The 72,089-nt window shown below is 38.1% G+C and overlaps 2 protein-coding genes, 2 long non-coding RNA genes and 1 other non-coding gene across 5 annotated transcripts; 2 read left to right on the forward strand and 3 right to left on the reverse strand.

Moving 5' to 3' along the window:
• Positions 1-18,203: 18,203 nt before the first annotated feature.
• Positions 18,204-18,933, forward strand: LOC127128271 (uncharacterized). The gene is made up of 2 exons (XR_007805814.1): positions 18,204-18,323; positions 18,490-18,933. It is a non-coding gene; the product is annotated as an uncharacterized LOC127128271 (long non-coding RNA).
• Positions 18,934-22,019: 3,086 nt separating this feature from the next.
• Positions 22,020-22,823, reverse strand: LOC127131761 (uncharacterized). Its single transcript, XM_051060675.1, has one exon. It carries the CDS (start codon positions 22,821-22,823, stop codon positions 22,020-22,022), a length of 804 nt encoding a protein of 267 aa, XP_050916632.1.
• Positions 22,824-23,252: 429 nt separating this feature from the next.
• Positions 23,253-25,532, reverse strand: LOC127131762 (uncharacterized). The gene is made up of 4 exons (XM_051060676.1): positions 25,136-25,532; positions 24,523-24,985; positions 23,766-24,279; positions 23,253-23,621 (listed from the first exon to the last, which is right to left on the reverse strand). The coding sequence occupies exons 1-4, from the start codon at positions 25,530-25,532 to the stop codon at positions 23,253-23,255; spliced, it is 1,743 nt and encodes a 580-aa protein (XP_050916633.1).
• Positions 25,533-39,063: 13,531 nt separating this feature from the next.
• LOC127128272 (uncharacterized) lies at positions 39,064-39,835 on the reverse strand. The gene is made up of 2 exons (XR_007805815.1): positions 39,274-39,835; positions 39,064-39,193 (listed from the first exon to the last, which is right to left on the reverse strand). It is a non-coding gene; the product is annotated as an uncharacterized LOC127128272 (long non-coding RNA).
• Positions 39,836-54,930: 15,095 nt separating this feature from the next.
• LOC127133429 (small nucleolar RNA R71) lies at positions 54,931-55,037 on the forward strand. Its single transcript, XR_007807406.1, has one exon. It is a non-coding gene; the product is annotated as a small nucleolar RNA R71 (small nucleolar RNA).
• The last annotated feature ends 17,052 nt before the right edge of the window (positions 55,038-72,089 follow it).

Here is a 72,089-nt window from a genome sequence, read left to right on the forward strand (position 1 = left end):
TGCAAAAAGCAAAAAGTGAAAACAAAGGAAAAACAAATGTTTGACAATGCATTAATTGAATGAAAACATCATTGTATTAAATGCTGCCAACAATGTCATCACTTCTCCTTTTGGCATGGGAGAAGGGTTTTAAACAAAATGAACAAATCACACTGACTTATGAATGACCGTAGGAACATCCGCAGCGACCCAATTGTGGCAGACACCACCAGGAATGATGAAATTGTTCAGATCTTCTGCGTCTTCTTCAATGATAACAGCAACTTCTTCTTCAGGTTGATCAGCATGGATGAATCCTCCACTTGTGAACAGACCTTGCTCGTTGCATGCCCCAGAACAGTAGCCAATGCCAGCCCGGGATTGGTTAACCAGGAATAAATCCATCAACAGGAATAAATCCATCAAAAGTACTTAGGCTGGCAAAATCCTCCTCGAATTCACAACTCTAGCTCAGGATGATCCATCAATATCTGGCAGAGTTGGCTCTGGTATAATACCGGCAAAGTGCGTCTTCAAAATAAATGAAGATCGCAGGGTCAAACCACAGGACGGGAGACCGGAACAAAACACCTGTTGATGCAAATGATGCATGAAGTGTTTATGCATATGCTTGTTTTTGATATCAAAGGAACCCGAGGGTTTTATCTGCAAACTTTGAAATTTTTAAGCATTTTGATCATACATGAGAATATCTCATCAGATATATCAGGTGAAAAAAATTTTCTCGATTTTTTCATGTTTTGAAATTTTTTGCAAATAAACTCCTTTGAGTTCCTTGAAAATTTCTTTTTTCTGATGATATGGATGCAGATGAATGCGTGAATGTATGAATGCAACAAACACACTCAAGGATCAAGCAAGGCACACCAGACAAAGGTCGTGGGAAAGCTCTATGTATCCCTAATATCAATCATCCATTTTGGTGGATTTAGGTTTTCACCTTATCGACACCCAAGTTCCATTGATATTAACGGTACATGAACCGGCTCTAACATTCTTAATATCAACCAGCCGCTTTGGTGGATCTTAGGTTTTACACCTGATCCGGGATCCATTGATATTAACAATGTCTGAACGACTCAACCACGAATCACGGGTTTGTTGAGAGTCACGAGCATGGAGTCTCGGTTAAGAACCACCCAAAGGGAGTGTACTAGGGTTTAAACCTGCCAGACATGTTCTATCAGAGGTTCCCATAATCATCGTTCCATCTTTCGAATATTATCGGAGGAACGAATACTCGTATTCCCAGAATATTCTCAAGAGAAACTCTTATGAGTGTAGTATCGCGTAACAATCGTATCAGAACTGACATCTGAACGACCTCCGCACTACGGTCCTAAAAATAGGCCAAGATGGGTTTGGTAAACTAAGGTCCTTGGCTTCTGCGGAACATGATTGAAAGAATAATGCCTAACCACAAATAACTTGTGTGACATTATTAGTTCAACATGACCTCCACCAAGTGAATGGACTCGCAAGTCAACTGGCTAAGGACTACTCCACACCAGTCGACAAGACTATGCCATTCTCCTATCCTAGAGAGCACTCGAGTTCGGGTATAGAACTCATCTCACAGATCACCAAAGCAAACAGCAATTGTATATCAAGCAATTCACACATTACAATCAATACAGTGATCCCAAATTGTACAAAAATATGTCATATAACAAATAACAATATAGCACAACAAGGGTGAAAAGTAGGCAATACCACCAAGGATTCTGGTTTGCGATCCCCAGCAGAGTCGCCACTTTTCTGTAGCGGTGTATTCGTCGCTATATGATCTATCGATTAAACCATAAGCTAGAGATACATTGAAATTTCGAGTCGCCACCGCACTTTTATTTATCCAAAGGATTGGCTAAAAAGCGAACAAAAGCCTAAGAAGTTTTACACATAGAAAACTAATAAAAAGATCAGAGATTCTGGGTAAGGGGTAAATTACGCAATGGGAAGGTGTTAGGCACCCATCACGTCCTAGGTACTCCTAGGGAGCCCTTTTCACACTTGTTGTACTAAATTGTTATTTGTTATGACAAAAATATCGTGCAAACATGATTGGGATGATGAGAAAAGAATATACAAGTTAGTTATTTTTGTTATTGGGTTTGAACGGATGAACCCGCTGCCTACGTACCTTCCATCAAAGGTAAGGATCAAAACGCCGTAGTTCGGCTAAAAGGTTTCCAAAAGTTGGTGGATGTTGAAGGATGCAAGGGAACTCGTGGTCTTTGAGGGTTTCTTTCAAATCGAGCCAAAATGCAAAGTTGCAAGAGAGTAGAGAATGGAGTTTTTCTGTTTGGTGGCTGTGATTCCCTAGGGTTCAAATGACAGAAAACTTCCCTTATGTAGTCTGTTTAAAGCCCTTTAATCAAATGGTAAGCTAGCTTAGTGTAAATGAAACATTTTGCCAATTTGCTAATTTGTACCAAAGTGGATAATGGAGGTGTGTTTGTGGTCGAGTTGGGCTTGGAATGAGCTGCTAGCAGACCAAAACTCTGCTGTTTGTTGCTGCTTCATGAATTGCTGGCTTGTACTCTCACTTATGAAGCCATTTGCATATTTGTCCATTTTGCAATAAGTGAAAGAAGGGGTGTGATGGCTTGGTCGAATGGGCCTGAAATGAGCAGAAAAAGACTTTCCAATTTGCTGTTTGTGGTTTGTACATGAACTGCTGTACTTGATTTTACTCAATGAACCAAAATGCATAAAAATGCCAACTTTGTACCTTGGTCCAAAATGGTAGTAAAATGGTGATATGATGATGGTTTAGGGTTTGGAACAAATCACAAATGATATATGGAACATTTCCCAATTGGCCAAATCAAGAAAAAGTCAAAGAATCAAAAAGTCAAAGTTTGGTCAAACTTTGAATTTAAATGAAAAAGGTCCAAAAATGCCATTTTGATTGGCAAGGTTTTAGGTCATGAAATTTATATTTTTGGAAAGAGGATGAAAAATGTGGTTTGTAGGAAAAAACCCCACCAAATTTGGCCTTATGGTTTGAGAGATATGGCTCTTTGAAGTTCAAAAATTGATGAAAATGATTTGATCATATCTTGACAACCACACATGGGATTTGGGTGTTCTTGGACTTTTTGAAAATGGGAGAACAAGATCTTCAACTTTCATGTTAGGCAAAAATTCATTTGAAGCTTGTATCATGATGTAAGTTTAAGATCAAGAAGTTTCCATTTTTGGCAGTTGAAATTACAGGTCCACTTTCTATTTCTGGAAATTTCTGATTTTACTTGATTTTCTTCCATGATGAGGTTGGACATGATAGATGAGGCTTATATAAGCATGAATGAGCTCCTTCAAATCAATCTATCCATCAAATTATTGATTAAATCAACAGTTGACCAAGTTTGACTTTTCTAGGGTTTTGGATGATTGGACCACTTCTGATGAATTCCAAACCCTAATTCCTTGAGACCTTGACTTCAAAGGATGTCCCAAGATGTATGAACTTTTGATTATTGATCATGGTGCCCAAATTCTGCAAGAATGGCCACCATCCATTGCTTTGACTGACCAATGACTGACTTTGACCTAATTGCTGATAATTGCTTCAACTGCAAGCAACAAGGTTAGACTGACAATATTTTTGTACTTTTTGAATGATAAACATATGAAAAGCAAAGATATACAAATGCAAAGTATGCTTGGTGATCAAGAATCAACCCACAAGGCAATCTACCCACTAGGAGGAGACAAAGGCATGCAATGATCCTTGAGGTTATGATATGAATGATATGGGCCATGAGGGATCTTAGGGCCCAAAATTGGGGTCTTACAATAAGTATTATCACAGAAGGTTTTGTCAGATCACATGACATTTTCGTGTCTTGGGTAGCAGTGATGTGTTGCTAGATACCGCTCACTGTTTATTATGTTAAATGCGTGATTTAATACAATTGCCAACGTCACGAAAACCTACAGGGTCACACACAAAGGACGGATTGATGAGAGATAGAGTGACTAAGGAATACCGTAAGGTACGGTGCCCTTAAGTGAATTATAGAACATCGTAAGGTACGGTGTACTTGAGTAGAATACGAAATATGGTAAGGTACCATGGGCTTAAGTGATTTTGGGCATATTATAAGATATGGGCCAAAATACACTTAAGTGGGCTTTTTAGCTTGAAGCCCACACAAGTGGTTCTATAAATAGAACCCTTGTGCAGAAGCATTCATTGCATTTTCTCTCTCTCTCTCTCTCTCTCTCTCTCTCTCTCTTACTCAAAGCCTTCATTCGTACCAGCTAGCACTGAGATTGAAGGAATTCGTTCGTGTGGACTGAGTAGAGACGTTGTCATCGTTCAACGTTCGTGATCGCTCCGTGGATCTGCATCAAAGGTTTTGATCGTCACAAGAGATCTGCACCAAAGGTTTCAATCGTCACAAGAGGTAAATATTCTATCACTGATCATGACCATTCGTAAGGATCTCTAAAGGAGAAAATTTTAATTTCCGCTGCGTTTTGGACCGCAATTCTCCTTCATGAAAAACTACCGGCTATAATTTCTTCTAACCTTGATTTCGATCAAGAAAATAAGCTTTTGCAGGTTTTAAGGAAGCATAAAAAGGCATTTGGTTGGACATTGGCTGACATTCCAGATCAGATCACCTTCACGTGTCCATTTGACACTTTTACTTTTAGAAGATTCTTTGATCCTGGAATAAGAGGCGAAGATACTAATAAAAATTTCAAGTTCAATGGACATTACCCAAAGCTATTCCATGACAACCCCACTTTGGAAGAAGAAAATGTAGAATATATCTCTTTGGGAAAGGCTGCTTATGTGATCACATATCCTCCTTGACTACTCGGGTGTGTTCTTTCCTCTCTCTTCTCTCTCTTATTTTATATTTGTTTCTTTCATTGAGGACAATGCATATTTTAAGTGTGGGGGAGGGAATACTTTATTTTCTTTTTTTTTGTTCTTTGTTTTGTTTTGTTTTTGTTTTCTTTCTAAAAAAAATGCATCTTCTTGAAAGTTTTAGGCTATAGGTTACTTTGAGTCGAGTTTGCGGAGACTTGGGAAAAATTCACAAGATCGGTATTGTTTTAACACCGTAAGTCTCCTGCATATGGAAATTGAGTTGAATTTTTATTATGTTTTAGCCTTACATTCTCATCCTCTGACAGCTCTTGAGTAGTTTATTTCAGCAGTCAACATCATCTCACACACACTCTACGCAGGGAAGCCGATGAATATAAGTGAGTGTTCCGAAAAGAAAAAAAAAGGGAATGCACCTTCTAAGTTTGGTGACCCTCACCCGGTCACTTAACCCAACGGATGTAGAACCTTAAAAAAAAAATTGAAAATAAGACTCGTTGTCAGTTGGTTCAGCGGTTTCTGGTGCTGGACTTGGTAGGGCAGATTAGGGTCTGATCCCCCGCAACTACAACTGAGTAAGCAAAGGGTTATGCCACGTAAGTACTAGAATCCCGTGTAAAAAGGATCAGAGTCACTAACCGGTCGCCTTGCTATGAAGTATGGAGATAACGGGCTTAATGTGATTGCGCCTGAATGAAAAAGAGCAAAAAGAAGGATGGGTAAGTTAGGCTTTAACATAATAACATGATTCGAGTTGATTTGTGTATTCAGGAGGTTTATGACTGCACAATTATGGATTAGTGTTCCTACGATATCCTTAGTGTGCAAGATTAGTACCTATCGATGCAAACTTAACCGAAGAAGACTTGTAGCCTAGGATGAGTAACTAATGATGTGTTTGTGTTTTGTTTGTTTTATTTTAAATTTTGCTCGGAGTGCAAAAGTTCAAGCGTGGGGGAATTTGATCAGTGCATTTTGATGTATATTCTTCTATATTTATACTTATGCATTTCCATGTTTTAGTTTGGTTATTTTTCCCTTTTAACGTATTTTTATAATTTATCTTATTTTTACACTTATTTGTTTTTCACAGTTTATTTTCAGCATTAGCAGCTTTCGCAAGAAAAATCATATCTTGAGCTAGGAGTATCGGGTTGAGACGTGCTACCATTCGATAGAAAGCTAAGAAAAAAATCTACAACTTTTGTTCAGAAGTCGAGAGCTGAATCAGACTGTAGCAAGGCCAGAAAATTCGTTGAAGTTGCAGCATTAGTTTTATTTAAATTTTGGGTCACTAGTTTTGGGCTTGGGTTATGTTTTCGATCCAGTTGGGTTGTAAACCAAATTCCTTATTTTCCATATACCTAGAAGCCGCATAACATGAGGACAAGGACTATTCACGAAATACTAAAAAGCTTTGGCAAGAATTCTCATGAAGAACTAATCGATCCAAATAATTTGCTGTATTCGGGTTCCGATACCTTGAGATTTTAGTAATTTTTATTCAGGTTTTTTATTCCTTTCAATATTAATATATGTATTTTGTTTGCTTAATCCGATTTACATATCCTATATTGATTTAATCCGATTGATTGTGTGATCCTAACTATAGTCACAATTTCATTTGCTTAATTCGTTCTCGAGTTCGTTTAATTCATGTTTGCTTAATTCATGAAACTTAATCCCGTTTGCTTAATTCAGATAATAGGAACATACAACTTATACTATCAATTGTGCTTGTCAGTTGATATTATAATCGAATAGGAATAGTTAATCTGCGGTTGGAATTACGATAGTCGATGATAGGCAAAGACCGAATTAGTAAATTGTTGCTACAACTTATTTCAATAATCACTTATTTTAATCTATTTTTTTATTGAATCCTAAACCAACCAAAACCCCATTAATCGTTACTATCATTGGTTAACTCATTCAAGAATCCTTGTGAGAACGATAATCCGAGTCAATTTGTCGCTGTATTACGTTTTTACAAAATTACTCATTTTGATCCGCGCGCGACAGCAGATCAATGAGCATTGGTTCATTCGTCCCATACCCAAAGATATTCAGAATGGGGGTAGGAATTCTCCAGTCCCATTCATTCTCCATTGCTTAAGGCTCGTGCCGTACAACTTGAATTATGATTGATAAGTTGTTGATGTAGTCCTTACTTTGTAGTGAGAGAGAGACTTGCCAATCGTATGATTAGAATTGTGCTGAAGTCTATGAATAGAGGTGAATACGATGAGTGCTGAGTCATTCGTCCCATACCTAAAGATATCCAGAAAGGGGGTAGGAATTCTCCAGTCCCACTCCTTATCTATTACTTAAGGCTCATGCCACACAATTCTAACTTTGATTTAACAAGCTCTTGCAGTTTCCACTTTTGAAGCACTTGTATAATCCACAACTTGGTGTGACTGAGGATGTCTTGACTGAGAATATTGACTTGAGGCTTCGAGCTCCACAACTTAGAGGAAAAGTCTTATTAAGTGACCAAGGGTCTTTTGGTAACTCAATTTAGATTGTGGGATTATACAAGTTCAAAGGATTTAATTGACCCAAATCACATTTGATCAATTCGAATCACGGGGTTTGAAACGATTGAGATTAAATTTAATCTAAGGGAGCATGTTATGGTTAGTCAAAATTCTTGATTAAAATTCTATGTACCAATCCTAAGGGAATATGTCATTGTTAAGAATTGATTAAACTTCTAATGTCAAATTCTAGTCCTAAGGGATCATGCATTTATATGGTCAAAATGGTAAGATAAACCCCTAAAGGGTAAAATGGTCATTTCTCATGAAATATTAGGGACCTAATTAAATCCTAATCAAAATTCTAATTAAAACCTAAAGGATTCATCAAGTTCTAAAACTATTTTTAATCAATTAAGTCTAATGGTTTAGAAAATTAACTAAGTTCTAAAAAATAATTAATATTCTAATTACCTAATTTCATTCTAATTAAACCTAAAGTTAATTACCCCAAGATTTTAACTAATCACTAAAATTCAATTAAGCTATATAAAATTGATTAATCAAGAATCAACCAAAACTAAACCTAATTATTCTAAAAGCTAAATTAAAAATGAAATTAAACAAAGCCAGGGGTGCAGAATTAGGAATGGGAATGTGATTAGCGAATGGGTCTCATGCCCATGAATTCTCCTGCCACCAAAATGGTCCACAGTAAATCTGCTTGGGGGGTGCGCTCAACATTCCTAACATCTACACTCATGAGACGAAGGCCCACCTGATGGGCCCAATCCTCTTCAACAAAAATGCTACAAAAAAATCTGGGCCTAACGCTCCACCAAGGCCTACCAAATCCGCCATAATGGAAGGCCACCACAAGTCGTCATTGGAAATCGAAATTAACCTAGATAATCCTAGGGTTAAACGATCAATAAACTGGCTATTAACTCATTACATTGGGATTAAAAGGCAATTAATTAGCCCGCACCGCCATTAATCACGCATGAGGGAAATTGGGAATGGAATACTTATGTTGTTCAGATTTAAGCACACACTTACTCCTTCCCTCTCCCAGATTCACAAACTCGCCGGAGGGAAACACCATTGCGACAATGGTGGTGGAGATTTGAACATGAATTCAATGCCATCAAAATCTCGCCCTCAAACACTCTCCCCTAATCCCTAGTCTAAACCTCTCAATTCCACCCTGAAAATTCAAAATTGAAAACCTCACCAAATGAACCCTAGCTTCGAAAAAAAAACGGAATCCCAATCCGGTTATGACTTCAATTTATTAGGTTTAGAGCTACCTAGAGGGGTTTGATTCAAGATGAAGCGAAGGAGAAATTCTTACGTTCGACACTCTCCGGAGATGGTTGCGACGCCGGTGGTGTAAGGGAGTCAGGTATGTCTTCTAAGGTTCCTTTTCTCTTCTTCTTCTTTTTGCCAATAAACACAAGCGAACCGGAGTACAAAGATGGACTAGAGTGGGGTATAGCTCGAGCGAAAATGAAGCTTCGATGTGAAGCTCCAATAACCTCTTAGGAAAAGCTTTGGGTGAGGGTAAAGGGGAGAGAGAAAATTGCAGGGGAGAGTGAGAGTCCAAAAAACGACCCCTGTGACTGAGGCTTGGTGAGTACTTATAGATTTTTGGCGATTCAGGTTTTGAAATTCACATTCACATTCATCCCAAATTCCAGTTAGTTAGAAGTTCACAAGTCTGTTAGGGTGGTTAGTTTGTTATAACTTCCAACTCAGTTAGTTGAGTAATGATTCCATGGGTTGCTCTTAGGTTACTTAGAGTGGATCACATTTGTTTATGATTTACTGAATGAATTTTGTAGTTGATTGTTTGCAGGGCTATACATACTGAATCTCTAACTTGGTGTACTGCAGAATCGTGCCTCTTGAGGTGAGTGAACCATATGTAATTTCTTATACCCTTACTTCTTCTCATGATAGTGACCGAATTGGGTTGAATTCTTATCTTGATGGCATTAATCTTTCGCAATCCGTTTTGATAGGTTACCCAAGGTGCACGAATGTGGTTGAAATGGACCTCGGTGAATTTGTAATGGCCTAGTCTGTTCCATCTGCTATAGCAAGGAAAGGTTCCTAAACTCATTTCCTCATATGTTGATTTGTCGCAAGTGGTAAGTTATGGTGACTTATTTGATTTTGTTTTGAAAGTTAGTGGTGGAACTTATACTATGTATGATGCAGGTCAGATGGTTTCGGTTAGCGCATTTGGGTTTTTTCGGTTGAAAAGCTAACACTTTAGGTAAAGTGCGACCAACACGTTCCTTAGCTTCCTTTCATTGATTGGATGGCCCAGTTAAGACTTATGGTAGGGTGTCACCAACATCTCCTTCTAGTTTCTTTTCACTAGATAGATGTCCTTGGAATACTACATCCCGAAGCGTATTAACCACCAGAGTTTGGTAGGAAACTGAAGCTAGCGGAAATATACCCGAACGTATCGCACGTTCAAACATACAACAGAGTCTCCATCGAACTTTATTTATTCTAGAAGGAAAGGGAAAAATCGATAAAACCTGGGGGAAAGAGATATGCTGGGTAAGGAAGTCGGTTATACAAGGGGAAGGTATTAGCACCCCAAACATCCATGGTACTCCATGGGAACCGTTTTGATTGTTCTCGCTCGAATAGGTGTGATATCTACGATTACTTGCAAAAGAATGGGAAAGGAAGAGAAATAGATAAAGTGCTCGGTGAGGATTGGGGCCCTCATGCCTACGTATCCTCATAGTGCAATGAGGAATTCAGAGCTCCGTAGTTCAAAGAACTAATGATAGAAGGTGAAAAGAAGTGTGATCAAAGTATGGTCTGAAATGAAGAATTATGTTGTTTGAACTCCAAAAAGGGGTGGAAACGTGAACCCAAGAGTAAAACTAGTATGAACCAACAAGTGAGGGCCTACAACACTATATTGGAATAACCGAAAAAAAATTGAATTAAGTGTTTGATTACATAGTACAAACAACTCTTGGTTCACAAGGAGATACAAGATGGAGCACAAAGAGACAGTGTATTTGGCTTAAAGATAACTGGTATATCACATGGAGTGAGTGAAGGAATGTAGAATATGAAGGTATCATGGAGATGGACGGAATGAAGTGACCAAAGTCACAAAATTGGATATTTAGAAATAAGTGACTGAAGACGTATTGTTTGAAACCAAAAGGTGAAAGTGTATTGGAATCCATAAGAGAAATGGGATTTGTACCATAAAGGGAAACAACTTTAACGGATACGTGGACTAGTAGGACTGCCACTATAGGGTGATTAGCCAAAAAAGAAGGAATTAAGTGTTTGGGCACAGTCCCAAACAACTCTAGGTAGAAATGCGGACTTTACGTTAGGCGTCCCAAAAGGGCGTATATGGAATTCCAAAGAAAACTGTATTTCGATGTCAAAGGAATGGTATGTCACTGGGTGAATGATTTATGATCGAAGGTAGATACTGGATTGTGAAAGAGATGGATGATGCCCTAAGGCGAAGGAGGAATAATTAGAAGTATGCTCGCCAAGGATTCACGCCCTCATTCCTACGTATTCTCATCGTGCAATGAGAAAGTCAGAGCAATCGTAGTTCGGAATCACGAGAATAAAGAGAGAGACATACAGTGATAAAGAGTATAATTTGTGCCAACAGAATGGTGTCAAAAGGTATTTGTCCAAGCAACAGGGACTCACAAGACAAACCCAATTTCAGAGATTAATTGCCATGAAACGAGGAGAGAGATATTTGTCTAAGCAGCGGGGACTCACAAGACAAACACCAATTCAAGGAATGATTGCAGTACTGTATAGTACAAGGAATAGTATATCATTGGATGGGGAACAAACAGTTCTAGATCAAGAAGGATACAATATCTTGGATCCAAGAAGGAGATAGACTCTGAATCTAAGAGCAAGGTAGGCATTTACCAGTACGTGGGCTAGTAAGACCGCCACTGGAGGGTAAAGCCAAAAAGAAAGACTGAATTAAGTGTTTTGGTATAGTCCCAAACAACTCTCGATTGATGAGATGGACTTCGCTAGATCGTCCTAAAAGGATAGACAAAGAGTCCAAGGAGAAGTATGATTGTTCTCAAAAAGATGGTATAGATTGAATAAATGGAGAATGATTGATAAATAGGGTAGCTCGCGAAGAAACTGGATTCTCCTGCCTACATATCCTTATAGTGCAATAAGGAAATCAGAGCTTTCTTAGTTCAGCCTACTAGGGCTGAAAACAAGGTGATTAAAGAGGCAAGAAGAGATAATTGAATGATTGGATTGAAATGATTAGCATGGAGAGTGAATAAACTTGATAGTTATTTGATAAGAATCACACTAAATTCTATGAGTAAAGGTGGATACGATAAGCAACGAGCCAAACATCTCACACCCAAAGATATCCAAAATGAGTGTAGGAAAGCTCTAGTCTCATTCCTTCTTTACTACTTAAGGCTCGTGGCATGTAACTCTCGTCTTAACTTTCAAGTGGAGAGAGAAGAATATTTGTTGTTATTTCTTGTATTGATGAAGACCTTATCAATCGTTCGATTCAAATTTCACTAAAGTCTATGAATAGAGGTGAATACGATGAGTGTTGGGTCATTCGTCCCATACTCAAGGATATTCAGAATGGGGGTAGGAATTCTCCAGTCTCACTCCTTCTCTATTGCTTAAGGCTCGTGTTATACAACTTGATTCATGATTGATAAGTTGTTGATGTAGTCCTTGCTCTTCTTTGTGAAGAGAGAGAGACTTGCCAATCGTATGATTAGAACTGTGCTAAAGTCTATGAATAAAGGTGAATACGATGAGTGATGGTTCATTCGTCCCATACCCAAAGATATTCAGAATGGGGGTAGGAATTCTCCAATCCCATTCCTTCTCTATCGCTTAAGGCTCATGCCACACGACTCTAACTTTGACTTAGAAATCTCTTGAAGATGCTACCTTTAATTGCTTGTATTATCCACTGCTTGGTATGACTAAGGATGTCTTGATTGAAGATCTTGACTTGAGTCTTCGAGCTCCACAACTTAGAGAAAAAGTCTTATCAAATGACCAAGGGTCTTTTTGTCATTTAAATTAGACTACGGGATTATACAAGTTCAAAGGATTTAATTAATCAAATTACTTTTGATCAATTTGAATCGGGGGTCTTGAAATAATTTGGAAGCTAGGTTAGACTTTAACCTAATGGTTAGTGTCATACCCTAAATTTTATCCTGGGTTTTTTCGCTTGCATCAGCATAGCATGAACCGATCCATTTTTGTCGTGCATTTCATTAGTTAAAAATCATTTATTAGAGTTTATATAAAAAGTCAAGAATTCTGGAACTTTATCTAGTCTTTATGACATTCATTCAGTCATCTGTTAATTGAGAAATCAAAAGATTTGATTTCTCAAATCTCAATGCATCATTCATTTTGTTGCATACTGTTTCAGAAGTTCAAAAGATGATAATCAAGAGTGATGCCATTGTATAAATCTTTATAGGGTTTTGTTTGTGTTTGAGAATCAGTAGAAAATGATCCAAGGATGATTAATTTGCATTTGATTGTCCATTCTAGTTTATTCAGTCAACAATTCAGTTCATTTACAAGACGTCTGCATTTGTATACTTGTCACAACATGTACTTTGTTTTGTATAACACTTAAAATGTCACACAAAATAATTTTCCAGATCTACAGACAGACCAGTCGCACCGTTTCCCAAACTGTACGTCGAATTAACGGACGGGAAATTTCAAATTTGAGCTTGAAGATGTCAAAAATTTGATCAAAACATGTATGCTTCCGAGAAGTTTATTTTGCGTTGATCAGTTTTATGCATTCAGTTTATTATTTTATTTTATTTGGGCATTCTTTTTGCGCCCGATTTTATTCATTTTTCCCCTAATATTTTGTTTTTTAAACATTCTTAAATGAGTAAAATTATTAAAATGAATTGTGTTTTTTAAATACGATTTTATTTGTTTTTAAAGATTCGGTTTTTAACATTTTTTCTTTATGATTTTTATTTATTTAAGCTTTTAAAATTCAGTCTTTTAATTAATAAAAAATCTAAAAAATGTATCCTCTCACGTCTGCTTTTCATCCACTTATTTTTTTACCAACTCAAGATGAATGGGCCGAAGAAAAGCGGACACGTCGTGGGAAGAGAAGAGAAATGCAGAGATGAAAAATTGGGTTTGCACGTAGGGTATTTTTCTTCCCCTCTTCATAAACCTCTCAAAGACTCATACATAGACTACTTCACTTCTTCTTATTTTTTCCTCTCACCATAACAACCATAACCTTGTTACAAAGTCATCACACACATGAACCATCTCCCTCCATAAACACACTTCAATACATGGTTCTCACCGGTTTTTTTTTTCTGTTTTAAGTTTTCTCTTCAAACTAAGAACATAGTAAGAAAATACAAACTACAAACGAACATCCCCCATCACCACTCAACAACCGTGCCATCACCACTTCCGTTTCCTCGTCGCTTCGACGTCAACCGAAACAACAACTTCCGCTCACCACCGTGACAAACCTCCACCACCATTTCCGTTCGTTTCTCTTCCCTTCTCTGTTAAGCTTTTACTCTTTTCATCTCATTGACCCTATTGATTAGATTTGATTGCACTTTTTTCTATTTAGTTTTGTTTCATTAAAAAAAACTCATGATGGAAGTCAAGGGAGGAGAGAGAGATAACTCTCTGTGTGTTTGTTTTTCTAAACATCACGTATCAGCTATTTTTTTTTATTTGCTTAGTTTATGTTGTCTTTTATTATGTTATTAATAGTATTGATGATTTTAAATGATTAATATTGATGAGTTTTGTTTGTTACTTGATTTCATATCCATAACAGGAAGTTAATAAACAAAAAAAAAGAGAGAAAAATGGGTCTGATGGTAAAAAGGGGCGATTCCCCTCTACTTACCTTCTTTTTTTTCTTTCTTTAATTAATTAATGTTTTTATTTTGGTTTATATTATCATTATTATTAGTACTAATAGCATTGCTATATTATTTGTATTTATGATTATGTTTATTATATATTATTATTATTATTGTTGGTAACTATTATTATTTATTATTATTATTATCATCATTTTATTGTCATTAACTAATTTTAATTATTATTATTATTACTAACTTCCTGTTATTACTATTATTATCATTTTTATTTATTATTGTAATTAGTTTTTATTATCATTTATTTACTAATTATTATTATTATTATTATTATTATTATTATTATCATTATTTATTTTTGTTCATTGTTATTTATTACTATTATTATTTTTATTACTGATTATTATTGTTGATTAATTATTATTGTTATTATTATTTATTTATTGACTTTATTGATTTTTATTATCATTATTATTAGTTATAACTGATATTTGTTTTTAATTATTATTATCTTATTTATCATTATTTATTATTATTAATTTATTTTTGATTAATTATTATTATTATTATTATTATTTATTTATTTATTTATTGATTTCATTTATTTTTATTTTTTATTATTTTTTATTATTGTTATTTTTCTTATCAATTGTTGTTGTTATTGTCTATTTATTTATTAATTTTATTTATCAATATTTATTATTATTTGTTTAATTGTATTGGTTATTATTATTATTTATTTTGTTATTAATGTCATATTTATTTATTGATTAATTAGTTATTCATTTTTAATTATTAAATATAAAAATATAAAAAAATCATGTAATTGTCTGATCGGTTTTTTCACGGTTGCGTAGCAATTTTATAGTTAAAAAATTCAATTTAATTTTAGAAATTGTTTACACGCATAGAGTTTTGTTGACCGACCTCTGATAGGGTGATTCTTACATCGCTTTACAATTGCTTAATATTGTGCTAAATTTCTTTTTAAGTTTAATTTCTGATTTTTACTTCGAGTCCCTTGGCTTTCTCTTGGGCCTTCTTACAACGAGATTCTTTTTTTTTCAATTGTCTTTCAAAACTTATATCATTTAATCATCGTATTGTATCCCCATTCGATAAACTGTATCCACATTCCCGAAAATTTGTAATAAATTTACCGCTTCCCATTCCCGAAAATTTGTAATAAATTTACCGCTTTCATTTACTTTACTGTACTAGTTGATTGTTAACAGAAGATTAAAATCAACCCTTTTAGAAAAGAACAAAAAAACAAACACTCGATCCAACGTCAAGTCTTTTTTTTCCTAAATCAAATCAAAATTGATTGCAAAGTCGAGCACCACCCCCGCCACATCCAAATTATTTTCATAAGTCAACTTCTAACACTTGATCCAACGTCAAGTCGTCCCCCTGTTTTTAAAAGCTTTTCACAATAAAAAGGGAAGAAGCTTTTCACAATTGTTGTAGAGCTCAATGTTCAAACATTCGTCTTCCATATTAACATACAATAATTACCAGAATTAGGTCATTTCTCTTATAGAAGAAAAAAATTGATTGGGTATCGACCTTCTCTTTCCCGATTATTTGGACACTGCTGTAGAGCTCTCTGTCTGATTAATCGTCTTCCGTTAATGAACTTTGACCTAATTTGCCACACATTTTCATAACAAACTTTTGGATGAAAAGAGAGTGATTGGGCTTAGGCCTCTTCCTTTTCGAGCATTTGAGTACTGCAGTAGAGCTCCCTGCTTGGATGCTTGTCTCCGCTTAAAATCAACTCAAACTCATCAAACTTATTTTCCGCCCTTGTGCGACTCCGAAAATATTTTCAGAAAAGAGTATGCGACATCTATTTTGATGCGAAACAAACAAAGACTTCAGCCTCCAAGAGTGAGAAGCAAGTAAAGGTTTAATCGCTCAAATATGATCCAATCATCACTCTCTTTGAAAGCAATCCACCCAGTAGTTCTCTTTGGGTAGAACTACGTATGCCTTGAGTTCTTCATAGCACCTGGAGATACGTAGGAGCAGGATTCCGAAATCTTATCAGGCACATTAATATTAAAAACCATAAGTCTTTCCTTTCTTTCTTTCTCTTTCCTCACCCGATAAGTAGAAGATCTCAAACGATATCACGCTAACACTCTAACCCAAAACTAACTAAATGGGTCCCATCGAGTACGATGGATGTGAGGGGTGCTAATACCTTCCCCTTGCATAACCGGCTCCCAAACCCGATTTTGGTTGCGACGACCATTTCTTTTTTATTTTTATGGGTTTTATCGATATTTCCCCTTTCCCTCTTTGGGAATAAATAAAGATCGATGGCGACTCTGTTTCGTTTATATTTCGAGCGTTCCTTACGCTTGGGTATTTTTCGCGCCGCGACAGTTAGATACTACTAAAGTATCCTAAGGGATCATGCTATAGTTAATCCAAGTTGATTAAAAATTATATGCTAAAAATCCTAAGGGAACATGTTATGGCTAATCACAAGTCTTGATTAAAAATTCTATGTTAATTCTATTCCTAAAGAAGCATATTTTTATATGGCTAAAAATGGCAAAATAAACCCCTAAAAGGCAAAATGGTCATTCCACATGAAACAACAATTATGGACAATGTGAAATTCTAATTGGAGCCTAATATGGATTAAGTTCTAAAATTGATTTAAACCCTAATGGTGGAAACTAAACCAAATCCAAAAACACTTAGAAACTAATTAGGCCTAAATTTTCTTTTAACAAAAAAACTACGTTAATTAATCCTAGTTTAAAAACTAAATCCAATTAATTTCTAAATTATGTTTTAATCCTAGTTTCCTAATTAAAAGTCAATTAAAAAACAAAACAAGAAATAAATAAAAAATTAAAAAAAGGAGATTTGGGCCAGCAGGGGGGTTAATCCCAAACTGGATGTGTGAACCAGAATTCAAGCATATGGGCCTAATTATGGTGGCCCATTGGAGATGCCTGAGTTGGGGGTGCGACCAGGAGATGTGTGGTGTGTTGGTAATTCGGGTGTGGGCTTAGTCACCAAGCCCACACGGAATAAGCCTTATAGGGGGTGCAAATAGGAAAAGTATGGGTTCCAATAGCCATGGCCCATTCAGGCCCAACATGGGATGAATCCAAATATTTGAACTGAACTATACCTTCCCTCTCAACACACTCACCAGACTCACGCTCGAGCCACCGCGTTGGACGTCGCTCCTGGCGGAGGTGGCTACCAAAACGGTACCTGAAACCATCAACAAGACCCTCTATTCACACTCTATCCAACTCTCCATTCAATTTCCAGAAATTAGACACCCAAAGCCCTAATCGGAGCTAAATGCTCCAAGAACCCTAATACAACAAATCCAAATTAAATTCTATTCTCCATGGTTCAAAGCCCCAGGGATGAGGGCTTTGAACCCTTTCATCCTAACCTACATAGTGGTAACGAAAGAAAGCACTAAGCGTGAAGATTTCAAAAGGCCTTCCCGGAGAAGACGATGTCGGCGGTGAACTTTCAGGTAAGTGATTCCAAATTTCCTCCTCGTGGCTTCCAATTTTTCCTTCCTTCTTCTTCTTCTTCTGGATTCGAGAGTGAGAGAGCTAGTGAAGGTTTATCACAAGTGGGATTGAAGGTCTAATGGTAAGCTTCAATTGCTTCTAAAAAGTGCGTGTGGTGAGGGTGAGAGAGAGAGATTCGAAGATGCTTGCAGGGAATTAAATGCAATGATTGCCAAGGCCTAAAAATGATGAAGGAGATGATGATTTATAGTGGTTAGGCTTGAGATTAATGTGGATTGAAGTTGGTTATTATTAGGTTAGGAGTTATCTTAGGAGTTAGTTAGAACAAACTCAGCGAGTTTGCAGTTAACTCACTAAGTTAGGGAGTTAGTTAATGATCCAAAATTGGTTAATTGATTGGATTTGCATGATTTCAATAGTGACTGCTTGTAATGTAGGTGGTTAGGTGCACTGTTCTTGAACTATTTCAGTTATGCATTAAGATGGCCCAATTAAGCATGCTACATGGTTTGTTATAGGTTCTGGCTCATTCTAACTGCATCAGGTACTTATGTGTATTGCTCTTATTATCCTTGTCCTGACATAGCTCCATGGCATGCTTTTTGGTCTATAATAAGGTTTTGCTGGTGTGCATTGCAATGTTGACTTGGTTAGGTTCACTGTATGCACTTATAACGTGATGTGCTTGACCTTTCATGTTTCTTTTGCAGCTTGGTCATGCATTATTTTGATGTTGGATTAAGGTTTGCAAGAAGAGATTTGGTAAAGACAAAGCAATCACCTCAAGGACCTAGCTTGCAGTTCTGATTTGGAAAATGAAATGCAGCTGGATTTCCATGGTAGAACAAGAGTTTACACCATAACCAAAAAATGGAGTTTCAAACATTCATGCCAAATAACAAGTGTTCAAAGATAAAGAATTAAGATTTAACCTTAGTATTAGGATCATGACTATGATTTAGGGTTTTAGGCCAAAGGAAGGGTGTGGGTTGACTTTGGTCAAAGTTGACCAAAAAGTCAACTATTGACCAAAGTCAACCTTTGGTCAACCTTCCCAAATTTGTAATTTTCACATTTTGGATATTATATGACTATGTAATGAATGAACTTGATATGTTTTGAATGAATTGACTAAGAGAATGGGTTGAAAATGACATCCTTTTGTACATGTATGCTTGATTTTGAAGTGAATTAAACATGGCATGATTTGTAACATGGACTAATCATATTACATGGCTTATGAATACATCTAGGAGTTGATAACATAGAGCTAAGGTTTCGAATGAAACACCAACCAATGGACCACTAGGCATGACCCTGTACCAAGGTCATGAATGCACCAACAATCAATGGACAAAAACACAAGACAATGGGACAAAAATGGATTTAATTCAAGACCAATGCCCAAATGAAACCACCCCAAGATTGGACCATGTACCTTGATGCTAACGAGTGAAGAAAGGATGACATCAGGGTTATAGACATCACTAGATGAAAAGTCAAACCATTAAGTCCACCAAGGCTACTCCCTCCTTGGTTAGGGTTTCCATGGGGCCTACCCCTCAAGCAAGTCTTTTGAATCAAACTAGATACTCCATAAACAAATCCCTCCAATGCATGATCCTTCATTAGGATTCATCACCAAATCAACAGGAATTAGGGTTTTGGATGAGTCTAGAGGTTGCTTAGATAACCTCTTGTTGAATCCATACCTCTATCATCAAGCAAATATGGTTTTGACCTCTCATATGCTTTAATGGATGGTCAGACCATGCTTTTGAAATTTGATCTTTACCCAAGCCCTAGCTTCACAGGCCAAGGTCCTTGAGTTCATGGTGATCCACTAGTGTATGCATGCTGCATTTGAATGAGTTGTGAGTCTATGCAAATGATCCTCAAGTCAAGTGGTTGGATGGGAAGGTGAAAAAGTAAGGGGAAAATTTTGGGGTACAACAACTTCCCCTATTTAATCTTCTTGAACCTGAATACAAGAATTGTAGAAACTTTTCAGGTATTCAAGGTGGAAGAGGATTAAATACCAAAGTATCCAAAAATTTGCTTGAACGGGTGGTCACACTGTTGATGTAGGTTTTTGATATTTGTGGTAAATTCATGGCAGAGATCATGATATGCATGTGGCATGATGTATGCTTTATTTTCATGATGCATGTATGTTAGACAAATTTTCTTTATGGGGTATTATTCTTTATTATGGTGGAAACTCTGACTCGTCATTGATTATCAAAAGGTTAATATTGTGGGATCCAGGTGGTAACACTGTTGTCAATGATTCACCTATCTGATGGAGAATACCGGCATACAAAAACCAACAAGAGTAGTCAGTTAGATGTCACAAGTCTTCAAGCAAAGCAACTTTTGGGCTACCAATCATCTTTTAAGTTCATCGGGATTTTACAGTAATGCATAATGTTTTCCTGTAGTGTAGCTTTTATTATTCTCTGAAATTTTAAGGCATTATGTGAATAAGATAAATCAGTTATTTTGCATACAAAATACAGAAGAAGAAAAGTACTTGATGAAATGAACTGAATTTTATTGATATGAAACTGAACATATGGTGTGTACAAAGATGCAAACACCCTTGATGAGGGTGTTACCAAAATTGAAAAAGATAAATGAAATGGCAAAGGGAAACATTTTTTTTATATTTTCCATTGATTACAACATTGGCCGCCATCTACTGTAGAATCTGAATCCTGAGACCTCGCTTCAACTGACGATGATTGGATTGATCTTTGACCATCTGATATCTAGCTTGTAACGTAATAGGCTCAAGGGTCATAGTCAATGCCTTTATCCCTAACTTTTACCTGGACATTTTTATTCTTTTCGTTCACCGGGATGCTCCTTTTTACCTAAGTCGCCCTTTCGGGTTTTCGACTTAGCGAGATTTATATTTGATCCCTAACTTTTGCATGGACAAATCATTTTTTTGTCCATCGGGATAACCATTATTTCCTAGATCAATTTTGTGAGGATTAATCTAGTGGGCTTTTATCATTTCTTTTTAGGCATAATATTTTTTAACTATGTCTGCATTCATTAGAGATGAAAAATCTTCCCCATCCATTATTGTGAGGGTTAGATCCCCACCTGAGAAGGCCTTCTTGATGATGTAAGGTCATTCATAGTTGGGAGTCCATTTGCCCCGAGGGTCTGAGTGAATAGCAGAATACCTTTTGAGCACGAGTTCTCCTGTGCGGTACTCACGAGGAAGAACTTTCTTATCAAAAACTTGTTTGAGATGTCTTTGATACAACTGACCATGACAGACAGTCGTCAAATCCTTTTCTTCGATCAGATTCAACTGGTCATACCGTGATTGAACCCATTCAGCTTCATCGAGGTCAGCCTCCATGATGACTCTAAGTGAAGGGATCTCGACTTCAATTGGTAGAACAACCTCCATCCCATATACCAATGAGTATGGAGTTTCCCTAGTGGATGTGCGGACCGAGGTTCTGTAACCATGCAGAGCAAAGGGTAGCATCTCGTTCCAGTACTTGTACGTCTTGATCATTTTCTGGATTATTCTTTTGATGTTCTTATTAGCTGCTTCTACGGGGCCGTTCATCTTGGGCTGGTATGGTGAAGAGTTGTGGTGCTCGATCTTAAATTCCTCGCACAACTCCTTCATCATATTCTTGTTGAGATTACCGGCATTGTCATTGATGATCTTGCTAGGAACTTCATAGCGGAAAATTATCTCTTTCTTGATAAACCGAGTAACGACCTGTCGAGTGACATTGGCATATGAAGCAGCTTCGACCCATTTCGTGAAGTAGTCAATGGCGACTAGGACGAATCGATGACCGTTGGAAGCTTTAGGCTTTATCATCCCGATCATATCAATACCCCACATATAAAAAGGACATGGAGAAGTCAAAACATTCAATGGAGTCGGTGGCACAAAGATCTTGTCACCATATATCTGGCATTTGTGACATCTTCTAACAAAGTTGTAACAGTCAACCTTCATTATCGTCCAGTAATACCCAGCCCGAAGAATCTTCTTGGCCATAGCAGGACCTTTTGCATGTACACCCTCGCAACCTTCATGTATGGATTGTATGATCGTACTAGCTTCGTGTCTATCCACGCATCTGAGCAGTACTAAATCATAATTTTGCTTGTATAACACATCACCATTTAGGAAAAACTTGGAAGAGAGTCTTCTCAGAGCCTTCTTATCAGTAATGGATATACCATCGGGATACTGCTATTTCTCCAGAAATGTCTTTATGTCATAGAACCAGGGCTTATCATCAGGATCCGCCTCGATTGCTAGACAATGTGTTGGTTCCTCTAAGTGGTCAATATGGATAGCTGGTGTTTCATTCTTCCATTTAACTTTGAACATAGATGCCAATGTAGCTAGAGCATCTGCTAACTGACTTTCTTCCCTGGGAATATGATGAAAGGAGATTTCATCAAAGTAGGGTACTGATTTTCTGATATGCTCTTTGTAGGGTATCAACTTGCTATCCCGAGTTTCCCAATCACTTTTTACCTGACTTATTACCAGAGTTGATACACCGTACACCTCAAGAATCTTGATCCTTAAGTCGATGGCCGCCTTCAGACCGTAGATGCATGCTTCATATTCTGCCATATTGTTGGTGCAGTCAAAACATAATCTAGCGGTAAATGGAAGGTGGAAACCGGTAGGAGAAGTGATAACAACACCTATGCCATGGCCACGAGCATTGGAAGCACCATCGAACATGAGCGTCCAACGCGATCCTGGTTTGGGGTCTTCCTCAGAGCTTATCTTGGGGCCTGGCATAATGAAGTCTCTGATAAACACAATGTTTTCGTCTTGAAAGTCGAACCTCAACGGTTGATAACCTTCGAAAGGTAGGTGACAAACATAGTCATACAGAACACTCCCATTTATCGCTTTCTGGGTCACATACTGGATATCATACTCGGTCAACAACAGTTTCCATTGGGCGATTCTACCAATAACAACAGGATTTTCGAAGATATACTTTATCGGATCCCTTTTAGATATCAATAACATAGTATGGCAAATCATATATTGTCTTAGGCGTCAAGCAACCAAAGTCAAAGCACAACAAGTCTTCTCCAAAAGTGAGTATCTGGTCTCACATTTAGTGAATTTCTTGCTGAGATAGTAAATATCATGTTCTTTCTTGCATGTGTTGTCATGTTGACCCAAAACGCAGCCCATAGATTTATTGAGTACTGTGAGGTACATAATGAGGGGCCTACCAGGAACTGGTGGTATCAAGATTGGTGGTTCTTTCAAGTATTTTTTTATTTTGTCGAATACCTTTTAACAATCATCATTCCACACAATTGATTGATTCTTTCTCATCAGTTTGAATATCGGTTCGTATGCAGCTATTAAATGTGATATGAATCTGGAGATATAGTTGAGTCGACCAAGGAAACCTCGAACTTCTTTTTCTGTTCGGGGAGATGGAATTTATTGGATGGCTCGAACTTTGTTGGGAACAACCTCAATACCCTTATGACTGACTATGAAACCCAAGAGCTTACCGGATCGGACCCCAAAAGTGCACTTAGATAGATTCAGACGCAACTTAAACTTTCGGAGTCTGACAAATAATTTCCTAAGGTTCACCAAGTGATCTTCCTCAGTTATGGATTTAGCAATCATGTCTTCCACATAAACATCAATATCTTCATGAATCATATCGTGGAAGAGGGTTATCGTGGCATGTTGATATGTTTCCCCTGCATTCTTCAAGCCGAACGACATTACTTTGTAGCAGTAAGTTCCCCACGTTGTGATAAAAGTTGTCTTCTCCATATCTTCTGATGACATCTTTATCTAATTATACCCAGAGAACCCATCCATGAAGGAAAAGATGGAAAACTGAGTTGTATTATCAACCAAGACATCAATATGAGGCCAAGGGAAGTCATCCTTTGGGCTCGCTCTATTGAGGTCTCGGTAATCTACACACATTCTGACTTTACCATCTTTCTTTGGAACTGGAACGATATTAACAACCCATTGTGGATACTCAGAAATGGACAAAAAGCCAGCATTAAACTGCTTCTTAACATCTTCCTTGATCTTGAGTGCCATGTCGGGTCGGGTCCTTCTGAGCTTTTGCTTGACGAGAGGAAATTCAAGCTTGAGTGGCAAGTGATGTTCAACGATACTAGTGTCTAACCCTGGCATATCTTGATACGACCAAGCGAAGACATCAACATACTCATGCAATAACTCTACCAACTCGGAGTGTACATGCTTGGCAAGAGATGCCCCAACTTTTACTTCCTTTTTATCGGTTTCAGAACCTAAATTAATGACATCCACTGGTTCTTTGTATGGCTGAATCTCTTTCTCTTTGTGCTCAAGGAGTCGTGCTAGTTCAACTGGTAATTCACAATCTTCCTCATTGTCATCTTCAGCTTGGTTGATTGGAAATCCAGAATTACAGTTGATTCTTGCCATATTGTAATCAATAGTTTTGTCTGCTCTGCATATGATGAGCTTATTTTAGTATGCTTTTTAATAAAGTGAAAAAAGGAAAAGAAATCTTTTTCCATTTTGTTGTTTTAGTAAAAAAAAAGTAAAAATAACTGAAGAAAAGGGAACACAAGTTTTGCATGCAAAAAGTACTTTTTATTTATTCATATAATACTTTTAAACATGGAGGCCCTTACAAGTTATCCTCTTGTCTCGGGCGAGGACAAGGGATGGAGAAAACAAAATGCATTACGTTTTTTCTGAGTACACTATGGGAATCACAGAAGTCATCCAGTTGGGGATCTTGAACTCTAGAGGACATCTGCGTATGAGGCTAGGAGTCTCCAGTTTGTTGCCACTGGATTCCCCAATGACTGCTACAGTATGATTATTTTGAAAGTCGGTGCTGCGGAATTTGATTGGGTTGAACTGCTTCTTCTTTGGGCTTGATGTATGTGCTGATGGGCGATAACTAATACCAAATCTATCGCGTTTTTCTGCCACATCAAAAACTTTACCCCAACCGGGAAGTGGGCCTTTTTCCAATGTATGTTTGGCGCTTCTGGATGAGGATAGAATGGTGGCGGATGACTGGTCGTGATTGGCGGTAGCCAAACTGACTTCTTCAAATTCTACATAATGGAGTGGAATCTCAACAATCCCTTCATCTGTCTCAACATATCTGAATGACGAGAGTTTGCTAACCAACAGGTCTTCTTCACCACACACGATTACCAGTTTATCATCAATCAAGAACTTTAGCCTTTGGTGCAACGTAGAGGTGACTGCCCCAACAACATGAATCCATGGTCTACCCAACAAACAACTGTAGGCTGGGTTGATATCCATGACTTGGAAGGAGATACTGAACTGGTGAGGTCCAACACAGATAGGAAAATCCACTTCCCCAATAACCTGTCTTCGGGAACCGTCAAAAGCTCGCACAATCAGTGTGTTGGTCTTCATCTCGGGCCCTTTAAACTGTAATTGGCTTAATGTAGCTTTCAGAAGTACATTAAGCGAAGAACCAGTGTCAACAAGGACTCGAGATAGAAGAGAGTTTGTGCACATGACTGAAATGTGTAGGGCTTTATTATGGGCATTTCCCTTATGAGGTAGTTCTGCTTTATTAAATCCTAAATACCTACTGGCAGTGATATTAGCAACCATGTCGTCAAATTGATCGACCGTGATGTCTTGCATCACATAAGCGGTATTCAGAACTTTCAGCAATGCTTTACGGTGAGCCTCAGAACTCAACATCAAATACAAAATGGAAATCTTTGAAGGAGTCTGGTTCAACTGGTCGACGATCTTGAAGTCACTCTTCTTGATCAATTTGAGGAATTCCTGGCTTTCCTCAAAAGTGATGCTCTTCTTGTGATCTTAAACTTGCTCATTTTCAACCATCGGCCCTTTACCCTTAGACACTTCAGATTCCACAACTTTGTTGACAGTAACATCCGTCGGCACTGGAACAATCGTCATGTTCGGAGTGACAGGTACAATTGCCCCTGCCTGCTGAGTAGGAGTAAGGAGGACCTTCTATTTAGAAGAGACAACTGTGGGTGATGGAGACACCCTAGAAGTGTACTTTGGAGAGAATACACGACCACTACGAGTTATGCCTCCCGTTCCAGTTATATTTACGATTTCAGTGTCAGGAAATATAGATTTCTTTTCCACCCAGATACGCAGTAGTCTCATAATTCCAAGCCACTGCCCTGGTATTTTGATATGGAAACGTACTGGGAACACGGAAATGAATTAGCTGAATCCTCTTGGGAGGAGCTTCGACCTTTTTTTTCCTATACACAATAGTTATCGGTTTGATTATTGCGACCTCTTCTACTGCCTTGATTTGGAGAATTGTATCAACTCATGATCCATTAGCTCTTGCACATAACCCCTTAACTCATTGCAATTGTCTAGATCATACTCATATACTGCACAATCATCATGTATCCCTACTAGAAACCCAAATTGTTCAAGTCTCTTCAACACAACTGACATCGGAGTATTTACATCGTCGACCCTCAGTACGGATTCTGTTGTTTCCTCTTCGATCACGACATTGACTGCTGAACCACCATGATTTGACAGGGGATTTGTTTTCACATTAGGTTTTTCCTCGGAGAAAGACATGATCTCCTAATTAATCAAGTCTTGAACCTTGTATTTGAGGGCCCAACAGTCTTCAGTGGAGTTCCCTATATACCCGATGTGGTAAGCGCACGAGGCATTAGGATCATGCTTACGACGAAAAGGAGGAGAGGCAGCAGGTATTTATTTTGGTATCCATGAGAAACTCTGAAAAGTTATGGAATGTGAAGGTTATAGATTTATGGTTGTCATGTGCCAATGGAAATTAATTGCAAGAATTAACATGGTGATGAATTGGAAAGCTATAGGCTTTGATCACAACGCTTGTTTCATGAAAAAATGTGGGGCTTTCAGTTTAGTTTGGAATGTTGCAACCTTATGTAGTTGGTTTATAACTTGTTTATGTAATGTTTGGGTTGTAGTGTTGGTTTTTGGCATTTGGAAACTCTTGGTGTTGGATTTATAATTTGGAATATGAATGTGTGGAAGTGGTTGTAATTTAGTAACATTTTAATGGGAATTGTATGTGATTTTATCTTGATGTATTAGGCTTATGTCAAGTGGGAATGTAAATAGGTATGGAAATTCAATTGTAAAATGGATGTTATGAATAAGTGATTTATTGAATGGATGTGTTGAATTGAAATACTTGAAACTTGGTTATACATTGGATGAAATGGTAAGTTCTGATGTAAATGGATTGAAAACCGCACATGTAATGGAATGGAAAACACATGTAATACACTTAATTTGGAAATATGGATGGAAAGGTATGTTTAATCTTGGATGGTACTCATTAATGGAACTATGAAAATGGATTTGAATATAATGGTTTAAATGTAAAGATTTTAATGGACAAGGATAATCATAATCCTTCAAATTGTATGGACCAAAGGTCTTGAAAATTGTCTAGAGAGGGTGGTTGACTTCGGTCAAAGTTGACAAAAAATTCAACCGTTGACCAAAGTCAACATTTGGTCAAAGTTTACTTTTGCATTGCTCTGATACAATGGACACTTGTATGATTATGCAATGAATGTGATTGGCATTTTGGATGAAATGGATTATATGAACATGTTTGAAGTTAGATTGAAACAAAGTGAACATGACAAGACTTGTAATATGGAGTGATCACATTTAGATGGCCTAAGAACATAGCTTGAACGTGAATCAATAGGGTTGACCATCATTTAGGTTGTCAAGACATGGGTTGAATTCAAGATCAATGACCAAAATGCAAACGAGCCAAGAATGGACCAAGTACTTAAGGTGATCAGATGAAGTATCACGAATTTAGCCAATCATAGGGACTGTGGAACCAAGGCTTGGGCCAATGTAAAAGGATAAGGCTCAAAGTGGGCACCAATCATTCAATGGGTGAAACGTGAATGAAGTTTAGGGTTTTGGATGTCACCAGATGGAAAGTCAAACCACTAGGTCTATCAGGATCTATCCCTCCTTAGTTAGGGTTTCCATGATGCCAAGCCTTTTGAATCACACCAGATGCTTCAACAACAAGTCTTCTAATATATGGGCCCTTATTAGGGTTTTGCTAGCCAAAACAAAGTCCAGAGACATTCCACAGGATCTCAGCATCACACCAATCTAGAATTAGGGTTTTGAAGACCCATGGGGATTGCTTAGATAACCCCTTGTTGAACCCATACCTCCACCATCAAGCAATTAAGGTTTTACACCCCCTATGCTTTGATGAATGGCCAAACATGCTTTTGAAGTTATTACACACACATACCCTGGCTTCACGAGCCAAGGGATTTGAATCTACGGTGATCCACTAATGGAATGAATGATGCATATGAATGAGTTGCAACTGGTCCCTAAGTCAAGTTGATGGATGTAAAGATGAAAAAGTGGAGGGAAAATTTTGGGGTACAACAGATGGATGTATGTTTCTTATGGACTTTGATTGATATGAATCTCCAGAAAGAACTTAAGACTCATCTCAAACTCTCCATGCATAGACTTAACATTCTTTGCACAAAGTAGCATTAGTAGAACCAAATATGATATCATCAATGTAAATTTGAACACAAGGATATCATTTTTGAATGACTTACAAAATAAAGTTATATCAACCTTCCCTCTGGTGAAATCATTTTCTAAAATAAAATTGCTTAGTCTTTCATACCATGCTCTGGGAGCTTATTTCAGACCATACAAAGATTTCTTAAGTTTGAAAACAAAATCTGGATTTTTTGGATTTTAAAAACTAGGGGGTTGATGTACATACACTTCTTCAGTAATGTAACCATTCAAAGATGCACTCTTTGAAGGAGAATTGCCATCCAAGGCGCAGCGGAATTTAAAAATTTCTCCATTTAGTGATCCTTACGAATGGGCATGATCAGTGATAGAATCGTTACCTCTTGTGGCGATTCAAACCTTTGGTGCAGATCTCTTGTAATGATCAAAACCTTGGATACAAATCCACGGAGCGATCACGAACGTTGAACGATGACAACGTCTCTACTCATTCCACACGAACGGGTTCCTTCAATCTCAGTGCTAGCTGGTACGAATGAAGGCTTTGAGTGAGAGAGAGAGGGAAACGAAATTCCAAGTCTTTACTTGAGTTTCAGTCTGAGTGGAGTGACAATGCTTCTACCCAAGGGGTTCTATTTATAGAACCACTTGTGTGGGCTTCAAGCTAAAAAGCCCACTTAAGTGTATTTTGGCCCATATCTCATAATATGTCAAAATCACTTAAGTATTTGGTACCTTACCATATTTCGTATTCCACTTAAGTGCACCGTACCTTATGGTGTTCCTTAGTTACTCTATTTCTCATCAATCCGTCCTTTGTGTGTGACCCTGTAGGTTTTCGCGACGTTGGCAATTATATTAAATCACGCATTTAACATAATAAACAGTGAGCGGTATCTAGCAACACATCACTGCTACCCAAGACACGAAAATGTCATGTGATCTGACAAAACCTCCTATGATAATAATTATGTGTATAATTACCCCTTTGCCCTTATGTCTATATTGAACACAAGGTATAGATCGTGTCATCCTTGTCCAGTTCAATATTGGGCCCATAGACATTTATCCTATTACGCAGGATGGGCAAATTCCATCTAGAAGACTCATGTCCCTCAGCATGTTTTGTGGAGTACCCATCAACTGTCTTTATGGTTATCCAGTTACGGACAATGTTGGATCAGTAATAAAGCACTCGACTCTACATCTAGGATCCATAGTGGTTTCAGATCGAAGAGTGGTATACACCATTATCACCATGAGAATAACTTATGACACTTTGCATAACTTTCTATATAGTATTCTCATAGCGGGTCAATTCGGTATAAATATTACTCTTAATATTCATACCTATGTTTAAGACTTGATAACTCTTTATCCATGATCCATGAGATGTGATCATCAGTCTACAAACATAATAGTCTTAATGCTTTAATGTTATCCCACTTCACAATAAAGCTCGACTACGGATACTTTAAGAATAGTGTCCTTATGTTTAATGTGCTCTCATGATTAAGTCACACTTAATACATTAAACGGACTATCTATTCCAGGGACTTTATTAATCAACCATAATAAAGAAAAAGCCTTTTTATTAATTAATAAATAATTCGATACAAGTACCAAAAGTATTGGCCTCTAGGGCTTACACCAACACTCTTAACATCCATCTGATATAAGATGATGTTATGATTAACAACAAAGGAAGTTAAGAAACAAAATGACTCTAAACTGGAAATTGGTTCAAAGGTTTATGTATAGTCAATCCCATCTTGATGACTATAACCTTGTGCTACTAGGCGAGCCTTACTTCTTACTACCTCTCCTTGTTTGTTCATCTTGTTTCTGAAGATCCAATTTGTTCTAATAACGTGAGTTCCTTTGGATCTTGGCACCAGATCCCATGCGTCATTTCTAGATAATTGGTTGAGTTCCTCTTGCATAGCCAAAATCCATTTTGTGTCCAAAAGTGATTCATCAATTGATGTAGGCTCTATCAGTAACACCAAACCCAGGAGAGTCTCTTCATAGGGTTTGAATAAGGATCTAGTTCTGATAGGTTCAGATTTATCTCCCAGAATCAATTCTTCAGAATGTGAAGATCTCTTATGTGCCTTCTCAAAGGAGTCTTAGCTTCAATAGCTTCTGGTTGAGGAGCTTCAAAATCTTTTACTTCAACTTCTTTGACTTCTGAAGTTTTTCCTTCAGAACCTGAATAAGTGATCTCCAGATTTGCAAATTTCTCAACTAGCTTTGACTTTTCAAAGTCAAGCTTATCATCGAATCTAACATGGATTGATTCTTCAACAATTTGTGTTTCAGTGTTATATACTATATACCCTTTGGAGCATTCAGAGTATCCTAACATGATGCACTTCAGAGCCTTAGAATAAAACTTGCTCAGATTCTCCTTAGTGTTCAACATAAAACAAGAACATCCAAAAGAATGAAGATATGAAATGTTGGGCTTCAAATTCTTCTACAATTCATAGGAAGTCTTACTCAGAATAAGTCTTATAGATATCCTATTCTGAATATAACACAATATGTTGACTGCCTCTGCCTAAAAGTGCTTAGCCATATTAGTCTCGTTGATCATGGTTATGGCTATCTCTTGCAGAGTCTTATTCTTCCTCTCTACAACTCCATTTTATTATGGAGTTATAGGACAGGAGAAATCATGGTAAATTCCATTAGCATCAAAGAGTTTTTCAAAAAATTTGTTTTCAAATTCTTTTTACAATTCTAAGATCCTTCTCATTTTGCACTTGGGAGCAGAAGGTAGAAAATACGGAATGTGACTAATCCTTATGTCTGAATTTGTTTTACCCATGTCCATCTGTTGTAGTCATCAACATTAACTAGTCCATACTTCTTACCATTGATAGAGGCCGTTTTCACTGGTCCAAACAAGTCAATGTGCAGAAGATCCAACGGTTTGGAGGTTGAAACAACATTTTTAGCTTTGAAAGAAGTTTTAGGAAACTTTCCTTTCTGACATGTTTTATAAAGAGCATCTGAAGCAAACTTCAGATTTGGCAGGCCTCTGACTAAATTAACCTTATTTAGATGAGAAATCATCCTCATGCTAACATGTCCTAATCGTCTATGTCACGTCCATTTCTCTTTATTTACAGACATAAGACATTTAACATTTTGATTCTTCAAATCAGAAAGTCTTATCTTATAATTATTGTTCTTCCTCTTTCCATTGAAAAGAACTGAGCCATCCTTTTGACTAGTAGCTTTACATGACTTTTGATTGAAAATAATGTAATAACCATTGTCACTTAATTGACTTACGGACAACAAATTATGCATTAATCCTTCAACTAAAAAAACATTAGTAATGGAAGGGAGTTTACCATTACCTACAGTTCCTGAGCCAACGATCTTTCCTTTCCGATCACCTCCAAAATTGACGATGCCTTTAGGCTTAAGTTTTAGGCTTTGGAATATATGCTCCTCCCCATCATGTACCGCGATGATCAAGAGTCCAGGTACCATGACTGGTGTCTCAACTCCGGTGCTAAGGATATTTGCAACATAAACTATCTTGTCCTTAGGTACCCACATCTCTCTGGGTCCTTTTGGGTTAGTTTTCCCAGAGTTTTTGACAAACTTGGCTTTTTGTACATGATATTTATACATGAATGCATGATTGAAACGAGAATGAGGTTTTACTTTTGCCTTAGGTTTAGAAACAATTCTACCTTTAGGTGCAACTCTATTTTGTTTCCCATAAGGGACAAAATGGGACTGAAGAGTATTTGGTTTCTTATCTTGTTCAGAATCAGATTCTTCATAAGAATCATAACCAATACCCCTTGTTCTGTTTCTGCTAGCCATAAATCATGGAAGCCATTAAGCTTCTATTAAGGCTTCTAGCAAGAAATCTTTGTAAATATTTATCATATTTCTTTATGATATCAGTAGAACCTGTAGAGGCTTTTGAAATAATTTTCTTCTCAGGTTTGAGACTCTTGCTTTGTGGCACAATGTTATTGTTTTTCAAAATAAGATTTTCTTCACTCAAACTTGAGAAATATTTCTGAAGCTTACAGTGAGTTTCTGATTCAGATACATGAATCTTCTTCAAATCCTTGTATTTGTCCAGAAGATTCTGATACTTGTCCAGAAATTCAGATAAACTAGATTCAAGTTCAGAAAATACCTCTTCAGAATCTGACTCAGATTCTGGTTCTGATTGAACCGTTTATGCATGAGCGTCTATGCAAGCCATCAACGCCATATTAGCTTGCTCTCCCTCAGAGTCATCTTCTAAGGACTATGAATCATCCCATGTTTCCATCAAACCCTTCTTCTTTCCTCTGAAGTTCTTCTTAGGTATGTCTTTCTTTAACTTAGGACATTCATTATTGAAGTGGCCATGCTCCTTGCACTCAAAAGACGTGAGTTCTTTTCCAGCTCCAGCTTTCTTGGATCCAGAAGTGGACTTAGAACGACCACTTGTCCTTTTTTGTCCTCTGAATTTTCCTTGCCTTTTCTTCCAGAGTTGATTTATGCATCTGGACATAAGAGACAATTCATCTTCTTCTTCTAATCCCTCTTCAGACTCTTCATCAGATTCTGTTTGAAGAGCTTTATCTTCTCATATCTTCCTGAAGACTTTAGAGCAATGAATTTTCTCTTTCTTTTTGGCTTATCTTCCTCAAGCTCAATCTCATGACTTCTTAAAGAAGAAACCAGTTCTTCACGAGAAATGTTGTTTAAATCCTTTGTTAACTTTAAAGAAATAACCATAGGTCTCCAACGCTTAGGTAGGCTCCTGATGATATTCTTAACATGATCAGCATTAGAATACCCTTTGTCTAGAACCTTAAGTCCTGCAACAAGAGTTTGAAGCCATGAGAACGTGTTCTCAATAGTTTCCTCATCCTCCATCTTGAACGCTTCATATTTTTGAATCAAGGCCAGAGGCTTGGTTTCTTTGACTTGTGTGTTCCCTTCACATGTCATCCTTAGAGAATCAAATATAGATTTTGTAGTATCTCTATTGGTGATATTTTCATACTCAATGTATGAAATAATTTTTAGCAAGATGGTTCTTACTTTGTGATGATTCTTATAATTTTTCTTCTGTTTATTTGTCATCACTCTTCTTTCAACTTTGTTGCCAGTTGCATCTAATGGGTGTACGTAGAACCCAACTACGATATCCCGTATATCAACATCGTGCCCTAGAAAGAACCTTTCAATTCTACCCTTCCAATAGTCAAATCTATCTCCATCAAAAACAGGTGTTTTGGCATTGTAGTGATCTCTGTCATTTTTTTGAGCAACTGATGGTGGAATATTAGCCATGTGTTTCACGTTGGATATTTATCTGACACTAATAAGTGTTTGATATCTTACCAAGACCAGAGTCAGAGCTCTGATTCCAATTTAAGGTGGAAATAAACACAAGAAAGGGGGTTTGAAATGAGTTTCTAAAAATGAAAGCTTTTTCAAAACCAATTCAATCAATTAAAAACACGAACAATAAAAATAAAAAGGTTATTTTTATACTGGTTCACTATTGACGAAGCTACTGTCGTATCTCGAAAAATACGATTCCTCGCGATGGTCGCGGAAAAAATTAGTTTGAACTGAGTCGCCACCGAACTTTATTTATTCCAATGAAGGAATAGAAAAATATTGATAAAACCTTTGAAAACTAGAATAATGTTCGTCACAACCATATTCGGGTTCAGGAGTCGATTACGTAAGGGGAAGGTATTAGCACCCCTCACGTCCGTTGTACTCAACGGGAACCTTTTAGTTTAATTTGCGATTTGAATGTTAGCTTATGTTGTTTGTTTTCTTCGAGTGATAAGAATATTGAAAAAGGGAGGGATGGAAACCTCAGAAGAGGGAAAAGGGAGGTTTTTTATTAGTGTGCTCGCCAAGATCTCGCAATCTCGTGCCTACGTATCCTTACAGTGCAATAAGGAAGTCAGAGCATTCGTAGTTCGGGGAACTATGGTTTGTTGGTGTCTTTTATGAACGACTGTTTAGATCGCGTTCTAAAGGCTAAACGTTGGCTTATCTAGAAACCTCAGAAGAGGGAAAAGGGAGGTTTTTTATTAGTGTGCTCGCCAGGATCTCGCAATCTCGTGCCTATGTATCCTTACAGTGCAATAAGGAAGTCAGAGCATTCGTAGTTCAGGGAACTATGGTTTGTTGGTGTCTTTTATGAACGACTGTTTAGATCGCGTTCTAAAGGCTAAACGTTGGTTTGTCTACTCTCGGCGGAGGCTTAAGCACTAGTTTGTTGTGCGCGTTAGGAAGGATTAAACAATGTTCTTTTTTTAAAAAGAGTTTTGATCGCGTGGGGGGCGATGCAAGAGGTTTGATAATTTGGATGTGCTTTAATGAACGACTGTTTAGATCGTGTTCTAAAGGCTAAATGTTGACTTGTCTACTCTCGGCGGAGGCTTAAGCACTAGTTTGTTGTGCGCGTTTAAAAAGGATTAAACGGTGCTCTTTTTGAAAAGGATTGAATTATCAATCGCACGGGGGCGCGAAATTAGGTTTAATATGTTTGGTATTTTAGAAGAACGACAAAAGATTGAGAAATGTGGTGCACACCAATCATTCAAATATTTCGAGGAATAACAAGGCGAACGCCTTCTACTCCCTTTTTCGTTTAAATTATTATTGAAAGTTGTTTGCGGAAATTGAATATGCGCGGTAGTGAGACATGCGTCTTCCACTTGCTTATTCAAGGAACAATGAGGCGTGCGCCACCCATTCCTTTATCCAAGTTCATTTAGCGTATTTTAATCGGAAGTCAATAATTTGAGCAATATGGCGAGCGCCCATCATTCAATTATTTGAGAGATGGTGAGGCGAACGCCTCCCATCATTTTCATCCAAAGTTTAGATTATAAAAATAGTCTTTAGAAATTAGATTTGATTTGGAAAAGTGATTTGAATTTGTAAGTTTTAATCGGGTGACAAGAATTCGAGCAATGTGGCGTGCGCCAATCATTCGAACTCTCGAGAGATAATGAAGCGGATGCCTCCTATACTCTTTTTCATCCAAAGCTTGTAAATTATATAAAAAATAAAATTTAGAAGTTATATTGATTTAGAGAAAATGATTTGAATTTGCACGGTTAATCAGATTTAGATAGAAATATTTGGTGTATCAATCATCTAATCAATTATAATTGAGTAGATCTCATTGTAAGAAAGCCCAAGAGTAAGCTATGTGAGGTTGATGGCGATGCTAAAAAGCAATCGACTTACAAAAGTGTGGGAAATGGGGGCTCGATATTGAATCGAGAATATTTGATCTTTATTGTTTTGAATCGATGATGAAATTAAATGGATTTAGTTTGGGAATGATTGAAATGGTGATGAAATGGTAATGAAATAAATCAGTCAATGTTTAATTATCAAAATTAATTGATTAAAATTCGGTTAAATCGCCTAATTAAGCTAATTAAAATTAATTATCAAAATTGTTTGATTAAAATTTAATATAATCAACTAATTAAGTTAATTACAATTAGTTAATAAAATTATATAATTAATCAAAACTTTAATTAATTAATTAATTTAGAAATAAATAAGTGACAATATCACTTTAAAATGATTCGGATCGAATTGGTCGCAATGTGCTCAAAAACCGGTTTGCGCGTGATGACAACATGATTAATGTCATACGCAAGATCATAACGCGGTGAAAATGTTCTATTGATGTATTGAAATTTATGCGGTATATCGGCATGAATTTTCCGAATCCGTGGATTAAAAATCCAATTTTTATTACAATAAAATAAAATCAAACAACGATAGCACAATATTATTATAATGTCTACAAATTATAACATATAAAATGTTAGATTTTTAAACAAGGGTGCACAAAATAATTGAAAAGTGGGCCTATCTTCTCAACATTTTAATGGCCCAAATACAAAATCTTTACTAAAACCTAAATACTGCTACTAATAATATAAAAATAATAAGAATAGTCAAACAGAAAAAAAATGTAAATTTGCAAAACCGCAAACTGCTAGTATGACTTCTTTAATTATATAATATCCTATATTCCCTTAAATGCTCAATTAGTTGTCAATTGAGATCAATTGAGTTTCTGTGTATCCTATATTTTGTTAGTTGTAACAATTGGAGCTCCTATGTGCTCTAAATATTGTCAATTGGGACCAATAGAGTAACCAGTGAACTCTGAAGAGGTTAATTATTAATAAAAGAGACAAACCAATATTAATAAGTAGAGGAGAGGACATTTTTGGTAACATTAATAATTGGTCAATTGGTACTAGAAGACAAAATATCACTTGGGATATTTTATGTCACTACTTAATATTATATATTATATATATTATATAGTATGTGTTTGTATGATGTAGAAAGAAAGAAGGAGGTAGTAGATAAGAAGTAGTAGAAAGAGGATAAGAATAGAAGAAGAGAGAAGGAGAGTTATCAGGAAAAGGAGAAGAAAAGAAAGAAAGAAAAAGAGAGAAAGAGGAAAGAGGAGCTTGGAGGAAAAAGAAGAAAACCCATGGAGGATCATCATCTTCCCCATCAACATCTCGTCTTCTTCTCACCATATTTATCTTCATCTTCATCTTCAAGGTGAGTTCTAGTTAGAAATTCCATGGAATAAAACTAGGGTTTATGATGAAATCAAATGATAGTTGGTAATGATCCATTTGATATGTGTTCTATCTTAGTTATGAAAGCTTAATGAATGAATGATTCACCCATGTTTTCTATGATTGTGGGGTTCTACCTATGGTTGAATGTAGTTGTTGTTATCATGGTTTTATGTTTCATAAGCTTGTAGAAGCATGAAGTGTAGAGGTGTTGTTTCTTGTCTTCATGATGTTCATGTTTGTCGGGTTGTTGGAATGATTTAGAGATGGTTAGGGTTGGAATAAAGGAGGTTAAGTGATGAATTTTTGAAGAAATTTAAAGAACCAATCCCCAATCAATTGATTCATTTGATCAATCTATTGACATGAATTAATTATTTGATGAATTAAATTATATCACCAATGGGGTTCGAACCGTGGACCTCCTTGGAATTGTGCAAGCCTTACCACTAGGCCAAAGATGTTGTGTTGAATACTTATGCAATGCATAAATGTTAATCTAAATCTTGATTAAGATAGATTAATGAATTAATTAAGGATTATAACTTCGTTTTGGATGTAGACGGATGCGTTAGTAAGATAACGAAAAAGGCTATTATTATGATACCATGTTATAGTATATTATGTGTCTTACAAATTCTATGAATTATATTATGATGGATGTTAAACATGGTTGATATGTTTGGACGTGAAATGATATGATTAAAACTCTACAAAGATGAGTGAGGAAACCTAGGAGAATAACTTAATTAATAACTTAGAAAGATAATCTAGGTTATGGAAATGAGTATACAGTGATGCTTTGATGCAACGGTATCTAGGTGTGTATCGTGGACGAGTATCCACTTGGTAAGTGAATTAATATGCTTTGTATGGAACATGTGTGATTTATGTATGAGAATGGATCATGTTATGATGCCATGAGAATTGATATGATGTCATGAGAATCGTTTGATGTATTTTGGTGAGGAGCATTGCTCCGAAAGCCCTATTGGTTATTGAGAGTTAATCACGTATTTGGAATTAGTTATGATTGTGCACATACCACTTCAAGGCTATGTAAAGCGGTAAGTGGGGATGTGGCACCAATGATTCACGCCTCAATTGGGTTTGAGTCCCAATCATAACAGGTATTGGGGAAAGGTGGACACCTAAGTGGGTTAGAGTCCCATATGGTGAAAATACTCAAAGTGGGTTCGAGTCCCATACGAGTGATGGCTCTTAGAAGTGGGTTAGAGTCCCATATGATGAAAAATACTCAAAGTGGGTTCGAGTCGCATACGAGTGATGGTTCTTAAAAGTGGGTTTGAGTCCCATACGAGCGATGGTTCTTAGAAGTGGGTTTGAGTCCCATAGGGGAACCTGATATCCACCGTGAAAGTCGAATCATACGGACATGCGTGAAACAAGCCTTGGCCTAGACGTAGGTCCGGTTGGGGATCGATGTTGCGTGAATCCGAATAGTGATTTGTTGAGTTATGTGGACTCAAGTGACATGTTTCCATACATTGCGTTTATCCCTCGGTTACTCAAGTCCTAGTTACAAGGTGTGAGTGATGCACAAATAACGAAAGGTGAATACTTGAGTTAGAATCAAATAGGAACCCTGTAGAGCCGAGTGGACCTATATGATAGGAGAACTCACTGAGATTATTATCTCATCCCATTATTGTTGTTATTTTTCAGGTATTCCTTACAGGTTGAGTCTATGAGAAGCTGTGATGGATGTTTCAAGTGATGCTATTTATCATGATCTTCCGCCGTGGAGTTGTGTGCAATGAAGATATTGCACATAGTTCTTAGATTTTTATTGTTTAGATATTATTGTATAACATGTTCCATTGATGTTTTTAGTTTGGACATGTATATATATTGATGTCATTAGGCACTTATGTTGGATCAGTACCAATTATTAACACTTGTATGATATTATTCTAGATATATATTATACGGGTTGTTACAAATTACTACCAAAAAACTAATGTTTACATATATAGGTTTAACATTTCAACCTGAATAATGATGATACTGAATTAAATAAAAAAACTGACCAAGGTATGTATAAACTAAAAAAGAACTTCCTGTTATTTCATTTCACCCAGAATACACATCTTTATTTTTTAGACTCACTTGGTCATCCTTCCTTTCAATTGAAGAATATCCATAACCATTTACACATAATACAAAAACCTAAACTCTTTTAGACTCACTTGGTCATCCTTCCTTTCAATTGAAGAATATCCATAACCATTTACACATAATACAAAAACCTAAACTCTTTTAGACTCAACAATAATAGTGATATCCATAAGAATTATAACCACAATGTAGCAGCATCATGAATCATTACATGTTAACATTGAAATAAAGAGCAAAAACGAACATCACAAAAAGTCTACACCAATTACCAAATGTGAATGAACCGTAACATAAACTCAAACGAAAACTTGCATATTTAAGAAAATTTTCCAAAACAAATTTGATGTCTCCATGGCTTTGAAGATGCCGATACATGGAGCATGTGCAATGGGAGTTTGTGGAGTAACTGAGACGAACACGTGTAGTGATGAAGCAGCGGGCTTGTGATGCGGTGTTCTATTATAGTTTCAGCACGGTGGAGGAAGATCTTGCACAGTGAGGTATAGGTTGTTCACGAAAGCTTGGAAATGGTGGAAGGATTGTGTCGAGGTGGAGAATGGTGGATTCCGCGGTGGTTTTGATGGAGTATTGAAGGTAAACGGCGGATTGTTAATGGTGGGTGGAGAAGAACGGCGGTTTTCATCGGTGAGGACGATAAAGAAGGAGAAGCGGTCGGTGGACGGAGAGGTGGTTTAATGGAAGGATGTGGGGTGCGTGAGATCTGACGGAAGGTTTGTGTGAGTCGCGACGGAGCTGTTTGTTTCCAACGTCGGCGGTGTGTTGTGCGGCGTGAGGTTGAAGAAGGTTGTAAGGATTGTGTAGATCCGGTTTTGAGTGGAGGTGTTGTCGGTTAAGTATGTTCATAAGGTGGATGGATGGAGGCCATGAGCTGCAATGAAAAAATGGAAGAAATATGTTGGTGAGGAAGAGTCTATTGAAACTCAGTCCTCATGAAAGAAGGAAAACTTCTTCCTCCCCCCTCCTTTTCTTTTTCGTTTCTTTTTTTTATATTTTCCTGAAGCGAGCCAGCTCGGAGGTGGGGTCTTTTTCTATTTTTCCCGGAACCTCTTTTTGGAATTCCTTTTTTACCGTTGGGAGGCCCCAAAGGTGGATGGTGCGTGTCTCCTTTTGATTGGTGAGAGAGGTCCCCTCCAGCTGTCACCACCTATTTTCTCTTTCTACGGATCTTGTATGGTAGTGGATGATAGTGGACACGTGGCGTTTCATAGTTAGAGAAAGAGAGATATTGTTTTATTTTTCTGATTTAATTTATTAAATAATATTACTATTTGAATTCTAATTTTGATTGGATAATGGAATAAGACACGGATTGCAAATAAGAGCCATGGATTAATTTGAATCGACGATCCTGATTAACCCAAAGAAGCACAAGCAATTTTAAAATATCCAATATGCTCCTTCTAAATGATTTTAATTGATTTACAACAATTTAAACTCATCAAATCAAATAAAATTCGCATCTTTCTAAATACACACGGTAAAAATAAAATGAGAATACGAAAAATTCTATTTATTTATTTTGAACATTTTGGCGAAAGAATAAAAATAAAATGATTGAAAATGAATAAAAGTCGGGCGAAAATTTGATCGAAAAATTAAATCGGACGCACTAAAATGATCAACGCAAAATATACTTATTGAAAATATCCAGCGTTTCTTTAAACTTTGAAGTAAATCTTCACCGATTAAAAGGCTCAGACGAATGAAAATGCAGCTGAAAAAGTCATCGAAAAATATAACGAACACATCAGGTTAAACTACGCGAACTGTAGATTAATAATACTGGGGTCTGCAAGTTTAATTTCAAAACTTTTTACCCGCTGATTTTGCACGTACTTGAGAAATGATTTAACCAATTTGTCTGTATTTTCAATAATTTATTTCGACTGATATTTTAGGTATTATTCATGATGAAATGCATGTCATGCTATACAGATGACACAAACTGAAATTAAAATTGAACTTATGAAAAGTTTTAAAATGTCTGGACAAAATTGGGGTATGACAGTTACCTCCAATTCATCCTACCAAGGTAATTTTGTCTTCTCAAGAAGGACTTAATCCACTATAACCGAAATTGATTACAGACACCATAAAGACAAATTGTCTTTGTCTACTTGAGTCTATCTGACTAAAACCTAGTCACTCAAGGAAATCACTCAAACAACTTTGAGATTTGCAAGTGTGTGTTTACAAGTAATATTCTAAGAAAGCATATTAACACAAGTTAAATACAATGAATTTCTTCACACAATAACGAGTAAAAAATCTATGTGTGTTTACAAAGACTATACACAGAAAATATATATTTCAGCAAAAGCATGTGTATGAGCGTAAGCGAATAAGCATGAACAAACAACTTCTTTTAATCTTCCAAGTCTTGTTTATATAGACAGTTAAAATACCCATTGGATGGTATAATTTGAATAGAAAACAACATCTCTTTGCCTAAAGGTTTTCATATAGGAGACAACATGGTACAATAGTACTATCCTTAGCCCACAAAATCAGCGTAATGGAGCGAAAAGTGATTGTACTGTGTACTTTTTTTTCTGATGCAAAACCTTTTGATCTCATATTCTAATCTTCAGAGGCTTCTGATGAAATGATGTTGAATAATTCTTAGAAGGATCAGGAGACTAGTTGAAAGAATCTTCATAACCTCGATCTTCAGAGTCTTGACATAGTTCCTAAAAACCTAGTATTCAGAGTCTTCACATCTTATTATTTAGAATATTTAGAACTTTAGCGCATAATCTTGAAGATGAAAATCCTTTAGAGGTTATTCAATTAGAGTCACAGTTAGAAGCTTTAGCACAAATGTTCATCAGAACAGTTATCTAAGAGCTTTCTAGAACTTGACAACATCTTGTAAAGCATTTGTATCTCTTCAGAGTCAAAGTGTGTTGATTCCAGAATCTGTTGACGTCACACGAGAACGCTTCAGAGTTAGAACCCATTATCAAAAGCTACATGTAGCGGTAAATTCATGACCACTGAGCTATTGGTTAACTCAACATCAATAAAACCAAAGTCACCACCGCGCTTTTATTGTTTCCAAAGGAAAAAGGAAAAAGTACGAACAAAACCCAAAGATAAGAAGTTTTCAAATCAAAACTAATAAAATATAAGAGATTATAGGTAAGGGGTGTCGCAACGCGAAAAACAACCGGCGGAAAAAAAAACATGTTTACAGAGCCGCCACCGACGCTATTCATCCTATGACGGAAAGGAAGCACAAGACTAACTTAAGAAAGGGAAAGGAGCGGTCTTACGACCAGAGATTACAAGGTACGGGAGTCGGTTACGCGAGGGGAAGGTATTAGCACCCCCCACGTCCGCCGTACTCGACGGGATCCACGCTCAAAAGAATAGGAAAAGGTTGCTAATAAACTGCTCGAAGAAATTGCACAAACTGGAATAATAAAACAGGTGAAAGAAGATGGAGGAAGTGGACTCGGCAGGATGTCGCATCCTGGGCCTACGTAGTTTGTCAGAAACAAACATCAGAGTCAACGTAGTTCGGGGAAATGGGGAACATGCTCGCTAGGACATCGCATCCTATGCATACGTATCTTCTCTACCCAGAGTAAGAATCATAGCACTCGTAGCTCGGCTAACGCACGCCGAAACAAAAACACCGGAAAGAGACGCTGAGACGTCAAAAGAAACACTCAAAAAGGAAACAGAATACCAATACATGGACTTACTTCCGACTCCAAACAACACAAAGGAAACAGAATGCCAATACATGGACTTATATCCGACTCCAAACAAACAACACAAACAAGGAAACAGAATGCCAATACATAGACTTATATCCGACTCCAAACAAAAGCACACGCTAACCAGCGAACACCAAAGAAAAAGGTTATCGGATTGACAAACTAATAGGGAGTTTGGAACTCGAGCCTAAGAGTTGTCACACAAACACAAAGAGACGCTGAGACGTCAAAAGAAACAAAAAGCTTGAAAAAGAAAAAGGGTGCCCGGAGAGATCTCGCTCGATCTCCTGCCTACGTATCTCATCTGGTATGAGAATCAGGGCGACATAGTTCCCCTTAACAGGGGAGAAACTCTCTCCTAACCAGAGACCAGGGAAGCAAACAAACTAATAGGGAGACTGACTCGAGCCTAAAAGTTGTCATACAAACAAATCCCTAAGTTGAGGTCTCTAATCAGAACCTAACTCACACAGGCAGCAAGTCAGCTCAAAAACATCAACACCAGTGAACAAGTATCACACACTATATCCACACAAGAGGCCCGAACAATGGGTAGGCTTTAGTCAAGAGGGGTCATATCAACCTCGACAAACAAGCCAAATTGTAAGGGTAAACAAAAGCTCTTAACCACTAACATTGAGAGTTAGGGTGAGCAGATCAAAATGGTAATGAGGATGAGACCTCATGCTCTTAACCCTAGCCAGGGTGAGCTCAAATCAAAGAAAGCGTGGGGATCCAGAAAGAGGGACCCTATTCCACTTGACTGACTCTATACAAAGATCTGGGGTATTTGTTCAAGAGCATCAGCACGTAGTGCGAGCATAATGAACGACTCACTGAATAACAGGGGATTGATTGCTAATCCCTTTTATCTATCAATTACCACTTCACTTAGGAGGGCTTATCAAGTAACATGCCTCACTTTGGAGGTCTTTGGCACAAATGTAAACAAACACAATCAGAGCCTCATAAGGAGGACTTCAGCCAAATGTCTGCCAAAAAGGTGACAGGACTTCCAGACTACATGGAGTAAGAGGGCTAAACTACCTCAGTGGTGTATCAACCACACTCCAAAGCTTAAGCAAAATCTAGCTAGCAAGCAACTAATGTACCTGTACAAAAGCTTAACAGTTAGTATCTCAGACAGAAAACCAACAGACAAACAGTGGAACTTTCCAATATTTACAACTCAATGCAAGGCACAAATGCAAGCACTCAAATGAGTTCATCACATCAATTGACCTACAAAACATTCATACTTAGTATTCTGATCGCTCGACTTTATGAGTCGAATTGGGGTACAAACTGCAAGTGCACAGTTCTATCGCGTAGTTTTAAAAGATATCGATCCCACAGGGACTTATTAATCGATATACCGTTATCTAAGGTTACTTCGTAAAGCTAAGGCAGGTAATACTTTGATTTTTGGGGGAAAAAGCTAAAACTAAAATAAGATCTAAAATTAATATCTAATAAGCGGATATCGGTATGTAATTCGTCGTAATTAGGAAATTAATTCTTTATTGGTTTCTTGGTTTTAAAATAAATCTTTTCAGTTGACGCTATTGATTAAAAGTTTTATCTCAAACTCTCGCTCTGTTGAATAAACTATGATTTTATATTAACGTAGCTGTCACTTATAGTTAAGTCAAAAACCACTTTTTGAAAACAATAGAATCCGTAAAAACTCTTTTTAAGAAAACACTAATCGTTTAAACACCCTTATCTCAAACTCTCGCTCTGTTGACTTAGGTTATATAATTAAATTCAAATGCTTAACTCTCGTCCTCACATTCAATCTTTAAAAATACTTTTTGAAAAAGATTAGAATTTAATTAACTCTAGAAATTGCTCTCGCCCTGATCTAGAATTAATGTCCAATTTACACTGTCCAGTCAAAACCTCAAACTCTCGCTCTATTGATTTTAACTTCTTTATGTCTTTTACTTTCGTACAAAAACTTTGTTATTAAACCTGTAAATTGAGACCGTAAAAAGAGTGATTTTCATTTTAAACTTAATTAAACCAACTTAGTTTTGATTTCTTCATTCCGCTTACTTTACATACCGATACCTAAATAAATTAGCCAGACATACTCAACAGATCCAAATAATCAGCATGCATAAACAGATTCATCGCAGGCAAGCAGTATAAATTAATAATAAAAACAAGCATATATAAATTCAACAAATAAATAAAGAACCTGAATAATTAAATAGCAGTCTTGAACACTCCATCACAGACCGGTTGGATTTGCTCTTGAGTTCTTCAATCAGGCAGAAAAATAAAGCGAAGGAATAAAAAAAACTAGGTTCTTCACTCAACGTCTCTGAAGGCAAAAATGTAGGGGAATGGTGTGACGTCCGTCACACCATGTGTGACGCTCGTCACACAAGTGTATACAGCATGACGCTCGTCACAGCCTCTGTGACGCTCGTCACAGGCACAACGCATGTGCCTTCTTTGGGTTGGGCTTGGCTTTTGCTATTTGTTTCCAAAAACTTCTTTTTGCACCTCCTTTTCTTCCTTTTTTTACTTTTGCTTCAAATAGACTACCTGAGATAAATAGAAAGGAAATACCGTGTAATATCTGATAAAATGAAATAAATTAAAGTAAATAATAATATAATTTAATTGAATTAAGTCCTAAAATGTGATATAATTTCATGTTATCAAACTCCCCCATACTTAGATCTTTGCTTGTCCTCAAGCAAAATACAGTATAGAACTTGTTTTAAAAATTTTAACCAGATGAAATTTCAAAACACACATCAATTCGTACTAGGTTGCATGTAAACCTTGTTTAGAAGTAACTTGAGTTTAATCTTGACATCAACAACCACCGTCACAACCTCAAATAACCCTACCTTATGCAAACCAGTTCAAGTAATGCCATTATAGCTTTCCTAGTTCCTTTACTCTTATTTCACCCGTTTTCATTCTAGCGAAATCACATTAAGCCCTTTATCTTTTCGCGCACATAGTGGAGTAACCGGTTAGTGATTTTGATCCCTTATTTTTTTGCTAGAAGTTCTGGTACATAAGTCGGATAACTTCGTTATTCAGTCCATTGCAAATTGCGGGGGATCGGACCGTAGTCCGCCCTACCAAGTTCAGTACCAGATACCTGCTGAACCAACTCATAATGGATCTCTCATATTATGCTTTTGTATGATCTGCAACCTTTAGATTAAATGATCTGGTAAGGATCACCTAACTTAATTAGTGCATTTCCTGATATGTATATTTTTTTATGTTACTTTGGGAATCATTCACTTATATTCATCGGCTCTCCACGTAGTTTGCTATTAAGATGGTGCTGACTTCTCGTATAAACTACTCGGGGTTACTATAAAACTAAAAGTTCAAGGGATTGGTATAATAGGTACTTATCCTGATCTAACGTGTTGAGGTTCTTAGAGCGTTGTTATGGTAATAATTTTTGTCTTGATTTCACTCAAGTTTTATAAAATAAGTGACCTTTATACTTATTGGGTGTGTTAAATTTCTGTTATGGCTCAAGAAAATTGAGGGGAATAGATAATAGAAAGTTTTCACGCTAGGGACTTAACTTAAAATAAATCTATATTATTATAATATATTTTTTTTTTATAAGGGAAATAACAATGAAAAGAAACAATGAAAAGAAAGATACATACTTGAAAAGGAAAATGGAGGATAGAAAGAACATGGTTTTCCCCCCCATACTTGAATAAAACATTGTCCTCAATGTTTGAAAAAAAAGAAATGAAATACAAAAAAGAAAGGAAAAAGAAAAGTTAAGGTTGCCTTCCGCCTCTTGTTCTTGGGCCTGGTGATCGCTGATGTAAGTCTAAGTTATCGAACCTGCTAAACAACTCAGTGAACCGCTGATCGGTTATGGTATTCCTCTCTTCCTGCTGTTGTTGCATTTGGCGCATCATTTGCATCATTTCGAGATTCTGTGCTTGCATACCATCAATAGCATCCATGATGTCGTCGTTGGTTGCAGGCCTTCTTCGTCGACGACGTCGGGAGGATGGGCCAGCTGCAGTATCGGAAGGGTTGAGCGGGACTGATTGTTGTTCAGGAGCGTTATCACCTTGCTCCATTTCTTCGAACTCGTCTGCAGACGGGTTTGTATGTGAAGGCTCGGTAGCTTCGGGAGCATTCAGATCATAGAGGTGGCGGTTGGGATTGGTGACATCTATTAGGGAAATGTTGGGGAGAACAACGCTTGGGACGGCCTGGTTATTCACCATAAGGTAATATTTTCCACCTACTCGGTTCTTTATTAGGCAGCTGGATCGACAGTAGCCTATATCCATAAATAGGGGAGGTAAAGATTCTAAAGTTTGGAGTCGGTCCCCTAGGTTTAAGCCAAGTGCTATGGTGGTTATTAATCCACCAATTACAAAAGGTTGACGGCCTCTAGCACATAAGGTGCGGATATGATGAAATAGGAAGGAGGCGGCGTTTACCTTAGCCTGCGGTTCGAAGACGCATTCGAGGAAGAAAAGTTCCTTTGCGTTGACCTTGCTGTTGTTCGGTCTTCCAAAAACGGTGTTTTGTAGGATGCGGATAAAGTACCGGATAGTTGGGTTATGTATATGGGAAACAAGGAGCTCTTCCCAGTTGTTGGCATCTACTCCGGATATTTTCCTAAAGAGGTCGAAAGCAGCAACTGTGCTCCAGTTTAGATTTGGAGGGATTTTGGGGTAGACTTGACCTTCTGTGGGGAATTGTAGCATGGTACTCAATTGGTTTTGGGTTAAGGAGTACTCGGTGTTGAACATACGGAAGGTTGCGGTACCGGTTAAGAATTCGTCCTCACCGGCGGGAGTGTTGTATGCGTATGAACTTAAGAATTCTAAGGTTAGGGATGGGTAGGTGGGTTGATTATGCGTGCATAGAAAGGTTAGATCGGCAAGGCGGAGCATCCACTCGATACCTTGAAGTAATCCTAATTGTTGTAAGCAAGTTGAATCAGGATACCTGGTAGAGACGACGCCTCGCTGTTGAAAGCGCTCGAATTGCTCCCTTTGATAGTTTTCATCTCCGGATCGGAAGATGATATTTCCGAAATTCTGATTTCCCTCCATACTGATGAATGAATTTAAAGGAGTAATAAAGAAAAGAAATGTATTTGATATTAGAGAGTGGTTTGTGGTGAATGGAGGAGGGTTTGGTGGGTATTTATAGGAAAAGAATTTGGAAGTTGGAAAGGAGGTGGTTGAAAAGTGAATAAATGTGGGTTAATGGGAATAAATGGGGAAGGTAAAAAGTGAAAGGGTGTAACGTTCATCTCCAACGGCACTGTAACGTTCACCTAGTCAGAAAGGTGTTACGCTCGTCACAGGGGCGTGACGGGCGTAACAAGTACTTGGCATGCCGTCCGTCATAGATTGTGTGACGCTCGTCACACAGTCTTTTTGGCATGGCTTCAGCTAGCGTTCTTCAGAATAACTTGGTAATTTATTTTATTTTATTTATTTTGTTTTGCTTCAGATTATTTTATTTTGCTATTTAATTTTCTTGCATGTCATTCTACTTTGCATAATGATGCATAAATATATTGTTCTTTAATAAGTCATGTAGGCAGCAACAGTAGAGAACATAATAGATATTACATAATAAAATGAATAAATAGCTTCAATAAAATAATCATAATGTAACAATGGAGAAAAACAAAAATGCGAAAGAGAAACAAATACGAACATAATTTGAAATAACATTAAATAAATAATCTAACTTAAGACTAAATAACTAAGAAAAATAAATTCTATCCATCTGCACGATCTCTGGCCGGAGGAGCAAAGGAGTTAACATGGTATAGTAACTCGTGAAACTGGTTTGTCATACTGTTCATGTATCCCAGAAATTCGTGCTTCAAGCTAGTGAACTCTTCTCTGAGGGCGTCTTGTTCTGACATCAAAGCTTCCATGGCAGTGTTATAATCAGTTCCGTGGATATGTTGTCTAAGGTCGGGTATTGCCTATTCTTCGGTCTGAACAGGTTGAGGAGGAGGATCAATATCATAATAGCCAGAGGGTGTCTGAGGGTCTGATTCAGCATAAGGAATCAGGTCATCACAAATCTCATAGTCCTGGATGGATTCAGTGGATCTAGCAGGAGAGGGGGTTTCGTTCAGATTGTAGAGCCAGTTACTGCGGTTATGAACACTAGTCCTAGGATCGGGCATGGTGAATAGGCAAAGAACTTGGTTATCAATTATAAGCTCAAACTCATCAGACCCTAGGTTTGCTATAAACAAAGTGTTGAAGAGGAAGGGTATACTCATAGTAGTAATGCCACAAAAAGGGCTTAAGTCAAGCATAGGCTGACGTAATCCAATAGCATTACCTATCATAGTTATCAAACCGCCTATTCGAATTGGTGCTCGCTCATCTTGGATAAGGTGGTCCAAATTTGCTAACATAAAAGTGGCACCGTTTACTGGACGGTTCTGGGAAGCACAAAATATGATGAAGAGTTCATCACGTGAAACTGTGGTACTGTTTGGCTTCTTCCCAAATAAGGTGTGGGTCAGGATCTTATGGAAATAACGGAAGGCCGGGTTATGTATGTTTCCAGAGAGAAACTCATGTTCCTCGGGATCGTCATTTCCAGTCAAGTTACCCCAAAAGTGTTCAAGTTCTCTATATTCAAAAAGTTCTTCTTGGCTCACTATGAATGTGTCAAAGGATGTAGGGAAACCTAAAAGGTTGGTAAAATCTTGAATATTAAATTGGTACTCCATGTTAAACATTCTGAACTGGATAAAACCTCTGCTTATTCCTTTTCCATGGCTGGGTAGATAGATCAGAGAACTAAGGAATTCTAGAGTCAGTCTCCGGTAAGTGACAAATTGTCTACGGATAGGAGCGGTTTCCCACCCTATCTGATTCAGCAAATACAAGACACTTTGTCTTAGTCCAAGGGCAGTCATTGCCCAGTCATCAACATACAGGCTAGGTAGCATCTCTCTCGTGGCTAGTTCCTCAAACTTTTGTTTCTGAGCTGTTCCTCTGAATTCGATACCCATACGATCAATATGTCCCATCAGGTTAGTGTTAGCTAGAGAAAAGAAAAACAAGAGTTTTAGTCAGGATTTGGCCAAATGCCGAAAGAAGAGAAAAGTTTTTAATAAAATAAATTAAGAATGAATACTAAACAAAAATTAAAAGAATAATTAAGGAAGAAATAGAAAAATAAAAATGATAATAGAAGAAAATGATAAAATATTTGTGGGTTGTCTCCCACTAAGCGCTTTGTTCAATGTCGGAAGCTCGACATAAAAACAATCAATTATAATCTATAATTTCTGGAGGCATTTCGTCTAAGTGCAAGACTTGCGAATCTTCATTGTTTTCTGCATAGTGATAATGTTTCAGACGTTGCCCGTTTACGGTAAATGGTTCCATAGATTTGCCTTTAATTTCTACTGCTCCACTGGGAAAAACATTGGTGATTTGAAAAGGACCTGACCATCTAGATCGTAGTTTTCCCGGAAATAACTTTAGTCTGGAGTTAAATAAAAGGACTGTATCGCCTTGTTTGAAGATTTTCCTTGATATGCGCTTGTCATGCCATTGTTTTGTTCTTTCTTTGTAGATTCTGGCATTTTCGTAAGCGTCTCTTCTGAGTTCCTCTAATTCGCTTATATCAAGGATTCTCTTTTCACCGGCGGCTTTATAGTTTAAATTTAGATTTTTAATAGCCCAATAGGCTTTATGTTCTAATTCTACCGGGAGGTGATAGGATTTTCCATAAATTAGCTTAAATGGGGTTATCCCTATGGGAGTTTTGTAAGCAGTTCGGTAAGCCCATAAAGCTTCTGGTAATTTCAATGACCAGTCTTTCCTTGAAGTGGCGACTGTCTTCTCTAGTATCTATTTGATTTCTCTGTTAGATACTTCCACCTGCCCACTGGTTTGAGGGTGGTAAGGTGTCGCTACTCTATGTCTTACGCCATACTTAAGCAGTAGTTTTTCGAGTACTTTGGATATGAAATGCGATCCACCATCACTGACTACTATTATTGGGACACCAAACCTTGGAAATATTATATTCTTAAAGAGTCTAGTTACTACTCGTGTGTCGTTAGTTGGAGAAGCTATAGCTTCAATCCATTTTGATACGTAGTCAACTGCCACGAGTATGTATTTGTTACCGAAAGAGGATGGAAAAGGTCCCATGAAGTCTATTCCCCACACGTCGAAAATCTCTACTTCCAAAACGCCCTTTTGTGGCATCTCGTCACGTCTAGATATGTTTCCTGTGCGTTGACATCTGTCACATTTCTTAATAGCTGCATGTACATCCTTCCATATACTTGGCCAATAAAAACCGGCTTGTAGGATTTTAGAGCAGGTCTGGGATGTACTTGCGTGTCCACCATAAGGAGCGGAGTGACAGTGTTGGATTATATTTTCTACCTCTTCTTCGGGTATACACCGACGGAAAATACCATCAGGGCCTCTTTTAAAAAGTAAGGGGTCATCCCAGTAATAATGTTTTATGTCATAGAAGAATCGTTTCTTCTGTTGGTAGGATAAGGTAGGTGGGACTATTCCGGCAGCTAAATAATTGACGAGGTCAGCATACCACGGTGTAACAGATATGGCTAAGGTGGTTTCTACCTGTTTATCGGCGTTATTTTCTTCTAAAGTAGCTATAAGCTTATCGTACGAGAAATCATCGTTAATTGATGTTCTTTCCGGTTCAAGGTTCTCAAGTCTAGAGAGGTGATCTGCTACTACGTTTTCAGTTCCTTTCTTGTCTTTGATTTCCAAATTGAACTCTTGTAGTAACAGGATCCACCTTAGGAGTCTAGGTTTAGCATCCTTTTTAGTTAAGAGGTATTTGATAGCAGCGTGGTCAGTGTAGATGATTATTTTGGCTCCGACCAAGTAAGAACGAAATTTATCTAGCGCAAACACTACTGCTAGAAGTTCTTTCTCGGTTGTGGCGTAATTCATTTGTGCTTCGTCTAGAGTTCTACTTGCGTAATATATAACATGAAGCTTTTTATCTTTTCGTTGTCCTAAAACAGCACCTACAGCGTAATCACTAGCATCACACATTATTTCGAATGGTTCATTCCAATCTGGTGTCTGCATTATGGGTGCGGAGATCAGTGCTTGTTTAAGCGTTTGAAATGCTTCTAAACATTTATTGTCGAATATGAATTCAACATCTTTCATCAATAATTCGGTCAACGGTTTAGTTATTTTAGAGAAGTCTTTAATGAATCGTCGGTAAAAACCGGCATGTCCTAAGAAGCTTCGTACTTCTCTCACAGTTTTCGGGGGTTGAAGATTTTGGATTACCTCTATTTTGGCTTTGTCTACTTCAATTCCTCTGTTCGAGATGATGTGTCCTAAAACAATTCCTTCTTGTACCATAAAGTGGCATTTTTCCCAATTAAGTACTAGGTTTACTTTTACACATCGCTCTAGAACTCTCTCTAGGTTTTCAAGACATTCTTCAAAGCTTTGTCCGCATACGGAAAAGTCATCCATAAATACTTCCATGATGTTTTCTAGAAAATCGGCGAATATTGCCATCATGCACCTTTGGAAAGTTGCAGGAGCATTACACAAGCCAAACGGCATTCGTCTATAAGCGAAGGTACCAAAAGGGCACGTGAACGTTGTCTTTTCTTGGTCATCAGGATGGATTGGTATTTGAAAGAAACCTGAGTAACCGTCTAGATAGCAGAAATGAGAATGTTTTGCTAATCGTTCTAACATCTGGTCAATGAATGGTAAAGGGAAATGATCTTTTCGGGTTGCTTTGTTTAGTTTCCTATAGTCAATGCACATTCTCCATCCCGATTCGATTCGTTTGGTTATAGTTTCTCCTTTTTCATTTTCAATGACTGTTATACCTCCTTTCTTTGGTACTACGTGTACAGGACTAACCCATTTGCTATCAGATATAGGATATATGATACCTGCCTCTAATAACTTGGTTATTTCCTTCTTCACTACCTCACTCAGGATCGGATTTAGTCTCCTCTGGTGTTCCCTAGAAGTTTTACAGTCTTCTTCTAGCATGATGCGGTGCATACAAATAGAAGGACTTATTCCTTTAAGATCGGTGATGTTGTAACCTAGTGCGGTTGGATATTTTCTTAAGATATGCAGGAGTTTTTCTGTTTCGAGTCTTCCTAGGTCAGCATTAACTATCACTGGTCTTTCAAGCTCTAAGTCTAGGAATTCATATCTCAAATTCTTGGGAAGTGTTTTCAGGTCTAAGGTTGGTTTCTTAAGGCATTGCGTAGGGTCCGGTGTTATTGCTAAACATTGGTTAAGTTTGTCTTCTACAAGATAGTCAAATGATTTGTCTTTTTCTAACTCCGTTTCTTTTATGCATTCATCGATGATATCCATGAAGTAACATGTATCTTCTATTGCAGGTGCTTTCAAAAATTGGGAAAGAATGAACTCAATTTTCTCTTCTCCTACTTCGAAAGTGAGTCGTCCTCGTTTTACGTCTATGATTGCACCGACAGTTGCTAAGAACGGTCTTCCCAGTATAATGGGTGTAACTTCATCTTCTCTAATATCCATAATTATAAAATCAGTTGGAATGTAGAATTGACCTATGCGCACTGGAACGTTTTCAAGAATTCCTACAGGGTATTTGACGGAACGATCTGCTAGTTGCACAGACATTTTAGTTGGTCTTAATTCTCCCATTTCAAGTCTCTTGCATATGGATAAAGGCATAACACTAATACCGGCTCCTAAATCGCATAAGGCTTTGTCAATGACAAATTTTCCTATGTGACAGGGTATAGAGAAACTACCTGGGTCTTTAAGTTTAGGAGGCATATTCTGTATTATAGCGCTACATTCAGCGGTGAGTGTAACGGTTTCACTATCTTCAAGTTTCCTTTTATTAGAAAGAATTTCTTTTAAAAACTTGGCATATGAGGGCATCTGCGTAATAGCTTCTGTAAACGGAATTGTGACGTTTAATTGTTTTAGTAGGTCGACAAATTTTTTAAATTGGCCCGCATCTTTGGTTTTAATAAGCCTTTGAGGGTAAGGGATAGGTGGTTTATAAGGTGGTGGAGGTACATAAGGTTCCTTCTTTTCTACGGTTTCCTTATTACTCTCTTCCTTTTCCTTAGGTTCACTTTCTTCCTCAGTTGACTTTTTAGAGTTTTGGTTTTCTATCCTTGGGTCAGACGGTCCTTCCACTTCCGTTCCACTTCTCAGTATAATTGCATGAGCGTGGCTTCTTGGGTTAGGTTGGGGTTGGCCAGGAAATGTACCAGTTGGGGCAGCAGTAGGCGCTTGTTGTTGAGCTACTTGTGATATTTTCATTTCCAGCATTTTGTTATGAGTAGCCAGGGCATCTACTTTACTTGCTAGTTGTTTAATCTGTTCGCCAGTGTGTACATTCTGGTTTAAGAAATCTTTATTGGTTTGCTGTTGAGAAGCTATAAAGTTTTCCATCATGATTTCCAAGTTGGATTTCCTAGGGGCGTTATTGTTAGATGTAGATGGGGTCGGCTTCTGATATCCCGGAGGTATAGCTAGGGCTTGATTTGGAGATTGTCCAGGTGCGTATAGAGCATTATTACTCTTATATGAAAAATTGGGATGATTCTTCCAATTTGAGTTATAGGTGTGCGAGTAGGGGCTTCCTTGAGCATAATTTACTTGCTCCGCTTGGATTCCTGTTAGGAGTTGACAATCTGCAGGAGTGTGACCTTGGATTCCACAGACTTCGCAATTCTGAGTTATGGCAACTACGGTGGCTGGAGGTGATACATTTAAACTTTCAATTTTCTGGACCAGAGCATCCACTTTTGCATTAACATGATCAAGGTTACTTATCTCGTACATGCCAGTTTTCGTTTGAGGTTTTTCCACCATTGTTCGTTCGCTTCCCCACTGATAGTGGTTTTGAGCCATGCTTTCGATAAGTTGGTAAGCGTCAGCATAAGGTTTGTTCATTAGTGCACCACCTGCGGCGACATCTATTGTTAACCTCGTGTTGTACAGGAGACCATTATAGAATGTATGAATTACTAACCAGTCTTCTAAACCATGGTGTGGACAAAGTCTCATCATGTCTTTGTATCTTTCCCATGCTTCGAAAAGAGACTCGTTATCTTTCTGTTTAAATCCATTTATTTGGGCTCTTAACATAGCTGTTTTGCTTGGCGGAAAATATCGAGCAAGAAAAACTTTCTTCAACTCGTTCCATGTGGTGACTGAGTTGGAAGGAAGAGATTGAAGCCATCTTCTAGCGCTATCTCTTAGTGAGAAAGGAAAAAGACGAAGTCGAATTGCCTCTGAAGTGACACCATTAGCTTTAACAGTATCAGCGTATTGGACAAATACGGATAAATGAAGATTAGGATCCTCAGTAGGATTTCCAGAGAATTGGTTCTGTTGCACTGCCTGCAACAGTGAAGGTTTGAGTTCAAATTTGTTTGCTTCGATTGCGGGTGGAGCAATACTTGAATGCGGTTCATCTTGCGATGGAGCGGCGTAATCTCTAAGAGCACGAGCTGGTTCTGCCATCTCGGGTATCGAAGGGAAAATATTTTTGAAATCAGGAAGTTCTACAGGAGGTAGATTGTTTGCAGCACGATATTCCCGAATTTGTCGTAAGACTCGGAGATATAGTTCGATATCGTTGATTCGTAAGTAGAACGGCTCGCCTTGTGAGCGAGTGCGTGGCATACAAATCAACGAAAGAAAGAAAAGAAAAAGAAAAGCCTTAGTCTCTACAGCGTAACAGAAGAGTTACGATATCGACTAAATAAAAGTCCCCGGCAACGGCGCCAAAAACTTGATCGCTCGACTTTATGAGTCGAATTGGGGTACAAACTGCAAGTGCACAGTTCTATCGCGTAGTTTTAAAAGATATCGATCCCACAGGGACTTATGAATCGATATACCGTTATCTAAGGTTACTTCGTAAAGCTAAGGCAGGTAATACTTTGATTTTGGGGGGAAAAAGCTAAAACTAAAATAAGATCTAAAATTAATATCTAATAAGCGGATATCGGTATGTAATTCGTCGTAATTAGGAAATTAATTCTTTATTGGTTTCTTGGTTTTAAAATAAATCTTTTCAGTTGACGCTATTGATTAAAAGTTTTATCTCAAACTCTCGCTCTGTTGAATAAACTATGATTTTATATTAACGTAGCTGTCACTTATAGTTAAGTCAAAAACCACTTTTTGAAAACAATAGAATCCGTAAAAACTCTTTTTAAGAAAACACTAATCGTTTAAACACCCTTATCTTAAACTCTCGCTCTGTTGACTTAGGTTATATAATTAAATTCAAATGCTTAACTCTCGTCCTCACATTCAATCTTTAAAAATACTTTTTGAAAAAGATTAGAATTTAATTAACTCTAGAAATTGCTCTCGCCCTGATCTAGAATTAATGTCCAATTTACACTGTCCAGTCAAAACCTCAAACTCTCGCTCTATTGATTTTAACTTCTTTATGTCTTTTACTTTCGTACAAAAACTTTGTTATTAAACCTGTAAATTGAGACCGTAAAAAGAGTGATTTTCATTTTAAACTTAATTAAACCAACTTAGTTTTGATTTCTTCATTCCGCTTACTTTACATACCGATACCTAAATAAATTAGCCAGACATACTCAACAGATCCAAATAATCAGCATGCATAAACAGATTCATCGCAGGCAAGCAGTATAAATTAATAATAAAAACAAGCATATATAAATTCAACAAATAAATAAAGAACCTGAATAATTAAATAGCAGTCTTGAACACTCCATCACAGACCGGTTGGATTTGCTCTTGAGTTCTTCAATCAGGCAGAAAAATAAAGCGAAGGAATAAAAAAAACTAGATTCTAACGTAAGGTTAGATCCGGTAAAAGGTACACAATAGCTTCCGGTGTAGAAACTATTGTGAGAAAAATTAATTAAGTGCTAGAAAAGAAAATAGAATCGCAAAAGAAACAATATAAAAATTATAAAAGAAGTACTATAAGGAATATGCTTAAGCTGCTGGAAAAAGAAAAATGCGAAAAAGCGAGAATTGGAAAAAGTCTGGCAACGTGGAACCGTGGAAGGGTTTGCAAATCTGGTATTTATATTGGTACTTTCCGTAACGGTCTTCAGAAGTAGTCCGCGTCAAGGGGTCTTCACGTAACGAAGGGATAGGCGTGGAAATAGGATTCAGCATGCAAATAGGACTCAACGTCTCTGAAGGAAAAAATGTAGGGGAATGGTGTGACGTCCGTCACATCATGTGTGACGCTCGTCACACAAGTGTATACAGCATGACGCTCGTCACAGCCTCTGTGACGCTCGTCACAGGCACAACCCCTGTGCCTTCTTTGGGTTGGGCTTGGCTTTTGCTATGTTTCCAAAAACTTCTTTTTGCACCTCCTTTTCTTCCTTTTTTTACTTTTGCTTCAAATAGACTACCTGAGATAAATAGAAAGGAAATACCGTGTAATATCTGATAAAATGAAATAAATTAAAGTAAATAATAATATAATTTAATTGAATTAAGTCCTAAAATGTGATATAATTTCATGTTATCATATTCAAAGGCATTTGCATCTCACAAAGTGAGATCAAACCAAACATCAATGCTAAATGTCCAAACCTGAAACACAAAGCACAATTAGTTATGTACAAAAACACTAGTGCAAAGACTAGGTCCAAAACCAAACCAAATGATCAAAACAGAAGTCAATCTTTTGCATAATACACATTTAAACAATCAACAAGATGTCCTCAAAAGGACCAAGATCAATTCATAATGCAAGTGCTTCAAACAATTCATGTAAAGCAAAGGCAAGCAAAGGTGCACAAATTGGACATCCAAGTTAGAAAATCCAAATCAAAACAGAAACACATCCAATGGTCTTGAAATTTTTTATGTGAATTCCACATGTTATGAACAAGTAATGTGCAAAAAATTAGATCCAGAAGAGCTCAAATGATAGATGAATAAAAATGCACAAGTGCTACATCCAAAATGTGACACAAATTGTCACACTACATGTTCATGTGTCCAAAACAGTGATGGCATATGATAAAAATCCCAAACCAAAGCTCAAAAATCATATCACATGTGAGGATCAAGCACACCAAATTTCAGATCAATTGGATCAACAATGGAGATATCACAAGCAAATGAATGCAACATATCCAAATGACACAATGCTCAATCAAAAAATATCAAATAAAAATCCAGAAATCAACAAATCATGAAAATCATATGAAAAAATACTAGACATTTAAACAAACATGTGAAAAAAAACATGGATCAAATTGAATATTTCTACCATTTTTAGTGATTTTTCAAAATTGAAGAAAATAATTGAATTAATATGAGATAATGGAAGAAAAATGAAATTCAAATAAAACTCAGAATATGCCTCAGCCAGGTATTGAACTCACGCGTGCCAGGTAAAAATGAGCGCTCAATTAAAATTCTGAAAACTGCATGGCATGGAATCGAACTGATGCGCACAAGGTCAATGGCGCTCCAGGGAGAAAACAAATGGAATTCTGAAAATGCAAAAGCGAAGTATCAAACTCGCGCTAGGCCAGGTCAAAAGCGCTTTCCAAAACGCTTCATTTTGAGACGCAAACCCTAGCCTGAACCAGACGGTGGCGGACGGCAGTAACAGCCGTCTTCTCCGGCCAACCAGGCGGAGCGCCGCCGTGGATTTTTCCAGAAATGGATGAAACTTACATGGTTCGAAAGATCTTCTCACAAGGAAGCCAAATCTACAATCCAAATCTCCTAATTCTCTCTAGATTTCACGAATCGAGGCAAAGAAGTTTTGAGATGCAAACTTATATTCAACATAACTTCCTCATTTCTTTACCAAAATCAATTCTAAACATATCAGCATGATCACCTAAGCAAGAGCTACATGTTTATGGCAAGAATTTGGCAAAAAAGAGAGGTCGAATTTTCACTTACTTGAACTGCAGTGTTATGAATCCGTGTATTCAAGGCCTCTAAAGTTCCAGATCTTCTTCCTCAACCTTACTGTGAAGCTTTATGCACCAAACATCCACTGAAACCTCTTAGATCTAGCTAAATCTCAAGCTTCCATCAACATGTTCATACACTTAATCTGCTCAAAATCTTGTTCAATTCTTCAAACTAGGCGTGGATTCTTACTCAATGATGCATGATAAGCAAGAATATGCAGAGAAAATTGGTGTTTGTGTGAAGAAATTTGAGTTTTGAATAGAGAGAAAAATGGAGGGAAATGAAAATTCTAGATCTCAAAAGTTAGTTATGAGCAAAATCTGTTAGGGTTTGGCTTTTATATGAGGTGTTAATGACAATGCTAATCCAAATTAACCATTTGCTACTCATGCTTAGTGAGTTTTGAAATGAATTGCAAGAAATGAATAATGAACTTGCATGGCCAATCCACACGTGAACAGTACCATGTTATGCTTCAACTTCACTTAAAACCAACTAATAAACATATTGGAAGTGGTATTTTGTTTATAGCATCAACCAAATTTGAATTATGAAGTTTCCCTCCATTTAGCACATGTGTGAATAGGTGAGCCTATGAGCTTCTTCCATGCAAGGCAAGGCTTCATTTGAGAAGTATTGGTCAAGACAAGCATTTTGCAAAAAGAGTGGACCAATTTGGAGTTTTGAATCAAAAGTTATGTCACTTTGAAATTCCATGCATACTTTGTGGTCAAATGAGCATAACTCCTCAACCATTCATCATATGGACATGATATAGGACTTTTTGAAAAGGGGAGAGAAAGATATTCAACTTTCATGTTCACCAAAAATCCATTTGAAACCTCTTTTATGTTGATAAGTCAAGTTGAATGTGGACTAGAAACTTGCCATTTTTGGAAACTTTTAATTACAGGTCACTTTCCATTTTGGGAAACTTTTTCCATGACTTCAAATTCTTCAAGATAGATGTTTAAAATGACAAATGGACCTCTTTTGAACATGATTGAGGTGTCTCAACTCATTTCCCCACCTCATAGCCCTCAGTTGACTGCACAGTTGACTTTTTGTGGTCCTCAGATGACCTTGACATGCTCTGATCAGCTTGAACCTCCACCACTTGGGGAAATGGCTCAGAATTGAAACCTTAGCTCATCTAAGATCAATATAATGATCACATGATCCTCATCATCAGCAAATACCTTATCTCCTTGAGAAACCCTGGCTGGAAGAATGGCATTGATTAGGGTTGACCAGAGGTCAAAACCCTAATCCAAAGGAACTTGAGGATGAATCTTGAAACCCTTGATGATGATAGAACCATGATGATGGTGATGTATCCTTGCAAACAAGATGATGCTCAATACCTTTGAAGAATCAAGAAACCCTGACTGAAGTACAAACCCTCAGATGGTTGATTATCCATTTAGAGAAACCTTCAGGCTTGAATCATGCAACTTCTCCATCTTCTGAAAAGACTTTGGAGGATGACTTTTCTTATTTTCAGATGATATGAAAAATGCAATGCCTAATGCCCTAAAATATGAAATGCAAGGTGTCAAACTAGTCCCAAGAAGAGGAAGGCAAATTTTGAGGTGTTACAGCTGCCCCTATTCAATCCACTGTGAACCTGTCGATATGAACAGCCTCGGCTTTCAGATGATCAGGGTGAAGAGTGATTGAATACAAAGAACAAACGAACAATTTGCGCTCCGCTGGGAATTATGTAACTATGCCTGTCAGAATCGGCAAAGAGGTAGTCTTGAAAGAAAAATTCATCGGGTACGATGAGAATCGGCCTGAATACCGAAAAAGAATGTTAACCAAAATAAATGGTAACACAGGAATAACCATGGCTTGAATGCCACTCGTCAGTCTGAATACTGGAAATGACTTCGATCTGAGTATCGGAAGATACGAGATTATTAATATCGGTCTGAACACCGAGAGACTGGCCTGAATGTCACTTCAGTCTGGATACTGGAAAAACTGGCTTGCATGCCACAAGTTACGTCGAACTGAATGTCGGACACTTCTTCGATCTGAGCATCGGAAAAATTGGCATGAATGCCACAAGTGCTTTGACCTGAACGTCGGAAACTTCTTCGATCTGAACATCGGAAAAACTGGCCTGAATGCCACATCCGCTGGGGATTATTATTATTATTTGCTTTTTCTTGAACCCCAAAACTTTTTGATTTTTTTTTCTTTGCTTTTCTTGAACCCCATAATTTTTCGCGCGAGTGATCCCCGATCACCGCATTTGAACCCCGACAACTTCATGTCACTCTTGCTGCCAAACAATGAACCCCGTCCTCCATTTGAACCCCAGTCGCCTGACGATAACTCGCGATCGTCGTTGTGAACCCCATTCTCGAGAAAACACCCCGTGCCTCCTTTTCTCCATTTGGACCCCGTTCTCCATTCTCCCGTGCTAATTCCGTTGGCAATGCCGGAAATAACACCAACCCCTACTCTGATGGCGACATACCAGAGGGTACACCTTCGCGACAGGAAGGTAACATGTGCATTTCTTCCTCAGAAGATACCCATAACGACTTTTGTTGGCCTCAGCCAAAGTCTAAGGTGACACATTATCAGAAGACAATCCTGAGGACCTCATCCCGGATACAATCTTCAATTCCAGTTGAACCCCGTTCTCCAGAAAATGCCGCAACACTTCCTTTTCTCCATTTGGACCCCGATTTTCGCGTTGATCGTGTAACATTATCCAATCTTCATTCTCATCTCTGCCCGACGGAAATTTTCCTCCAATATCGCACTACTGGGGAATACTGTCGATCCAGAATCATGATGCTAAACTCCTCAGAGTAACATCTTCACCCACCAGCTAAACCAATTCTCAAACGGTAACCACGACTCAAGACTAGTTTATGCTTGCAATGCTGATGCATGAGTTTTTACAGCGTAATGCTCCATAACCATGGAAATGCTACGCAATGAGTTATGCAATATGCCATGCTTTTCTAAATGATGAATGTATAAAAAGTATCCCCCTCAGGGGACGACACAAGCAACTCTGCTGAGGAACCCGATATCTCTCCAATCTCCACCCTGCTGGGGAATAACACCGCTGCTAGGGAAAGGATAATCCTCACTGGGGATTGTCGCATCGCGCGAAAAACCGGCGGGAAAAGAAAGAAACAACAGAGCCGCCACCGTGCGTTATTTATCCCAAAAGAGGGAAAGGAAACGCTCGAAGTAAACCTAGGAAAGAACATGGTCTCGCGACCAAAGAGGATGGGTTCGGGAGTCGGTTATGCGAAGGGAAGGTGTTAGGCACCCTACGCATCCGTAGTACTCTACGGGATCCACGCACAAAAGGAAGGAATATGGTTGCTAAACACTGCTCAAACACACGCACACTGGCTGAAAAGAGACAAAAGAAACTAACTGAAACTGACTCGGCAGGATGTCGCATCCTGGGCCTACTTAGTCTATCAGGCATAGACATCAGAGTCGAAGTAGTTCGGACTGGGGAAACGACACATGCTCGCTAGGATGTCGCATCCTATGCATACGTATCTTCTCGGACGAGAGAAGAATCAGAGCATTCGTAGCTCGGCTGACACGCACACAAACAAACAGACAAAGGCAAACATGGAGCCTGAATGCCAATCACTGGACTTACATCAGCATCCGAACCAAAACACACGCAAGGGTGGTTAAGACACAAAGGGGTGAAAAAGAAAAAAGGCGCCCGGAGAGATCAGCTCAATCTCCTGCCTACATACTTCATCTGGTATGAAGATCAGGGCGATGTAGTTCCCCTACGCAGGGACAAGGATCTAGCCTAACCAGATAACAGAGGGAGACACAACTCTAGGGAGACTACGACTCGAGCCTAGATGTTGTCATGCAAAAGTCAACCCTAAGTTAAGGTTTCTAGCTAAATGGCACGAGGGCCAACCTATCCTAGACACGGCTTGCACAGGAAGCAAGGGTCTCGATTGCAACTAGGGCAAGAGAAAGGGGAGGTCTCAATCGCAACGAGGGCGAGAGAAAAGGATTAGTGTTAGTGGTTAGTCAAACTCGGCAAGACATCGCGTCTCGTGCCTACGTATCTCATCTGGACATGAGAATCAGAGTTGCCGTAGTTCGGCTGGAGGGAAAAAGGACTCGATTGCAACTAGGGCAAGAGCAAGGGAAAGTCTCGATCGCAACGAGGGCGAGAGAAAGGAGAAGGCTCGATCGCAACGAGGGCGAGAGAAAGGAAAAGGCTCGATCGCAACGAGGGCGAGAGAAAGGAAAAGGCTCGATCGCAACGAGGGCGAGAGAAAGGAAACGTCTCGATCGCAACGAGGGCGAGAGAAAGGAAACGTCTCGATCGCAACGAGGGCGAAAACAAGCACGGATTAGTCTAAACTAAACCTATCTTGCACAAGCAGCAAGTCTAAGCTAAACCTAAGAGGCAAAGCAAGCAAATACAATCACATGAAGCACACACTATATGCACACAAGAGGCTCACACAAGGGTTAGGTTTTAGTCGAGGGGTCATATCAACCTCAACAAACAAACCTCTGGAATGGGGTGAAGTGTGCTCTTAACCTTGCCATTGAGAGGCTAAGGTGAAGCAGATGAAAGGATGAAGTGAGGATGAGACCTCACAGCTCTTATCCCTGGCCAGGGAGAGCTAATAGACAAATGAGCATGGGTCCAGAAAGTGGGAACCCTTCTATACTCGAAGACTCTGACACTGTACACTTTGTACAAGATCTTGGGTTTGTACCCCAATGCGTCAACACACAGCAGTGTGAGCAGAGGGATGACACAACAAGAGTAGTGAGGGATAGATTGCATATCCCTACCTTCCACCAATTGCCTTACTTGAAGGACTTTTCCTGCTTGGGACAATTTTAAACACACACAAGCATGGCCTCTTAAGGAGGACTTCAGACAGTTTGCCCGGTCAAATAACAGACCGGGTCTCCAGACTACATGAAGAGAGAGTAATTATACCTCCAAAAGCAATTGCTAAAAGCAAAGCAAAGCAAGTTCAGAGAACTTAAGCAACTAAAGTACCTGAAAAAGTCAAACCAATCAGTATGCAATTCAACAGTTAAAAGCAAAAGGAATGGGATTCACAAACAAAACAGATGATCAACTGTGCAAGGCACAAGACTCAAACACATGAGTCGAACCTACAAAACAAAGGTTAGCATATGGTAAACAATCAAGTTCAAACAAGTTTGAATGATCTTTGAGGCATTGGTGCTTAACCTGAAACAAAAACTCAATTGTAAGCTCAAAAGATCACTAGGACTAGCCTAGGGTCAAGGATGAAAGAAAAAGTCAAAACAGAAAAGAAAAGTCAACCAAAGTCAAGGTCAAACATTCAGTAGGCAATCACAATTGGGCCCACAGTCAAATCATGCATTATTATCATTTCATGAACATTTGAAGTCAAAGTAAGGCAAATGAAAACTCAAAGAAGTCAACAGAATGACTTGCATCAAAAGTCAACCCAAACAATCTCAAAAATCACCAAATAAATCACATTCAATCCTAACATCTAGCATGGCAAGCATGTCAAATTTCATGGCATTTGGATGAGAGGAAGGCAGTCAATTAAAATCATGAAGTCAAACCAAATTCAAGCATGCACAATGAAGGTCAACAAACATGGGTCAACTTCAAAAAATCATATCAAATTGAAAACAGATGAGAAATGAATGAGATTAACACCAATGCAAAGCTCAAGATGTATAGTTATCACATATGAAATTTCATGAACATACAATAAGATATGAGAATTTCCCAAAAGGAATGGCAAGGCACAGCACAAAAAGTCAACAAATGACTAAGCATGGAAGAAAATTCTCAAATAAATTAGAAACAGAACAATTAATTCTAGGAAAATTCATACATCAACTAGACATATAAAGGATCAATCATGCAAAATTTGGAGTCATTTGGATGTAAGGAAGCATGTGAACAAAAATTGGGAAAATGCATATCATTCATGTAGCACCAAATGCAACACATAACTTCAAAAAATTGTAACTCACAAACCACAAATGGGAAATGCATAAACTCTATATGGGAACAAAGGTCAATGTGTCTAGTTTCACCACAAAAAGTTTCAAGCTCATTGGATACAACATGAGTATTTCACAAAAGGAATGGCACAAGGTATCAATTATGCATACATGTCAAGAAAATAATTATCAATTAAAATCCAGACAATGGAAAATTAATTAAAAATCACAATCAAATACTAGACACTCTTGTGAACATGATGCAAAAAAAATCAGAATTTTTGGAGTTGAAATGAATTAAAAATGAATTTGGCAAGTTGAGGAATAAATTGGATGAACATGAGCAAATAACATGAACAAAGGAGTCAAACAATGGTCAACCGATGGCATACTTGTAATTAACCCCCTCATTAAACCAAACTCTGCGTTTTGAGCACCTGAACCAAATAATTTGATTGGTTGGCTGGCAATGAAACAGTACACACGCAGGAAATTCAAACAAACCAACCAATTGTGTTTCAAGATCAAAACCCTTAGGGTTTATGCAGCCATGGCACATGTAATCAACAGCAAAAAATGGATTCAAAACAAAAGTTACAGTTCAAATGGCAATACAGTCAAAATGCTCATGCAACATACAGCAAACAACAGCCAATCATGTTCAACATTTCTAGGCAGCCTTAGGGTTTTTAAAAAAAACAGCAGCAGGGTTTTAGCAGCAAGGCAATCGAATTCATCTCATGATTCATCATCGGCATTAGCAATAGAAGTTCGAACAAAGTGCATCAACAGCATGACAATGGAATGATGGTATCATGCAACAAGAACGATAGCAGCAACCAATATACATGCATCTATGAAGCTGGATTTTTCTGGAAAAATGGCAGAGTTCATCATAGCAGCAACATTCATCACCTCATGCTCAAAATCATCAGACAACAATCAAAACAAGCAAATCACACCACAGTATGGCCTTAATACTCATGTAGCAACATAATACAAACAAACTGAACACGAGTCATGTGGATTTCTGGGCAGAGTTAGGGTTTTAAAACAACAGCAAGCACTCATCACCTTCATTCAACTCGAATTTTTTTCAAGCCCAGAATTTAAAATTAAACATAGCAATGTGTTCATCAAGGCATGGTGAGTAACAATCCAGCATCCATTTTCCATGAAACACAATCAAATGCATGAATCGAGCAGATAAAGTATGAATCATCAAGTTTTGATCATGAACAAAAAGTCCCAGAAATGGATGACCAGCATATCACTAGAAGCATTAGGGCATGGTGAAAGCAAATCCATCATTATTTTTCAGTGTAACACAACATGGAAGTAGAATCGAACAAAAATACATATGACCATCAAACTTATTTCCAGATTTCTTGTGATATGGTTAACCATTTAGCATGATTCAAGTTGTATTGGAACAAGCATGGAAAGACCTTTCATAAACATATTATGGCATGGCAAATGATTAAGTTCGAATACTTACTTGGTTTTGAAGCAAAATGTGAAACAAAGCTGCTTTGATGGTTACAAGCTCAAACAGATGAAGCCCTTAGTTTGGAATGATGGCTGGAGGGTAGCTTGAAGCTCAGCAACTCTTGGAAACCCCAAAATCGAAAATTACCATTGTTGGATTCATGGAAGAACAGACCTTGAAATGCTATTCCAGTTAGTATCTTATGCTTAGAAATGACTCTTAATGGTGGTTAGATGATGGAAACATGAATGAATGTTCAAGTTGTTTGAAGATTTTGAGCAAAAATTGCCAAAGGTCAAAAATGCAAAAGTGAGAGAGTGAGCTTTTTTTCTGATCGTGGCTGCAGTCTGCTAGGGTTGTTTGTGCAGAAAGGTTGCTTTTTGTAGTCTGTTTAACATCCACTAATGAAATGCTAAACTGGTTTAGTTTAAAATGGAGTATTTGCATTTTGCTAATTTGGAAACAAGTGGATATTGGAGGGTGTGAGCTGCTCGAATGGGCCTCCAACAGGCTGTAAGGGACCTTTGCTAATGCTGTTTTTGGTTGCTCATGAATTGCTGTACTTGTTTTACTCTTTTGATTCCAATTTGCAAAAAATGCCAAGTTTGTATTTTTTGGCCAAAATGAGGTAAAATGGTGGTATGAACATGATTTAGGGCTTGGAGCAAGTTTCAAATATGATTTAAAACATTTCCCAATTGGCCAAAGTGAGAAAAAGTCAATGAATCAAAAAGTCAAAGTTTGGTCAAACTTTGATTTTTAATGGAAAAGGTCAAAAAATGCCATTTTGAATGGTAGGGTTTTGGTGGATGAAATTTATATTTTTGGAAAGAGGATGAAAAATGTGGTTTGTAGGAAAAAACCCCACCAAATTTGGCCTTATGGTTTGAGAGATATGCCTTGTTGAAGTTCAAAAATTTCTGAAATTGAATTGATCATATCTTGACAACCACACATGGGATTTTGATGTTCTTGGACTTTTTGAAAATGGGAGAACAAAATCTTCAACTTTCATGTTGGGCAAAAATTCATTTGAAGCTTGTATCATGATGCAAGTTGAGGATCAAGAAGTTTCCATTTTTGGCAGTTGAAATTACAGGTCCAGTTTCTATTTTGGGAAATTTTCTGATTTGCTTCAAATTCTTCCATGATGTTGATTGCCATGACATATGAGGCCTATTAGGACATGAATAAGCTCTCTCTCAAACCATTTCCATCCATCAAAACCAAAGAATCAAACACAGTTGACCAACTTTGACTTTTCTAGGGTTTTGGACTTGACTGTGCACTTCTGAGGAATTTCAAACCCTAATTCCTTGAGACCTTGACTTCAAATGATGTCCCAAGTTGTATGGACTCTTGATTATGGATCATGGTGCCCAAATTCCACAAGAATGGCCACCATCCACTGCTTTGACTGATTGTTGATTGTCTAGGGTTTTTGCCTGTCTGTGCATTGACTGATGGCTTCTGAACATCCAACCCTTGACTTAAACACTTCAAATGGACCTCCAAGTCATGTGAACTTGTTGGACAAACCCTAGGGCCTTGGCTCCTTGAGAAACACCTTTGCTTGACTGGTGGACTGATCTCCTGATCAGTTTGACCTAATTCTTGCTTGCTTGCTCTTGAGGCAACTGGGGACAATGCAATGCTATGCAATGTATCATGATATGCTATGACCTAATATGAGATAGTATGTACAATGATAGGTGCAAATTTGAGGTGCTACAGCTGCCCCTATTCAATCAGCTGGGAACCCGAACGGATGATAGCAATGGCTGTCAGACTTTCAGGGTAAACAGGGATTGAATACGAAAGAACCGTAGAAATTTGCACCGACTGGATATAATACAAAGAGAACCACGTCATTTACCGATGACAACTGCATGACAACTTCAGAAAAGCAAAACCATTTACCGATGGTTGAAGGACTGGAGATTTGATATTTACCGATATCAACTTCAGCAAGACCATTTACCGATGGCGGCTGGGAAAAACAAACTTCTGAAAGACAAAACCATTTACCGATGGTTAGAACTGGGATCTTGATATTTACCGATATCAACTTCAGCCAGACCATTTACCGATGGCTGCTGGGAAACAAATTTCTGAAAAACAAAACCATTTACCGATGGTTAAACCTTGATATTTACCGATATCAACTTCAGCAAAACCATTTACCGATGGCTGCTGGGAAACAAATGATGTAGAAAAGAAGCAAGACCATTTACCGATGGTGGCTTCAAAGAAACTTGACATTTACCGATGTCAACGCTAGCAAGACCATTTACCGATGGCTGCTGCAACTGGGCATTCGATATTTACCGATATCGAAGAAAACTGGGCCATTTACCGATGGCATCTCCGCTTGGGGAGGAACAAAATCTTTGTGGTGATACCAGACAAGACGTTTACCGACGACTTCTGGGGATTCTGATTTTATTAACAAGAGAACAAAGAATGACCAGACATTTACCGATGACTGGGGTGAGACTCGATGTTTACCGACATCGAAAGATGATGTTTACCGACATCCAAAAGAATGACCAGACATTTACCGATGACTGGGGATGAGAAATTTATTGGTGAGAGACAAACAAATATTTGCAACTGAAAACCAGGTAGGACATTTACAGATGACTCTACTGGGGATTTCTAGCTGGGGATCTATCAGACATTTACCGATGACTGAAAGAAAGACTCGATGTTTACCGATACCGAAGCAATGGCGTTTACCGACACCAAAAAAATGACCAGACATTTACCGATGACTGGGTGGGACTCGATGTTTACCGACACCGAAGCAATGGCGTTTACCGACACCAAAAAAAATGACCAGACATTTACCGATGACTGGGTGAGACTCGATGTTTACCGACACCGAAGCAATGGCGTTTACCGACACCAAAAAAAAAAATGACCAGACATTTACCGATGACTGGGTGAGACTCGATGTTTACCGACACCGAAGCAATGGCGTTTACCGACACCAAAAAAAATGACCAGACATTTACCGATGACTGGGTGAGACTCGATGTTTACCGACACCGAAGCAATGGTGTTTACCGACACCAAAAAGAAACACACGCGGGTGCTGACATGACACTTACTGGTATCACAAGAACGACATCTTAGATATGTCAAGGCAAGACTGATCACTTGCTAGGGGTCTCACTGGGGAGAAACAAACTTTCTGTCACCATCGGGTGAGGAAATAAACCTCTGTGGGGATAATCAACTCTGAATGCTGTCTGAGCAACTGTAGCTGATTTGTTGTGCTGATGTTGAATAAAACGATCCGCCTCTGTTGGGGATAATCAACTCTGAATGCTGTCTGAGCAACTGTAGCTGATTTGTTGTGCTGATGTTGAATAAAACGATCCGCCTCTGTCGGGGATACAGTCTGATGTGGTTTCGAACACATGAATGCATATGTTTGAATTTTTCTATGGCGTAATGCTCCACACGGAATGGAAATGCTACGCAATTTGAGGATGCAATGATTTACTATATGCAATGCAAAATGATGAGAACTCTGCGGGAGAAATGCACAGGACGACTGTGTTGAGGAATCTTCAAGATAAATCCACTGGGGGAACAATACAACTGTCGGGGAACCAACAATACAACTCCACTAGGGGAAGACAAGGCAACTTGCTGGGGAGTAATAAAGCAACTCTGCTAGGGGAAAACAAAGGTACACTGCTGGGGATAAGGCTCATACAAACCTCAGATACAAAAAACTCTGCTTTGGGGAATAACTGTTACTCCGCCGGGGACGACCCACATAATTCACAAGTAGAAACAACTCAGCTGGGGATGCAGGTACCGACCTGCTACAGAAACCTGTCCAATCCACTGGTGGGGTGAACTCTGCTGGAGAAATAATTCATGAAACCCGCTCCACTCGGGGATCAAGGTCACGACAGCGAGCAAACAGGAAGGAACACCATGGATACCGGGTTGTAGGTATGAAATGGGTGACCGACCAAAGTGGGAATTGGTTTGTGTTCCAAAACACTCAACATCCTGAAGAGGGCTTAGAAAAGCAGTCTTGTTAAAGGATGGACATTCGATTCCACAAGGAAAACGAATCTTACTCGGCTGGGGAGTACGACTTCGACCCAAGAGCGCATGAGACATATTATCTATTGCCGTCAAAACGTAGATAATAAACTCGCATGGAAGATTATCCATAACCGGGTTGTAGGTTGTTAGATGAATAATCGACCGAAAAGAAAGGCATCGGTACCAGGACTAGGTATGCAAAGATGACCAATCCAAAGAGGATAAAGTTGCTTACTCGGAGCAAATATCCAAAAGGAAGGGAAAGACCCAATGGGGACAATACTGCTTGATTAAGGCAAGTATCCAGAGGGGAAAGAATATCGATATCACAGACCGAATACTGATAACTGCAAAGAGGGGATTACATCTACCGGTTTGTAGGCAGAAAACCACGGAAAAGTAACCAGTCATCATCGGGATGAGCACAAACGGTCAACTCCAACAAGGGGATGAAAGTGGGATTTTACAACTACCAGCTAGTGGGTAGAAAACCACAAAGATAGGACTTACAACTACCGGTTTGTAGGTAGAGGCCAACAAACAATATCCGCCAGGGGATGAAAGTGGGATTTTACAACTACCGGCTAGTGGGTAGAAAACCACAAAGATAGGACTTACAACTACCGGTTTGTAGGTAGAGGCCAACAAACAATATCCGCCAGGGGATGAAAGTGGGATTTTACAACTACCGGTTTGTAGGTAGAAAACCACAAAGATAGGACTTACAACTACCGGTTTGTAGGTAGAGGCCAAAAATTCCGCTGAGGGTGAAATGAATGAGTGCCGGTTAGTAAGCGACTATTCATTTATGCCCCAGGGAAGCACAAGAGACAGTCAACGGGTAGCCATTTAGGATCGATCCAAAAAGGCAGACTGAAACAAGACTCATCCTATTGAGGAAAGAACTCAATAGGGAAAACCCATCCCGTGTAGGGAGGGAACGGAAGCAACCGTCATCCACGAGGATGTATCTCAGTGGGGAGTGCAGAAGGAAATGGTAGACACTTTCTGCTTAAGGTGTAGACTCTACATGGAGAGATCAGACACACCCATATTTGCTTGAGGAAAATCTACTGGAGAGATTTATATTATCGAATAGCAAGAGGTAACAATCTACAGATACCCGGCAACAGCTGCAACATGAGTATCCAAATGCTATGATTATGCATGTATGCATTATGCATGATGAATGTATGATGAATGTTGACAAACAGACATGCTCAACACGCAGGTCCGGGAATCAATCGTCCGGAGAGAAAACCAAAGTCACCAGAGAGCAAAGAAAATCCACTGGGGACTGGGATATCAGGGACACTTATCCTGCACGGGAGGAAGGCCACAAGAGGCTTCTGGAGGGATCGTCGGTCACAACCGGAGAAAAGAGTTCAACATACAGGCGTACGCGCCACAATAACTTATGCTGAAAAATCAGAGATACCAAGAGGCAACCAGATCTCTGATGAGAAATACAAAGGTATTGACAAAGCTCCTTGTGCAAACAACTCCGCTGAGGGATCTATCTGAGGACATGCTGGAGTATGGGGATGTCGATCCTCCAAATACTGAATCTTCCGAGAAAAGCACCCATGCTGGGGGAGATGAAGACTGCTCTGCTGGAGAGGCGAAAATTGAAGTCTTCAGTAAACACTCTGCTAGGGGAGCTGCCCCACAATAATGTCCGAAATAGC

The sequence above is a fragment of the Lathyrus oleraceus genome, chromosome 3 (assembly GCF_024323335.1).
Source record: "Lathyrus oleraceus cultivar Zhongwan6 chromosome 3, CAAS_Psat_ZW6_1.0, whole genome shotgun sequence".
Classification (NCBI taxonomy): Eukaryota; Viridiplantae; Streptophyta; class Magnoliopsida; order Fabales; family Fabaceae; genus Lathyrus; species Lathyrus oleraceus.

Excerpts from the sequence above, each read along its gene's own strand:
- LOC127131761 (XM_051060675.1), bottom strand. The coding sequence starts at position 22,823 with ATGTTATTGATATCTAAAAGGGATCCGATAAAGTATATCTTCGAAAAT.
- LOC127131762 (XM_051060676.1), bottom strand. The coding sequence starts at position 25,532 with ATGTTGAGTTCTGAGGCTCACCGTAAAGCATTGCTGAAAGTTCTGAAT. Across the intron at positions 24,986-25,135 it reads TGTTGGACCTCACCAGTTCA|AAGACCTGTTGGTTAGCAAA; the intron begins GTATCTCCTTCC and ends TGTGTGGTGAAG. Across the intron at positions 24,280-24,522 it reads ATAGTGTACTCAGAAAAAAC|AGCAGACAAAACTATTGATT; the intron begins GTAATGCATTTT and ends CATCATATGCAG.